This window comes from Arachis hypogaea, chromosome 13 (genome assembly GCF_003086295.3).
Source record: "Arachis hypogaea cultivar Tifrunner chromosome 13, arahy.Tifrunner.gnm2.J5K5, whole genome shotgun sequence".
Classification (NCBI taxonomy): Eukaryota; Viridiplantae; Streptophyta; class Magnoliopsida; order Fabales; family Fabaceae; genus Arachis; species Arachis hypogaea.
Genome location: NC_092048.1, coordinates 95,079,707 through 95,151,795, shown reverse-complemented (window position 1 = coordinate 95,151,795; position 72,089 = coordinate 95,079,707). Strand labels below are relative to the sequence as shown.

Sequence of the window (72,089 nt, the reverse complement as noted above, 5' to 3'; positions counted from 1 at the left end):
CTGTTTGATTCCTCTGCTGAATATTCTGAATCTTCAATTCTCTGTATTATTGACTTGGAAAGACACGATTTTGAAAATATTTTTGAATTTTTAATGATGAGAAACAATCAAAATACAACTAATCTTAGGAAACTCAAATCAAACAATGCATGCAGGACACCAAACTTAAAAATTTTCATATAAGAGACACTAACAAATTGAGAATGCATATGAGAAATAACAAAACACACAAAATAAGCGAATTTAAAGATCAGAGCACTGAAATCATCAAGAACAACTTGAAGATCAATGAAGAACATATTGCATGTTTTCAAAAAATGCAAGAAGAATGCAATTGACAACAAACTTAAAAATTGATACTAGACTCAAACAAGAAACATAAAATATTTTTTATTTTTGTGGTTTTATAAATTTTTTGTGATTTTAGAAACTTATATGGAAAAGAAAATAAAGAGATTCAAAACTTTTAATGAGAATTCCAGGAATCATGCAATGTTAGTCTAAAGCTTCAGTCTAAAAAGATTAGACATGTTTGGCCAAGCTTTAGCAGGACATTACATTCAGCAGCTAAATTGATGAGAATTAATCAGCTTTTGTGATGCTAAGAACATCACCTTGAAACTCTAGAATTCATTCTTAAAAATTCTGAAAAGTACCTAATCTAAGCAACAAGATGAACCGTCAGTTGTCCAAACTCGAACAATCCTCGGCAACGACGCCAAAAACTTGGTATGCGAAATTGTGATCATCAACAATGGCACCAAAGACTTGGAGCTCTCAAACGTGAATCACACTTTGTCACAATTCCGCACAACTAACCAGCAAGTGCACTGGGTCGTCCAAGTAATAAACCTTACGTGAGTAAGGATCGATCCCACGGAGATTGTCGGCTTGAAGCAAGCTATGGTCACCTTGTAAATCTCAGACAGGCGGATTCAAATGGTTATGGAGAATTGATAATTAAAAGATAAATAAAACATAAAATAAAGATAGAGATACTTATGTAATTCTTCGGTTGGAATTTCAGATAAGCGTATGAAGATGCTTTGTTCCTCCTGAATCTCTGCTTTCCTATTGCCTTCTTCCAATCATTCATACTCCTTTCCATGGCAAGCTTTATGTTGGGCATCACCGTTGTTAATGGCTACTTCCCGTCCTCTCAGTGAAAACGTTCCAAATGCGCTGTCACCACACGGCTAATCATCTGTCAGTTCTCGATCATGTCGGAATAGGATCCATTGATCCTTTTGCGTCTGTCACACGCCTCACAATCGTGAGTTTGAAGCTCGTCACAGTCATCCCTTCCCAGATCCTACTTAGAATACCACAGACAAGGTTTAGACGTTCCGGATCTCAGGAATGGCCGCCAATAATTCTAGCCTATACCACGAAGGTTCCAATATTAGATTAGAAACCCAAGAGATACGCATTCAAGCCATTGCTAGTAGAACAGAGGTGGTTGTCAGGCACATGTTCATAGGTGAGAATGATGATGAGTGTCACGGATCATCACATCCATCAAATTGAAGAACAAATGAATATCTTGGAGAAGAAATAGACTTGAGTTGAATAGAAAAACAATAGTACTTTGTATTAATACTTGAAGAACAGTAGAGCTCCACACCTTAATCTATGGTGTGTAGAAACTTCACCGTTGAAAATACATAAGAACAAGGTCTAGGCATGGCCGAATGGCCAGCCTCCAAACGTGTCTAAGATAGCATAAGGCTTCTCAAAGATCCATAGTATGAAAATACAATAGCAAAAGGTCCTATTTATAGAAAACTGGTAGCCTAGGGTTTACAGAAATCAATAATTAATGCAGAAATCTTCTTCCGGGCCCACTTGGTGTGTGCTTGGGCTGAGCATTGAAGCTTCCATGTGTAGAGACTTTTCTTGGAGTTAAACGCCAGCTTTTGTGCCAGTTTGGGCGTTTAACTCCAGCTTTTGTGCCAGTTTTGGAGTTAAACGCCAGAATTCTTGAGCTGACTTGGAACGCCGGTTTGGGCCAACAAATCTCAGGCAAAGTATGAACTATTATATTGCTGGAAAGCCCAGAATGTATACTTTCCAACGCAATTGAGAGCGCGCCAATTGGGCTTCTGTAACTCCAGAAAATCTACTTTGAGTGCAGGGAGGTCAGAATCCAACAGCATCTGCAGTCCTTTTTCAGCCTCTGAATCAGATTTTTGCTCAGGTCCTTCAATTTCAGCCAGAAAATTCCTGAAATTACAAAAAAATACACAAACTCATAGTAAAGTCCAAAAAAGTGAATTTTATTTAAAAACTAATAAAAACATAATAAAAACTAACTAAAATATATTAAAAACATACTAAAAACAATGCCAAAAAGCGTATAAATTATCCGCTCATCACACTACATATTGCATTGCATACTACATAATTGCATAAAAAAAACATGCACGCGACGCGGCAGTGTCGCTGACGCATCCACGTCAGCAGTGCATTTGGAAGAAAAGAAAAGTGAACAGAGAGTCACGCGAAAGCGTGGCTGGAGGCGTGCCTTTGCCACAAATTGCTCCACGCGACCGCCTCGCTGACGCATCCGCGTCATGCGGGAAAAATACCTCCCACGCGTCCGTGTCACCCACGCGAATGCGTGGCTCTGTAAAATCGACGTAAAGGGGTGTATGGCAGTATGTTGGGCTGGAATGGGGCTGGAACCGCGCTAGAAGCACAAGCCCCAACACGCGAACGCGTGCCCCACGCGTCCGCGTCGTTTTGCAAATATGGCCATCCACGCGATCGCGTCAACCACGCGAACGCGTCACCCAAATTTTGGCAATAAGCAAACTAAACAGAGAGTTGTGCGAACGCAAGGCTGCTCTCGCGCCACTAGCACAAATCAAGTCACGCGATCGCGTGACCCACGCGTCCGCATCACCTGACCTTATCGCGCACCACGCGAACGCGTGAACCATGCGTCCGCATCACATGCGTCGCACAAACTTATCCAGATCAGTGCCAATTATTTTCTAATCCTAATTTCTTCTATCTTTTCTTCTTTCTCTCTCCTTTCTTACTTTCTTTTTCTTCATCTTTTTAACTTCTCATCCTTTTTCACTTTCATTTTATTTTATTTTATTTATTTGCATACTTTCATTCATTGCATTTTAATTTTGTGCATATTTTATTTTCTTTTCTAAATTTATTATTTTTTCCATTGGTGTTAAAAATTTTCTTATTCAACTGTTGCATCTTTTCTTGAATTTACTTTGGTTCTTAATAACTTATTTTACACTGTGGGATGATGTTAATTATCTGCCAATGCCAATATTTTATGATACTTACACTCCATTTGCATTGACATGGGCTTGTATTAATACTTCCATTACCCACACTCCTCCCCTATGTTTCAAATCTTGCACCACTAGTATGCCATGTGCTTCTATTATTTTCTCACGTACATGTTGAAGCTTCCCTGTAAATGAGACCCTTATCATTTGGCATTAACCCAACCATATTTCATTTTCTTATCTTTATTACTGGGTTACCTTTCTTCCTTTTTTCTTTTGGGATGGCCACCCGGAAGGAAAGCGGAAGACATTTATATGGGGAGACAGACAAGTCCATCTGCAAAATCCTCGGAGAAAAGCGCTAGTTGGAACAGCCCATCCACCTGCACATCTTAGCATGCACCGAGGACGGTGCAATCTTTAAGTGTGGGGAGGTCAATACCGATCTCCGTGGGTTAGTACCTTCCTGTCTCAACACCAATGTTTAAATTTTCTTTGTTAAATTAGTTGTTGCATTTGCCTGTTTAATTGCATGTTTGTTTGATTTTATGCATTTAGTTACTACTTGGTTAAAGTAATAAATTTCTTTTTAGGACTCTATTTTTGAAAAATTTCACTAATTTAAATTGAAAAATTTTTATGTTAAAACTTGTTTGAAGTTGTATTTGGAACATGGTGTTTGAGCCAAAGAACACACAATCTGTGAGATTTTGAGCTTATTTACATGGTTACATTATTTAACCATAAATATTTTATTCTTGTGTGTTTACTTCTCTATGATTGTAATCTTTATTTTGTTTCATCCTATATGTCCAATGTTTAATGTGTTACATGCTTGCATATGATTGAGGCCATTGTTTGATTTTAGCTCACTTATCCCAAATAAGCCTACCTTTTACATCACCCTTGTTAGCCACTTTGAACTTGTTAACCCCCTTCTATTTCATAACCACATTACTAGCCTTAAGGAGAAAAACAAAATAAAAATCCCAAGTTGAATCCTTGGTCAGCTTAAGATAGATATTGTGTATAATTTAAGTGTGGAGAATTTTATGGGAACATGGGATGATATGAAAAAGTAGTGAATTAAATTGAATGAGTTATTTGAAAATTTGGGAAGCATGCTCATGTGAAATCAAAATAATTAAATTACCATGTGCATTGAAAAAAAATTATATAATGCACATGGGACAAAATTCAATGCACATGGGACAAAATTCAAAAATAAGTTTGATACATGAGCATGTAATGCAAAAGTGGAAAAATTCGGGTAGCTAGGTAAAGTATTTTAAAATTGTATAAAGTATGTATATGTTAGGTGAGATCTTAGACTAATCAAGGATTCACTTTATAAAGCTCACTTGGCCATACATATATCCTTACCTTTACCTCAGCCCCATTACAACCCTAAAAAGACCTCATGATATTTGTATTGGTACATTAAATATTTGTTGATTGGTTAGATGAAGAACAAAGTTTAGAAAGCATGACTAGAGAAGAGTAGAGTGAATTACCCTAGACACTTGAGAGTTAGAGTGATATACACTAATAGTAAAGGTTCAATGCTTGATTCTATGTTCCCTGCTTTCATAAGCTGTCTTCTTACAAGTTTACTTGTCTTTTATTGTATGATTTAAATTAGTGAAATCTAACTTATGTTTGTCTGGAAGAACTTATTTACTCTTAACCAAGTAAGTAAAAGCATTTTGCATGTAGTTGCATTCACATAGATAGGTTGCATTGCATACTCTCTATCATTCCTCTTCACCCCTTTATAGTTTTTCTTGAGCTTAGCATGAGGACATGCTAATGTTTAAGTGTGGGGAGGATGATAAACCACTATTTTATGGCTTATCTTGTGCTCAATTGAGTGATTTTTATCAACTCTTTACCCACTTATTCATACTATTTGCATGGTTTTACGTTTTCCTTCCTAATTTTGTGCTATGATTGAAAACATGTTTCTTGGGCCTTTAAATTGCTAATATTTATCCTTTCTTATTACCATTAGATGCCTTGATATGTGTGTTAAGTGATTTCAGAGTTTATAGGGCAGGAATGGCTTAGAGGATGGAAAGGAAGCATGCAAAAATAGAAGGAATACAAGAAGTTGAAGGTACTGCAAAGTTGTCAGCCTGACCTCTTCGCACTCAAACGGCTATAACTTTAGCTACAAAGGTCCAAATGATGCGGTTCTAGTTGCGTTGAAAAGCTAACGTTCAGAGCTTCGATTTGATATATAATATACCATAGTTGCCCTGATGCTAAGTGACGCGAACGTGCGCTCCACGCGGACGCATCGCAGTGACGGAAATCAGCGTGGCAGATTTCTTCTCCAGCGATTTCTGGGCTGTTTCGACCCAGTTTTCGGCCCAAAAAACACAGATTATAGGCTATAAAGTGGGAGAATCCATTCATTCATGGAGAGGAGCTCATAATTCATAATTTTTAGTTTTAGATGTAGTTTTTAGAGAGAGAGGTTCTCTCTTCTCTCTTAGGATTTAGGATTAGGATTTCTCTTAATTTTAGGATTACTTCTCTTCAAGTACAAGGTTAATATTCCTTTAATTTATTTTCCATTCTTATTTATTACTTTAATTATTATTTATCTTTTCAACTTGACTTATGCTACATTCATGTTATGATTTTCTTATTTAATACACATTATTGAGGTATTTCAGATTTAAGATTGCTTTGCTTTACTTATATTGATGCTTTTAATTTAATTTAGATATTTTCTTCCTTTTGGCTTTGGTTAAGTAATTGGTGACGCTTGAGTTATCAAATAAAGCAGTGGTTGAAATTGGCAGATTACTAATTGATCTGGATCGCTCTAAATCTAGTCTTCCCACAGGGATTGACTAGGACTTGAGGATCAAGCTAATTAGTCCACTTGACTTAACTAAGTGGGATTAAAATCCAATTCTCATCACCGTTGATAAGGATAACTAGGGTAGGACTTCTGATTCTCATACCTTGCCAAGAGTTTTATTATTATTAATTTATTTTTCTTGTCATTTAAATTACCTGTTCCTTATTTTAAAAACCCAAAATTCTACCTTTTCCATAGCTAATAATAAGTCATACTTCCCTGCAATTCCTTGAGAAGACGACCCGAGGTTTAAATACTCGGTTATCAATTTTATTGGGTTTGCTTAAGTGACAACCAAAACTTTTGTAAGAAAGGAATTCTTGTCCGTCTAGAAGCTATACTTGCAACGCGAATTTATTGTGAAAATTCTAGATCGCGCGAGAGTTTTGCTCTTTCAGAATCTAGGATGTCCACCTCCATAAATCCTTTCTTCACAGGATTCCTCTCAAAGGAGTATAGATATTGGTTGTTAGCAACCATCTCAATAAGCTCATTAGCCTCTTCAGGTGTCTTCTTCATGTGTAAGGAACCACCTGCAAAATTGTCTTCTTCATAGAGGGACTCACCATCTCTCTGCCTGAAAGTTTGAACATCCACCCTCAGCTTAGTCAGCTTCTGAGGTGGGAAAATTTTGGTTAGAAATCCATTGACCACCTTGTCTCAAGAGTCCAAGCTCTCCTTGGGTTAAGTATCCAGCCACTGCTTTGCTCTATCCCTTACAGCAAATGGGAAGAGCATGAGCTTGTAGACATCAAGGCTCACTGCATTAGTCTTTATAGTGTCACAGATCTGCAGAAAATTAGAAATAAACAAATTCGAGTCTTCCTGTGGAAGTCCATGAAACTGGTAGTTTTGTTGCACCAGAGTGATCAATTGGGCTTCAATTCAAAATTGTTAGCACGTTTAGAAGGTACTGAAATACTGCGCCCATAAAAGTCAGGAGTGGGTGCAGTGTAGGAGCTCAGCGTGCTCCTAGCTTACTCATTACCATTTGGATTCCCACCATTACCATTAACAGCATTATTGGGATTGTTGGGATCCATGGCTTCCTTCTCAAAAGTATTCCTGAGATTCTCACCAGCTTTGTAAGCTCTAGCTTGTTGCAAATACTGCCTTAAGGTCCTCTCAAGTTCAAGATCAAATTCAAGAAGGAGTTCTTTATCCTTGTTCCTGCTCAAAAACAAACAGAAAACAAAGAAAGGTAGGAATCTCTATGTCAGAGTATAGAGAACTTCTAGTGAGATATCCTATATAAAAAGAAATAAAATAAAATAAAATAAGTAATTAAACTGAAAATTTCAAAAACTAATAAGAAGGAAATAACCCAAAGAATTCGAAAAATTAAACAAGGCTAAATACTAATATTTTCGAAAATTTTAGAAAAGAGAATCACTAAAGGGACACCAAACTTAAAATAAAAAATTAAGGAAAAATAAACAAAACCAAATTCAAAAATTTAAAGAAAAATAAATAAATAAACAAAACTAAAAGAAATACCTAATCTAAACAATCAGACAACTGGTAGTTGTCAATCACCATCAGTCCTCGGCAACGGCGCTGACGGAGGATAAATGTTGGTAAAGAATTTCTCCATAAAATCGCGTTGCAAGTATAGTTCTAAACTGACATACAATCCTCGGTGAATGTTAACTTTGTTTGTCATAATCCAAACCAATAAAAATAACCGAAGTATTTAAACCTCGGGTCGTCTCTCAAAGGAATTGCAGGGAAGTGTACTTATTATTGGTTGTGAGAAAGTATTTTTGGAGTTTTTTAAATGATGAACAAGGAATGTAAATAACAAGAAAATAAACTAACAACTAAGAAAAGTTCTAGCAAGGGTTGAGAATTGGAATTCCTATCCTCATTATCATCATCAATTGTGATCGTAATTGCCTTTTGCTCTCACTTAGTTAACCTCTAACGATTGAAGGAAAGTCAAGTGAGCAAAATCAACTTAAGTTCAAAAATCCTAATATAAGACTAGATTTAGTGAAGCTCAATCCAACTAGCAACTTTCAATCACCAATTAACAAAAGACTTTGACAATTCAAGAGTCTCCAAATTACTCAATCTAAGCCAAGAACACAAAAATCTATTTTAAAATCCAACCATGCATTTTATTAAACACTTAGAAGGCACAAAATAAAAACATAGAAAACTAACAAGAAATAGTAAAATCTAAGACTAACAATTGCAAGAAAACAATAACAACAAATTAAAGAAAGTGACAATAAACATAAAATACCTCAAAGTGCATTAAAAGAAAATTAGAATCAATAAGGAGTCATGAACAATAAAGCAACAAGGTAAAGAAAACAACATATAAAACTAAGAAAGCAAAGAGGTAATAACAAGGAATTAAAAGAAGAACTTGAATCAAGATAAGAAGTAGAACCTAAACCTAGATGAAATTGAAAATAAAAGAAGAAACCCTAAAACCTAGAGAGAGGAGAGAACCTCTCTCTCTAGAGTTCTACATCTATCTAAAACTAATGTGTGTGAACGAATGATTGGAATGATGCCTTCCTCCTTCACTCCCCAGCCTCTTGTCTTCCTTTTCGGGCTTGAAACTGGGCCAAAAGTAGCCCGAAAGTTGCCCCAGCATTTTTCCTTTACTGAGGCACATGCCGCTTGTCACGCGTACGTGTCAGCCACGTAGACGCGTCGTTTGAATTCTGCACTGGCCACGCGTACGCGTCATGTGGACGTTACTCTTGGTCACGCATACGCTTCAGCCATGCATACCCATCAACACCAGCTTCTCAAATCTTTAATTCTTTGTGTACTTTTCACTTTTGCATACTTTCTTTCCATTTTCTAAGTCATTCCTGCCCTATAAAATCTGAAATCACTTAACAAATACGTCATGGCATCGAATGGTAATAAGAGAGGACTAAATTTAGCAGTTTTAAGGCCTAGGAAGCATGTTTTCAATCATAGCACAAAATTCGGAAGGAAACTTAAAAACATGCAAATTATATGGATAAGTGTGAGTAAGGTTAATAAAATTCACTCGATTCGATCCAAAATAAGTCATAAAATAGTGGTTCATCAGGTGCCAAAAACTTGGCACAGAATTTTAGAATATCCACAACTGAACCGGCAAGTGCACTGCGTCATCCAAGTAATACCTCAAGTAAGTGAGGGTCGATCCCACGAGAACTGATAGATTGAGCAACAATGGTCGACTGGTTGGTTTAGTTAGGCAACAGAAGAATTGGTTTGGTGGTTTTCGAAAGCATTAAACAATAAATCAAGAGTAAAGAAAGCAAATAATGAGTTTGGTGTAGAAATCAATGAGAGAAATAGTTAAGGTATCAGAGATATTTACTTTTTCAGATTAAGGTTTCTTACCAACTATTTTAATCATGCAAGATTCATTTCATGGCAAACTGTAATTGACTAAACCCTAATCCCTTTGTGATTTAGTCTCCTCTAATCTTCATTAACCGCCAATCCTTTGGTCACTTAATTTCGATTAAAGGGTTAAGTTCAAATCTAGTTTATGACCACAAAAATCCTAATTACCCAAAGCTAAACTAAGATTAGTTCAAGTAATTAGAAATTTAGGAGGAATTTACTTTTAAGCTATGTTCAGGTGAGAGACCTCTCCCAAGGGTCACAAGAACGCATCTAGAATAAAGGTCATACTCCTATTCCACCCAGATTCATAAAATTAAGAACGAAAGTAATTCTTGAAACTAAATCAATACATAAAAAAGCAATAGTCTTAATCCATAAAAATAAACAGAGCTCCTAACCTTAATCAAGGAGATTTAGTGGCTCATGACTTATAGAGAAAGCAAGGGTTCTGAAAAGTGTGAAAGTGCGGAAGTACGAAGATCCCTCTAAAGGGTGAATCTTTTTCCTTTTATATCTAACCTAATTTGATTTGAAAATAAAATAAAATAATAAATCCTAAAACTAAAAGATATTATTTGTAAATAAAAATTACAAAAAATAAAAGATAACTAATAAAAGTTAAATCCACTTGAAGATGCTTCCTTGATGGGCTTTCAACTCGGACTTCCTGGTTGGGCGTTTAGCACCCAAAGAGGCAGAGGCATTTCTGAGTTGTAGGGTGTTGCTGGTGCTAAACGCCAGCTTGGCATTTAGCGCCTAGAAGGGTAACTCCAAATCTTTTCCTTTTTGCTCCAAAATCTGCCAAATTGCTTCGAATTTCACCTGAAATAAATAAAAACACTAAAACACTCAAAGTAACATCCAAAGAGGGTTTTTCACTAAAATATAATAAAACTTAATAAATTCTAACTAAAAATGACTAAAAAAAAGGAAAAAAAGGGTACAAGATACTCACGCATCAATGCACAATGATGGTTACCCTTCTGTGGTTTGTTGGGGGGATATCGTTATGTGGTTCCCGTGTTCTCTCAGGTGGGTACAATTCGTGGTGATCGCCTGAGGACCGCTCCTCGAATTCTTCCATCGTGTTGCCAAGGCTTTGGCAAATCCTCACAGACGGCACCAATGTACTGAGGTTGTTGGTACAAGTTATGAAATGGATCAGGGACTCACCGGCCTCGGGTGTTGATGGGGTTGGATCTTCTTGGAACGGCGGAAGTTAGTACTTTCAAAGATACTCCAAGACTCAAGTCAGAATGGAGGAACAAATATCATACTAGATAGCTGCAACTGATACCATATTATTACAAATTATTCAACTAAACCTATTAATCATGTAGCATGAGAAAATAAAAGAATGATTCATAAACTTTGCTTGTGGGGAGATGATGCGGGAAAAACTTGTCTCTCAACAAATCTTCCTTCGGTAAGTGTACCGAAGTTGTCGTCAAGTAAAAACTCACAATAGAGTGAGGTCGAATCCCACAGGGATTGATTGATCAAGCAACTTTAATTAGAAGAATGTTCTAGTTGAGCGAATCCAGAAATTGGGTTGAGAGTTGCAGAAAATAAAATGGCGGGAATGTAAATAATAGAAAAGTAAATGCTAGAATTAAATGAATGGAAGTAAATGACTGAAAATAAATTGCAGAATTATAAATGGGAATGGGGGATTTGCTCATAAAAGTAAATCGCAGAAATTAAAGAGAATGGGTAAGATTAGAGATGGGGAGTTCATTGGGCTTAGGAGATGTTGCAATTCTCCGAATCAAGTTCATTTTCATCTCTTCCTCAATCAATGCACTCATTGATCTCCTTGGCAATCTTAAGTGATTGAATTACAATTCCTTGCAATTCAATCTCTCAAATCTTGATCAATAGCCAATTCCTTGGTCAATTGCTCATGAGAAGAGATGAAGTATGGTCACTGATTATACCACATGCATTTCCCAAACCAAGTATTGAGAGGGTTACAGTCACATACCCATCCAAACCCAATTTGGTCCAGCATGAGAAAGCATTTCTAGCTTGATCTCTTCATTCCTCTTCCAAGGTTCAAAAGAGATCCAAGTTTGAATAGCTTCTCTTCCAAGATAACTACTCAATTGGATGAAGATCGAAAGCTTTCAAGTAAAATCAAGAGGAAAGATAGAAGAGGAACAATGAAAATTAGTATTGATCCATCAAATTACAACAGAGCTCCCTAACCAAGTTAACGTGGAAGTTAACGTGACTCTTGGGGGTTGTGTAGTTGCTTCAACGTTAGTGACAATGTTGAGTGTCACTAACCTTGTCGACAACTCTTCATCCTTGACAAATAGATTTTTGCCGGTATAGAAATTATCAATTGATCAATCGTAGTATAGTCTAAACCGACGCAAATCCTTCATCAAACAAATCTACAATCTATATCCGAGAGTACTAGTCTCCCGAGTCGTTCTCCCTTGGAATTGCCAAAGTGTGCATCTTATTGATTTAGTAAACTTTGTTGGAATTCTTTGAAGGTTTTAGCAAAGCGATGAGAAACAAACAATCAATTATCAAAAGACTTGGCTTAGGGTTGGCGTTGGAAATCCTATCCTTATAGTCCATTCAATGTTGACAACAATTAGGCCTTGCTCCATTTAGTTATCCCCTAGGTATAGAGGAAGGTCAAATGAAAGTAATTAACTTGAGTCACAAGTCCTAGCTTCACCTTATGGGAACCTAGCTTTAGTGCACTCCAAGCCAACTAGCAATCCCTAATTCCAAACCAACTATTGATACACTATTCAACTTCTTCCAAAGACTAAACCCTATGCCAAGTGTGAGAATTCTACTCCATAGCTAGTGTTGTCATTTTATCAAACATGTGATGAGCAAGAAGGAAAGGCATAGTAAAATGAGAAGAAAAGTCAAATTGAAAGTATTGCAACACAAAGATCTAACAACATGTCTCAAAGAGTAGCAATGAAAATCCAAAATAGAGATGAAATCCAAAATTACAAAGTTGAATTCTAGATCTATGAGAATTGATCAATTGTATCTACTACTTGAAATTGGAGAAGAAAATCTATGGCATGAACAAAGTGGAGTGAGAATTGTAGTGGATCTCACCAAAAGGTCATTGAAAATTCAGAAATTAGAAGAGGATGAACCCTAGTGAAGCTTGGAATCTCCCTCTTCTTCTCCCAAAAAAATGTAACTAACTCTCTCTTCTCTCCAAAAAAAAGGGAAAAATATCTAGATCTAGAAGAAATGAACTAAAAGTCCCTTAACCCCTGCTCCTTTGGTCTTCTTAAGCTTTTCCCGCCAAGGTGCTTCTCCAAAAGTGAGATCCTTAACTGCCTCCACGCCTAAGTCACGTGACTTCATTAAAAATCATTTTCGCAAATCGGCGCGCACGCGCAAGGTACGCGCACGCGCCGTTGAGACGTCTTGTAATGTGCGCGGAGGCGTGATGTACGCGTGTGCGCCCATGAAGATCCTGGCTTAGCCGCTTCTCAAGCCGGCTCGTGGCTTGGCTCTTGGCTTTGGCTTCACGTTGCCCTATCCGCGCGGGCGCGCAAGGGCCGCGCACGCGCCCATGCGGAAATTTCCAAAGCTTAATCCTCATGCTTCCTTCCTTTGTACCCGTCTTCCTTCTCTCTTTCGGTCCATTCCTACTCTATATCCTGAAACCACTTAACACACAAGTCACGGCATCGAATGGCATCAAGAGAAGATTAGAAATGTATCTATTTTAGTGCAAAATAAGCATGTTTTCATTCATGAGGCAAAACTAGGAAAGGAATGCAAAATCTTGTATTTTCATATAGAAAGTGTGTGGAATCATTGATAAAACCCCTGAAATCAGCACAAGATAGACCCTCAAATTGGGGTTTGTCAATCCTCTACGTTAGTTCCCACGTTAACCAAGTTAACGTGGGAGTTAACGTGGTACTTAGCACCATAGGCCAACGTTAGTGACAATGTTGAGTGTCACTAACGTTGGCTTCTCTCCCTCCCCCTTAACGTTAGAGGCCACATTAACTAGGTTAACGTGGCTTCTAACGTGGCCACTTATGAGTAATTGCCAACGTTAGTGACAGTGTTGAGTGTCACTAATGTTGGCTCCACTTCTTTTCTCCACATTAGAGTTCACGTTAACTTGGTTAACGTGACTCTCTAACATGGGCATTGATGGCTTTTTGAGAGTGTTATTGGCAATCACTTTTCTCATTAATCTTTGCAAGTTACCTCCCCTTTTCTTGCTCCTTTTTGGTCCTGAAATCAAGTAACAAAGTGCATCAAAGCTCTAGTCCAAGTCATGAGTAATGCAACATAATATTTGTCACTAAACTTATGCAAAATCCTCATGAAATCATGTAAAATACACAATGTATGCTTGAGTCAAGGCATAAGTGAATATTTACCCAAAACTAGCTTATTTCCTAAAGAAATGCATGAAACTAACCTAAAAACAGTAAAGAAAAGGTCAGTGAAACTGGCCAAGATGCCCTGGCATCACAACACCAAACTTAAAGCTTGCTTATCCCTAAGCAAGTACTGGAACAAGAAAATGATGAATGGAATATCCAGAGGAATGAGTCATTCTTGTGGAAGTCATATTACTGAATTTATGGTGGTTTCATGCATAGCAACTTAGGTTCATTCCATTACTGGCTTTCAGACCTTTATCATGTCCCTAAACACTTACTTTGTTTATATCTCATGAGACTTTTATTCATTGATCCTTTTATTGTTATTTCAAGGGTTATTTGTGTTATTTAGGCTAAGTGCTCTGTAAGGGGGCAACTCTTTAAGATAAGCTTTCAGCCAGCACTCCCGAACCAGTTGGTTCAAGGTGCTAGGTGTTGAGACACCCCTAAGGACTTACTCTCTCAAGCCTATCCCCCATACATACACACTACAGGCATTTAGTTTATTTATTTTCTTTTCTTGAGACCTTGGTGTCCAGCACCTCTTTGGGTTACTAAGTGTTCTGTAGTGAAGGTTACTCTTGATAGTGGACTTTCAACTGATAATCCCGAGTTAGTTAACCCAAGTTACCAAGTGATAAGGCACCCCTAAGAGCTTATTCATCCAAGTATATCCCTCACACAGGAGCACCACAGACACTTGCCTCAAGCTTAAAACCATTGATGCCTAGCCTTATTGCTTACTCTTTTTCTTTTGTTTTTCACTTCCATTGTTCTTTCCCTTTTCTCTTCTTAGGATCTTGTTATTAACTTAGTCTCATGAGTGTATCCAAAGCAAAGTATTCAGGATAGATAGTTGTCCTCCTAGCCTTGTGGTTGAACCAACTTAGCTAACTTATGACTACCCCAAAGATTCATGAATGCACTTCCACATTAGGAACCCTACTCTGGTCTTTTAAGAACATAAACATTCTCTTCTTCATTTGATAAAAAGGGACAAGCTTACAAGTAAATAAGGGAATGATGCAGTGACATTTAAACCAGAAATCATGGACCTATTCAGAAGGAAAACTTTAAAAGACAGAATTTTAAAAAAGAGTTCAACTGCAAGTAACTACAAATCAAAAGTGCAATTCGGACCTCCAACTTTCAACAATTCTAAGTACAATGGAATCAGGTAACAATACAACCTTCGGGTGATGATCTCTGGTCCCCCTCTCTCTTTGTCATCCTCCTAGTTTTTGTTGCCTCGCTTCTTTGGGTGAAGGTGCACCATTTCCTTATAAGATTCCTACAAGGTCACTGGAAGTTGCTTGTTCCCAAAGCACTTGAGACATAGTTAGCTTATAAGTATGCTTGTGCCTCTTGAACTCAGTTTGGTGTGTGAACACCAAACTTAGTTCTTTGCCCAGTCCACAATATTGCATATATGCAGAGACCCTCATATCTTGTTATCAACAAAGCAATGATCACCTATAGTCTAACTACACCTAAGTGGTTTCTCTTGGTTGGATGGAGCTAGCAATGTTCTTTTGGGAGTGGGGTGTAATTCTAACCAATGTTCTTTAGTGGAACACCAAACTTAGAATTACACCATCACTCTTGGATTGTTCTGGTGTGGAACACCAAACTTAGCTCCTTTCAATACAGGGGAAACCACTTGTGACTTTATTGAAATAAGGATGAAATTGAAACTACCTGAGGTTGGGTTGCCTCCCAACAGAGCGCTCTTTTATCGTCGCTAGCTCGACGAGTTCTTAATTATTTGAGATGGTACTTTACTCTGGGGTCTTCCCCCATGTTGCCCAGATAATGCTTGAGTCTTTGTCCATTCACTGTAAAAGTCCTCTTGGAACCTTCATCCGTGATTTTGATATGGCCATATGGTGATACTTTTGTAACCAAGAAAGGTCCGGACCACCTTGACTTGAGTTTCCCTGGGAACAGCCTTAATTTAGAATTGTAAAGGAGTACTTGCTGCCCTTTTTCGAAACTCCTGGGTCCCAAGTGCATGTCATGTTTTCTTTTTGCCTTCTCTTTATACATCTTAGTGTTTTCATAGGCTTGTGACCTGAATTCCTCCATCTCTTGCAGCTGCAAGATTCTTTTTGCACCAGCAGCAATGCTGTCAAAATTTAGTATCTTGATAGCCCAAAGAGCTTTATGTTCCAGCTCCAGTGGTAAATGACAAGCTTTCCCATAGACTAATTGATATGGAGACATTCCAAGTGGGGTTTTGAATGCTGTTCTGTATGCCCACAGAGCATCATCCAACTTCTTCGACCAATCCTTTCTAGATGCGCCCACAGTCTTTTCTAGGATCCTCTTCAGCTCTCTGTTGGATATCTCAGTTTGCCCACTTGTTTGAGGGTGGTAAGGTGTGGCTACTTTGTGTTTTACCCCATATCGTAAGAGGAGAGCTTCTAATGGTTTATTACAAAAGTGGGTCCCTCCATCACTGATGAGGGCTCTTGGGACTCCAAACCGGCTAAAGATATTCTTCCTGAGGAAGTTCATGACTACCTTGTTATCATTAGTTGGGGTTGCAATAGCCTCTACCCACTTGGAAACATAATCTACTGCTACCAGGATGTAATTGTTTGCATATGAGGTTGGGAATGGTCCCATGAAATCAATTCCCCACACATCAAACAGTTCAAGTTCCAAGATAAAATTTTGTGGCATGGCGTTTCTTTTGGGAAGGTTTCCAGATCTTTGGCATTCATTGCAACTTTTTACTAGCTCTTTGGCATCCTTGAAAAGAGTGGGCCAAAAGAATCCGCTTTGTAACACCTTTGCCGCAGTTCTGTCCCCTCCAAAGTGCCCGCCATAGCATGAACCGTGGCAGTTCCACAGGACTTCTCTCCCTTCCTCTTCCGAGACACATCTTCTAAGAATTCCATCTGAACATTTCTTGAAGAGATATGGCTCGTCCTAGACAAAGTATTTTGCATCATTCATGAGCTTCCTCTTTTGATGTTTATTGATCCCTGGTGGTAATGCTCCAGTTGCCTTGAAATTTGCAATATCTGTGAACCATGGTGCTTTATGAACTGTCATCAACTGCTCATCAGGGAAGAGCTCGTTAACACTTGTATCATTTTCTCCACCTTGATCATGAGGGATTCTAGATAAGTGATCTGCCACCTTGTTCTCCACTCCCTTCTTGTCTCTGATTTCAATATCGAATTCCTACAACAGTAAGATCCACCTTATTAGTCTTGGCTTCGATTCTTGCTTGGCAAACAAATATTTAAGTGCTGTGTGATCTGTAAAAACGATCACTTTAGCACTAATGAGGTATGATCTAAATTTGTCAAATGCAAAAACTGTTGCTAGCAACTCCTTTTCAGTAGTGGTATAATTTCTTTGAGTTTCATTAAGGACTTTGCTAGCATAGTATATCACACGAACTAGGTTATCTTTCATTTGTCCTAACACTGCCCCAACTGCAAAATCAGATGCATCGCACATCAATTCAAATGGTAGGTTCCAATCAGGTGGGGAAATGATAGGAGCAGAGGATAACCTCATTTTCAAATGTGCAAATGCTAGCATGCAGGTTTCATCAAAGATGAATGGTGTATCAGATACGAGGAGATTGCTTAAGGGCTTGGCTATCTTTGAAAAATCTTTAATAAATCTTCTGTAAAAACCAGCATGCCCTAAAAAACTTCTAATTGCCTTGACATCACTGGGTGGGGGTAGTTTTTCAATAAGTTCCACTTTAGCTCTATCAACCTCAATGCCTTGGTGAGAGACTTTGTGACCAAGGACTATTCCCCCTGTCACCATGAAGTGGCATTTTTCCCAGTTCAAGACCAAATTGGTCTCTTGGCACCTTTTCAATACCAAGGCGAGGTGATGTAGGCAACTAGAAAAAGAATCTCCGAATACCAAGAAATCATCCATAAAAACTTCAATGAATTTTTCTATCATATCTGAAAAGATAGAAAGCATGCAGCGTTGGAAAGTTGCAAGGGCATTACATAACCCAAATGGCATGCGCTTATAGGCAAACACTCCATACGGACAGGTAAATGAGGTTTTCTCTTGGTCTCTTGGATCAACCACTATTTGGTTGTATCCTGAATAACCGTCGAGAAAACAATAATAAGCGTGCCCTGCAAGTCTTTCCAACATCTGATCCATGAATGGAAGGGGAAAATGGTCCTTTCGTGTAGCCTCATTGAGTTTCCTGTAATCTATGCACATCCGCCATCCTGTGACGGTCCTTGTAGGTATGAGCTCGTTCTTCTCATTGGTAACCACAGTGATCCCTCCCTTCTTTGGTACAACATGTATGGGGCTAACCCAAGGGCTGTCCGAAATTGGGTATATGACTCCTCCTTGCCAAAGCTTCATAACCTCTTTTTGTACCACTTCCTTCATGATTGGGTTCAGCCTTCTTTGGGATTGAATGGATGGCTTGGCGTCATCTTCCAATAGTATTTTATGCATGCATATGGCTGAACTGATTCCCTTCAAGTCAGCAAGGGTCCATCCAATGGCATCCTTATGCTCCCGCAGCACCTTGAGTAGCTCGTCCTCTTGATCTTGACTGAGGGATGAATTTATGATTACTGGATAGTTTTCATTTTCTCCTAGATATGCATATTTGAGAGTGGGTGGCAATGCTTTGAGTTCAAGTTTGGGTGCTTCTGATTTTTCGCTCCCTTCCTTTGGTGCATCTAGTATGTGTGTTTCTGTTGTAGCTACCTCTTCACTTGATTCAGATTCTTCCTCCACCAATCTCTCGTTCTCTTCAGGTTCATCTTCTTCAAAATTCTCCTGCACTTCATCCTCAAGTGCATCTAACCTCATGCATTCCCCCAATTGTTCCGGTGGATAACTCATGGCCTTGAACACATTGAATATCATCTTTTTATTGTGTAATCTAAGGGTGAGGTCACCCTTTTGAACATCAATGACAGCTCCAGCAGTAGCCAAGAATGGCCTTCCCAAAATGATGGAGGTTTTGGCGTCTTCCTGCATGTCCAGCACCACAAAATCTGCTGGGAATATGAAATCTCCTACTTTTACTAGCAAATCCTCCACTATCCCGTGAGGGAATTTGAACGATCGGTCTGCCAGTTGTAGAGCCATTTTTATTGGTTTAGCCTCCTCAATTTTCATCTTTCTCATCATAGCTACTGACATCAAATTGATGCTGGCCCCTAAGTCACAAAGAGCCTTTTCTACTGTGATTTCTCCTATAATGCAAGGGATCTGAAAACTCCCAGGATCCTTCAGTTTCTGAGGTAGTTTATGCTGAATGATAGCACTGCACTCTTCAGTTAGTATCACAGTCTCATTGTTCTTCCAGCTTCTCTTCTTAGTCATTAGCTCCTTCAAAAACTTGGCATAAAGTGGCATTTGTTCTATGGCTTCAGCAAATGGTATGTTGATTTGTAGCTTCTTGAAGATTTCCAAAAATCTCAAGAACTGGTTGTCATCTTCCTTTTTCTTCAATAGCTGGGGGTATGGAGCTCTTGAGACGTTGAGTTGGGGTATCTTTTTCTCTTTCTGCAAACTTGGCGTGGGGGTTGCATTCCATCTTGCTCCTCTTCCTTTTCAATTGAGCTTTCTTCTAGTGGTTTTTGGGGATGTTCCTTTAGTTCCTTCCCACTCCTAAGTGTGATAGCTTGACACTCCTCCCTTTTGCTTGAATGGGCATCATAGCAAAAATTGTGGTTTGAAAGCTGCTTAAAAAGATAGCTGATTTGTGTCTCCAGTTTTGTGATGGCAGCATTTTGATTCTGCATGTTTGACTGCACTTTCTCTCTGAATGCTTTACTGTCTTGAATGTCTCTGCATATTCCTTCGATGAAGGTTTCAATCTTAGAGAGCTTGTCATCAATTGATGAGTGATTCGGAGCAGATGTGCTGTTTTGGTTTTGATAAGTGTGTGGAGAAGTGTTGTTGTGGGGGTGTTGAGATGTCCTCTGGGTGAATTGCTGGTGAGCTGCATTGTTGTTGGAGTTGTAACGTCTCTGGTCTTGGTTTTGATCTTGCTCACTTCCCCACCCAAGGTTCAGGTGATTTCTCCATCCAGGGTTGTAAGTCTTGGAGTATGGATCATAGTTTTTCCTTGGTGAATTCCCAATGTAGTTGGCTTGCTCCTGACTCCCTTCTGCTTCTTGGTTTACTCCTTCTTGTGTTGTTGATGAAGTGGAGATTGCTGCTACTTGGTTCATCTCCATCTTCTTGGTGAGGTCAGCCAGCTGCTGGGTAATGAGCTTGTTTTGGGCCAACAGAGCATCTACATTGTTTAGCTCCATCACTCCTCTTGTGTTCCCTCTTTCGGAAGCATAGAAGTAGTCGTTTTTTGCTACTGTTTCAATAACATCTATGGCTTCCTCAATGGTCTTCTTCTTGTTCAAAGACCCTCCAGATGAATGGTCTACTGCCTTCTTTGACTTATAAGAGAGCCCTTCATAGAAAATGTGCAGCTGGACCCATTCATTGAACATGTCAGGTGGACACCTCCTTGTTAAGTCTTTTAACCTCTCCCATGCTTCATACAGAGTCTCACTATCCTGTTGCCTGAAGGTTTGAACCTCAGCTCTCAGCCTATTGATTCGTTGAGGAGGGTAGAATCTTGCTAAGAATTTGTTCACCACATCCTCCCAAGTTGTCAAGCTCTCCCTTGGGAAGGATTCCAGTCACTTGGCTGCCTTGTCTCTGAGTGAGAAGGGAAATAAGAGCAATCTATAGGCGTCAGGATGAACACCATTAGATTTCACTGTGTCACATATTCTCAGAAAGGTGGTCAAATGTTGGTTAGGATCTTCTTGAACACCTCCTCCAAACGAACAGTTGTTCTGAACAAGGGTGATGAGCTGTGGTTTAAGTTCAAAGTTGTTGGCATGGATTGTTGGCTTTTGGATGCTACTTTCACAATTGCCTGGGTTTGGATTAATGTAAGAGCCCAAAACTCTTCTATCCTCCCCAGCATGATTTGCTCCACCTCCTCTGCCATGGTTGTGAGTCTCTTCTTCATGATGATTTTCCATGTTTTCTTCCATGTTTGGTTTAAAGTATTTCTCAAACTGTTCCTCTTCTTCTTCAGCACCAACTACTCGTTTTCCTCTTGCCTCCCTCCTTAGTCTAAGGAAGGTTCTCTCTGGTTCAGAATCAAAGGAAGTTGAAGCCCCACTTCTTCTCCCTGTCATACAACCAACAAGTACAAGCAGAGAAAATAGGTGCAGACAGTATTTGTGTCAGAGTTATTGTTAGTTGTGGGTGATACAATATATCAAACAGTTAGTAGGTTAGCAAACAGAATTGAAAATAACAAAGAAAAACAAATGGGTAGAGGGAGAAGGGAAGAAGTTTAACTAAAACAAAAAGTAAATCACTCAAACAGAAAAATGAAATTCACAAAATAAAATGCTCAATCTAGTGATCTTCCAATCTAATCATTGTTGATGCACAATCAATCCCCGGCAACGGCGCCATAAACTTGATGCGGGGGAAACTTGTCTCTCAACAAATCTTCCTTCGGCAAGTGTACCGGAGTTGTCGTCAAGTAAAAACTCACAATAGAGTGAGGTCGAATCCCACAGGGATTGATTGATCAAGAAACTTTAATTAGAAGAATGTTCTAGTTGAGCGAATCCAGAAATTGGGTTGAGAGTTGCAGAAAATAAAATGGCGGGAATGTAAATAACAGAAAAGTAAATGCTAGAATTAAATGAATGGAAGTAAATGACTGAAAATAAATTGCAGAATTATAAATGGGAATGGGGGATTTGCTCATAAAAGTAAATCGCAGAAATTAAAGAGAATGGGTAAGATTAGAGATGGGGAGTTCATTAGGCTTAGGAGATGTTGCAATTCTCCGGATCAAGTTCATTTTCATCTCTTCCTCAATCAATGCACTCATTGATCTCCTTGGCAATCTTAAGTGATTGAATTACAATTCCTTGCAATTCAATCTCTCAAATCTTGATCAATAGCCAATTCCTTGGTCAATTGCTCATGAGAAGAGATGAAGTATGGTCACTGATTATACCACATGCATTTCCCAAACCAAGTATTGAGAGGGTTACAGTCACATACCCATCCAAACCCAATTTGGTCCAGCATGAGAAAACATTTCTAGCTTGATCTCTTCATTCCTCTTCCAAGGTTCAAAAGAGATCCAAGTTTGAATAGCTTCTCTTCCAGGATAACTACTCAATTGGATGAAGATCGAAAGCTTTCAAGTAAAATCAAGAGGAAAGATAGAAGAAGAACAATGAAAATTAGAATTGATCCATCAAATTACAACAGAGCTCCCTAACCAAGTTAACGTGGAAGTTAACGTGACTCTTGGGGGTTGTGTGGTTGCTTCAAGGTTAGTGACAATGTTGAGTGTCACTAACGTTGTCGACAACTCTTCATCCTCTACGTTAGTTCCCACGTTAACCAAGTTAACGTGGGAGTTAACGTGGTACTTAGCACCATAGGCCAACGTTAGTGACAATGTTGAGTGTCACTAACGTTGGCTTCTCTCCCTCCCCCTTAACGTTAGAGGCCACGTTAACTAGGTTAACGTGGCTTCTAACGTGGCCACTTATGAGTAATTGCCAACGTTAGTGACAATGTTGAGTGTCACTAACGTTGGCTCCACTTCTTTTCTCCACGTTAGAGTTCACGTTAACTTGGTTAACGTGACTCTCTAACGTGGGCATTGATGGCTTTTTGAGAGTGTTATTGGCAATCACTTTTCTCATTAATCTTTGCAAATTACCTCCCCTTTTCTTGCTCCATTTTGGTCCTGAAATCAAGCAACAAAGTGCATCAAAGCTCTAGTCCAAGTCATGAGTAATGCAACATAATATTTGTCACTAAACTTATGCAAAATCCTCATGAAATCATGTAAAATACACAATGTATGCTTGAGTCAAGGCATAAGTGAATATTTATCCAAAACTAGCTTATTTCCTAAAGAAATGCATGAAACTAACCTAAAAACAATAAAGAAAAGGTCAGTAAAACTGGCCAAGATGCCCTGGCATCAGGAGAGAGGTCTAATTTATCAGGTCAACTAATTAATTAATTAAGCGGTCTTATAACAACAAATAACGTGGCCACAAGTTAAGATGATGAATCATTTCATATTCCAAATGTGGTGTTACTGTACCCCAACGACTGATATTATAATTGATTCGTCTCTATGATAAAGATAGTTGACTCTATATGTGACAATTTTCTCTTCGTGACTACAAAATATGCTTCTAATTTTATTCATAATAACTTTTTTTCTTTTGGTTTTGATTGAAATCAAAATTCAAAAAGTTGATACGCTAAGTTATTTGAGTAAAATTCAAGTTAACATCTTAAATGTGATTGTGTAGATGGGTTCAGTATTTTATTGTCATTAATTTTCTCATTCTCTTAAGAGGATCTTATTATTATTGTTGTTGTTATATGGATGAATATTTGAGATATAATTTGTCTCTTGTGTTGTTATGATGCGTCTTTTTTTTATGGAATGAGTATAGCTCGAACGCCAAAGAATACGATGGGTGTGTATGAAATAGAACTTATAAAATCCGACGCTAAAATCAATGTTTAAGAAATATATGAATTTTATGAATATAAAATATTAGATATGAAATAGAACTTATAAAGCTTATCATATAATTCCTCCTAATATATAAAAATAGGTATCTTTTATAGGCAGAAACGGATCCATGTTTTGCTTTTTGGAGGCAAGTGTCTCCACTAACATTTTAAAAGAATGTGAAAAAGTATATATATAAATATATATGTCTCCATTGAAAAATTATATTTACTCTCACGTCAAAAAAATACCTATTAAATTTTGTGTTAAAATATTTAGGATAAAGTATACTTTTTGTACCTAAGGTTTGTAATTTTTTTTTTCAAAAATACGCCTAACCTTTAATTTTATATATTTTTTAATTTTAGAATTAAATTTTGAACACGGTTAATGTAAAGTAATTTTATACTGTATCTAATTATATACCACCATATATAAAAAATAACTACCTTTTATATTAATTACATTTGTATAAATAATTATCTAAAAAAATAAATATAATTGGACAATTATATAAAATTTTTACATAAAAAATAAACTCTAATTTGTATCTAAAACTATAAGATAAAAATATATATTAAATTAATTTAATAAAAAACAAAATTTTATTATAGTATTATTTGATTAATAAATTTATTTAGTAGAAGTTTATATCCTTGAATTTTTTCTATTCAACTTTAATATTTACTAGTAAATTAAATTTTTTACTCAACATGTATTTTAATAATTAGTTCTCAAAGATAAATTTAATTAAAAAATATTTAAAAATTAATTGAAACAATAATACATTTTAAATTTTTTATCTATCTAAGTAACTAACTATTTTATTTTTATTATTATTATTATTATTATTATTATTATTATTATTATTATTATTATTTGAAATTAATTTTTGGTTTTTTTATTAAATGATTGAATAATTATTAAATAATCTATAAAATATATAATAAGAATATGAGAGATTTTGTGTATAAATTTTTTCTAGACTAACATTTGTCGTACATAATTCATAAAAAAATATGTTTTACTTTTATTATTGATTAGAAGATAATCTGTTTATCATCTTGATTATCTTGATTAATTTCATTTATTATTATTATTATTATTATTATTATTATTATTATTATTATTATTATTATTATTTATAAAAAATGAATTAATAAACATGTTGTTCCTTATCAATATATCAATATTTATAATAATAAATAATTATTTAACATTTAATATGTTCATATCATTTATTTTTATGTGCTTTGATTTATTTATAATTTTTTTGTTATTTTTTTATGCTATATGTTTGTTCCCATTATTTAAAATTTCTAGATCCGTCATTATTTATAGGCATAGAATTAATGAATAGAATTGATGTTATGACTATTGGTCATTAAGTCGGAATAGTATATTAAAATCGTCCATTATAAATTTAGAATGAAAGCAAATAAAATCAAATTATGATTTATAATGCATAATAAAATTTAAATTATAAAGTAACGGATCAATTATTATTATTATTATTATTATTATTATTATTATTATTATTATTATTTTGTTAAGGTATTGACCGTTATAATTGGACAGTTTTTAATTTTAGTCATTATACCCATATTTTACACATTCACATAACACACTCACATACATTACATGATACACATTATGGGTTCTTAACAACATCCAGTCTCAACTGGAATTTGAACCCAAATGCAGTTTGTAAGAAGCATATAGGTATACCATTTGTCTTAGGCCTCCCCTGCACTTCACACATTTCAACACACTTGAAATAGCATAGATTTTTATTTTTTCTTTTTGGGTGTACAAATAGCATAGATTTTGTCTAAATCCTTTTACATTTTATGAAAAGATTGCTTTTTGGACGATGATACGAAAGAACGTTAGGCTTTTGTTTTCATTTTTGGGCCTTGATGTGTAGTATGTTTCTTTGTAATGTAATGTACTGTTTATATGGGGTTTCGGGTTTCTTTTATTTTGCAGGTCACAAGTCCTTTTAAATTAATGGCCATTAACATTCGAATATATTACCGGCCAAAAATACACAATTACACATTGCTATGGGACGCAAAAGATGCAGCTCCTCTAAGCTTAAAAAGTAAAAAACTAATAAAGGGTTTGACTAAGAACACTTATTCGTGATTAATATTAGGGTAAATAATTATTTTTTATTATGAAAAATTTAGACATCAATAAATCTATTAACAAAAAACAAAATGACATCATATTAATAAAAGATAAATTTTGATTCATAAAATTATTTAAATTCTTAAAAATTATTTAAAATTTTTAACCAATACATTTTAATTTGACCAAAATTTTCAACTATAATATAATTCTATTTTATTCTAAATTTCTGTCCCTTTATGAGTGCCTTCTTCTTTTTCTTTTACCATTAGAAACTTCATATTACAATTCACAAATTCATTTTGTTCGCAACAAAATACTAACTAATTTAGTTATTGCTCACTTATTACAAGTCATTACATGAAAAAAATTGTGAATTCAACTCTTGTCTCTTTCATTATATATCTAATTTTTATAAAATATGTGTTATATATAGAGTGCAGGTAAAATACACCCTAAACTCGTATCTTATCCTACTCGCAAGCATATCCAAACCAATCTCTACTCTATCCGCAGCAGGTTGAGTAGCCTACCCTACTCCAAACGAATTGGATCGAATTAGATACCCGCAGATAAAATATATATTGCTAACCCAATATAATAAGAGTTGATTATTAGTTATTTATTTTTAATATTAATATAGTTGATATAATAAATAAAATTCAACAAATCCAAACTTTTACTATTCTTTTTAATTTTTTTTTATCAACACATAACATGTAAGGTTGTTATTAGGGCATAATAAACGCTTGCATTTCACTGTTGTTTCAAACTTCCAATTTTTGGTGAGTACAATGTATATATAAACTTCCAATTTTATTCACAATAACCTTTTTTATTAATATTTAATAAAGAAATCGTATTTTGTGGAATTTAGAAATTGATCGACAAAGAAAATAGGACATGAATATGTGAGAATAAGATCATTAAAAATTTCATAAAATAATTCAGAGAATTAAATAGTTGTATATTAAATCATAAATAATAATATTATTATTATTTTATTTTTAATATGGTCACTTTATATATAACCTTAAAAACGAAAAAGCTTTATAATTAAGCAGAATTTTTAATTAAGTCCAATTAAGTATTGAGTGTATCTTTTTTTACTTTTGTTATAGTCATCGTGTTACCATAGTCTCTTCTTCTTTCTTCTTTTTTTATTTGATTTTTTTTCTCTTTTATTATTATCATCATGATGATCATAATCATCTTATTCTTTTTCCTCCTCTTAGTTAAATATTATATAATTAGTTTAATAATTTATTTAATAATAAATGACATGATTAAAAAATTTTATTGTCAAAATTAAAAAAATTCTATATCACAGTTAAAAAATTTCGGTGCTATTTTTTTAATAAATTCTACATAATTTAACATTTTCATACATCTTCCTTGTTTTCTTTCACATTTTCATCATTTTTGTTTCACCCCTGTTAATAAGAACATGTTACAATTAAAAAATTTCGATCTTATTTTTTGATAAATTCTGCATAACTCAATTCCTCCTCCTCTTTTTTTCATTTGATTTATTCTTTTCTTTCTTTTTCTCCTCCTCCTTCATTATCATCACCATCATCTTCTTCTTAGTTAGATATCACAAGTTTAACGATTCATTTAGTTATAATTAATACGATTAAAAAATTTTGATGTCAAAATTAAAAAATTTCTATGCCAAATTTCATAAATCCCAGTATTATTCTCCCTCATCCTTCTCCTCCTCCTTCTCCTTAACCAAAATCTATGTCATCGTTAAAAAATTTCATCAAAATTCTTCTTAACAAAAATTTGTGTTGTGGTTAAGAAATTTTAATATCAAAATTGAAAAACTTTTGTGTCAAGGTTAAAAAATTTTGATGCTATTTTCTAATAAATTTTACAAAATTTAAAACTCTTCTTCTTTTTCTTTTCTTATTTATTCTTTCTTTCTTATTTCACTTTCTTATAATTTATATTTTATTTTCTTAATAAAAAAAATAAAAAAAAATCAAATAAAAAATACATAACACTGCAAAACCATTCAAAAAGAGAAGGAGAAAACGAAAAAAAATTGTAATAATAGCAACAACAATAAAATAATAACAATGAAAAGAAACCATGCGAAGAAAAATGTAGTTATATTAAAGAGCACAGAATGTGTGTTATTAAGAGTTGGAACATGTCTAACATGCTTTAATAAATATGATTTTAGTTAAGTTTAAACTAATTTAATTGAATTTAATTTCCAAAAAAAAATTAGATTTATCGCAAGATTGCTAAAAAAATTATAGGAAAAAAGATACTTTTTGTTTCTGAAGTTTGACAAATGTTTTAAAAATACTCTTAAGTTTTATTTTATTTTAATTTTGTCGTAGAAATTTTCAATTTGCATCAAATATACTCCTATCGGCTAATTTTTCAAAAAATTTAAGACTGATTCAATAACAATTTTATAAGAATAACTATCAACACAAGTAAATCAAACATAATTTTTATGCATTATTGTTAGATTAGTTTTAAATTTTTTAAAAATTTAACCATCGAAAGTATATTTGATACAAATTGAAAATTTAAAAAAAAATTAAAATAAAATAAAATTTAGAAAATTTTTTTACCAAATTTAAGGGACAAGAAGTATATTTATCCAAAATTATATTATTAAATAATTGTAACAACAACATTTTTTTTTAAATCATTGGATAATGGCTAAAAGATTGTTGCTTGCATTAAAAAGAGAAGTCTCGCTATTATAGAGTCGACAAGGTATGACGTGTTTGGATGGACGACTGCTATTGGGCGAAACGATTCATTGAGGAGCTTCGATTGGTCCACGTCAGCATGAATGACATGCTCTAAGTCTCGCTCTAGTCGGGAGTGACCAGTATAAAACGCGAAGGGCGAACGGAGCGCACCATTTTTCATTCAATAAACGAAAACCAATCTAACAAGTAACAAACCAACCATCAACTTCGCCACCTGAAAACCCAACACCACCGTTAACAACCACTTCACCCTTTACAGAGCGCAACTACAACACGGTGACGCCATGACTGGCTCGTGGGCTCGCGGGTCTCTCATTGTTCTCGCCATCATTTCCTTCGGTAATCTCTCTCTCTCTCTCTCTCTCTCTCTCTCTCTTCGTTTCCATACTTTCCCCTGCATTGTTTCGATCTCCGATATTCATGGATCATTTTTTTCACTCAGAAGATAGTGTTTGGATCTTACTGCGGTAGCTTCTTCTTCTGATGTGACTGACAGAACACCTCGAAATACAAATCACTATTAAGCGATGCACAAATGTCTTAAATATTGTTCAAACTCTTTTTTTTAGTCAGGGTTTAGATTTGCAAGCATAAACTTAAATTGATCCTGTACTTGTTTGTTATTTTTCATGAATTAAAATAGAAACAGCTATATAATATTCCTCTTCCTATTGATAGTTACGTATCTGTTTGTTACTTGCACCTTCAGATCATTGATTTCAATTCTCTCAGAGAAGAAAAATGTCTTTGTATAATGCCGTTACATGATTTGATTATACATCTCATTTGGTAATCAGAGTTTGTGTTGCAATTAACGTTGAGAATGTTCCATTTCACAGGATGTATGTTTGCAATTTCCATTGCAAAAGAGGAAGCAACCAAGTTGGGTACAGTTATTGGGATAGATCTTGGAACAACTTATTCTTGTGTTGGTGTTTATAAGAATGGCCATGTTGAGATCATAGCCAATGACCAGGGTAACCGTATCACCCCATCATGGGTTGCTTTCACCGACAGCGAGAGACTGATCGGGGAGGCTGCCAAGAATCAGGCAGCTGTCAACCCCGAAAGGACCATCTTTGATGTCAAGAGGCTTATTGGAAGAAAGTGAGGACTGAGGAATATTCATGTTGTTAATTTATGTTAATTAATCGGACTTCTTGGACATATAACTCACGTGTATGTATTTACAGGTTTGAAGATAAGGAAGTCCAAAGAGACATGAAGCTTGTGCCATATAAGATTGTGAACAAGGATGGGAAACCTTACATACAGGTAAAGATTAAAGATGGTGAGACCAAGGTGTTCAGCCCTGAGGAAATCAGTGCCATGGTTTTGACTAAGATGAAGGAAACAGCTGAAGCATTCCTTGGAAAGAAAATCCATGATGCTGTTGTCACTGTCCCTGGTAAGTCCACCAAATTATGATTGATTTCTCATGCCATCTCGATTGTTAGATTCCTGCTTTTTGACTTTATTCTAATTTTTGTCATTTTCTTTTCAAATTTACAGCTTACTTCAATGATGCTCAGAGGCAGGCCACCAAGGATGCTGGTGTTATTGCCGGTCTGAATGTGGCTAGGATTATTAATGAGCCCACTGCCGCTGCAATTGCGTATGGATTGGACAAGAAAGGTGGCGAGAAGAACATCCTTGTCTTTGATCTTGGTGGTGGGACTTTTGATGTCAGTATTTTGACGATCGATAATGGTGTTTTCGAGGTCCTTGCTACAAACGGAGATACTCATCTTGGAGGTGAGTACTTTTCAGTTTTCACTACAAAATAGAATAATTTGAAATTAAGCAGGAAAAGATAGTTTCGATTCAAATTTTCTTTCTGCAATTAATGCCTGTTATTTCTTCTCACCTTAACACCAGGTGAGGACTTTGATCAGAGAATAATGGAATACTTCATTAAATTGATCAAGAAAAAGCATGGAAAGGACATTAGCAAGGACAACAGAGCACTTGGCAAGCTCAGGAGAGAGGCTGAGCGTGCCAAGAGAGCTCTCAGCAGCCAGCACCAGGTCCGAGTGGAAATTGAATCACTTTTTGATGGTGTTGATTTCTCCGAACCACTTACCCGAGCTCGGTTTGAGGAGTTGAACAATGATTTATTCCGTAAGACAATGGGGCCTGTGAAGAAAGCAATGGAAGATGCTGGATTACAAAAGAGCCAGATCGATGAGATTGTTCTTGTTGGTGGAAGCACAAGGATTCCAAAGGTGCAACAGCTTTTGAAGGACTACTTTGATGGAAAGGAGCCCAACAAGGGTGTCAACCCTGACGAGGCAGTTGCCTATGGTGCTGCAGTCCAAGGAAGCATTTTGAGCGGAGAGGGTGGTGATGAAACCAAAGGTATACTATAGTTTATGTACTTGGTCACTCATAAGTTTTAATGATGCAGGTAGAATGCCAGTTATTAATCAATCTTGTTATTATGTGGCAATCTGTTTCAGATATCCTTCTCCTGGATGTTGCTCCACTCACTCTTGGAATTGAGACTGTTGGTGGGGTGATGACAAAGTTGATTCCCAGAAACACTGTTATCCCTACCAAGAAATCTCAGGTGTTTACTACCTACCAGGATCAGCAGACTACTGTCTCCATTCAGGTACTTTTCTCTTATAAATTAGTAATGTCTAACTGGACAATGAACTTGAATTGCTGAAGGGGATTGATTCTAACTTGATGCCTTAATAAATGATCAGGTATTTGAAGGTGAGAGGAGTCTTACAAAGGATTGTCGACTACTTGGGAAATTCGATCTGTCTGGAATTCCACCAGCTCCAAGGTTTGTTTTTTCCTGCTATCATTCAGGCTTCTCTAATAAGTTCTATCGCGTTGATGTGAGGACTTCATCTGTATCTTGGTTGTCAACTGAACAGGGGTACCCCTCAAATTGAAGTGACATTTGAAGTTGATGCAAATGGCATCTTAAACGTCAAAGCAGAAGACAAGGGCACTGGTAAATCAGAAAAGATCACCATTACAAATGAGAAAGGACGCCTGAGCCAGGAGGAAATTGAGCGAATGGTTCGCGAGGCAGAGGAGTTTGCCGAGGAAGACAAGAAGGTCAAGGAGAGAATTGATGCCCGCAATGCTCTTGAAACTTATGTTTACAACATGAAGAACCAGATCAGTGACAAAGACAAGCTGGCCGACAAGTTGGAATCTGATGAAAAGGAGAAAATCGAGGCTGCAGTGAAGGAAGCGTTGGAATGGCTTGATGACAACCAGACAGTGGAGAAAGAAGATTATGAAGAGAAGCTGAAAGAGGTTGAAGCTGTTTGCAATCCGATTATCACCGCGGTCTATCAGAGGTCAGGTGGGGGTGGGCCTCCTGGTGGTGGTGCTTCTGGAGAGGACGAGGATGATTCTCACGATGAACTCTAGACATCTTTCCTCAAACTTTGTTTTGGCCGGTTCTACAAAAGCCGAGGCTGGAATTTATGGGAAAGTAGTAGTTTAGGTTGAGTATGTTGATTCTGATAGGAGGGGAATTCAGAAAAATGTCCCCATTTCTTGTATTTTTGGTGGCAAAGATACTTCATAGAATTACTTGTATTTCTTTCTTGCTTATTGACGGGTTTAGATAAAATTTCACTATTAGCTTTCTTCGGGACACGTTTTTCTGTTAGCTTCGGAAGCGCTATGCACATTGAATGACTACGAAGAAAGCTGGTTCCCCATAACTCATTAAAAACTTTACAAATTAATTAGTTAATCAATAATGAAGCTAAACCGGGGTTATGGATACAGGAAACCCATTACACAATAAAGATTTAATATCTAGCATAAGTCGAAGCTTTGATAAGATACAGCTCTTTTAAATATGACCAAGGTTAAGTCCTAAATAATTTCAACAACCACATGATGGCAAAGTTCTTCCTCGAGTTTCACCTAAGTTTAATCTGTTAATTGTGCAACATGATATATTATTGTTGTCCATAAATGGGGGCTAGTGTTTTTATCTCTCATAAAAAAAGAGAGATATCTGATCTGAAACTCTTCTTGCTCAGCTCTATCATATCATATCATATCGGATGGCAGCATTACACAAATTTAAGAGAAGTTGTACAGCATGACCATTACACATAGGAGTGCTGCGTCGTTATACAATTAAGTCCTATTTCACGTAAAGATCATGCGAAATAAATTCTTTTTCAGCAGCCAGTGCTTATTTCGCATAAGATTAATGCGAAATGAGCCTTTAACCTTTTTAAAAATGGAACATGGCAAAATGCAGCGAGGACCCCCGAAGTGGAGTCCACTTTTGTTGCATGGAACAAGTCTCATATATGTCATGCCACATAACACATTCTCTTTATACTCCCAAGTCCCACCGAAGTTATCACTATTCTCAAGTAAAGCCTTAGACTAATGGCTTCACCCATTTTCTTGACCACACACACTCTGTACTGCTTCTAATGGCTTCTTCTAATATAGATATTCTTATACCGTCACCTCTGCCTTTTCTCCTCCTTCGGTTCTCTTTTCTTTCTTTCTGTCTCTGCCATCTCCTCCCCACCCTCAACACCACTCCCACCTCCATCGCACCACTGCCTCGGCCCTTTCTTCTCTTACTGCAACAACCATCACAAACCCAACCTTAACTCTACACAAAATCAACAACAACAGAGACAAAGAGAAAGCAAATCAAAGGAAGAAAAATGGAAGTTGATAACAGGGGCGAAGAGAGAGTAAATCCAAGGAAGAAAAGATCGAAATCAAGGAGGAGAGAAAGAGAGCTGCAGAAAAGAAGTAAGGAGAGGCAACGGTGGCAGTAGAATGGCAATGAGGGGTTGCAGGTGGTGGGGAAGTGTAGTTGTTGTTGATGATGATAAAGATGGGGTGGTAGTGTGGTACGTTAGGGGGTGTTAAATGCAGTGGTCAGGTGAGGCGGTTGGAGATGGTGCAGTGGGTGCATTGGCGAGGTAAGAGAGGTGGGGTGGAGGTAGTTTGGTGAGGACGAGGGAAAGCGTGGTGCGGTGTGGTACTGTGGTGGCAGGGTGGCAGAGTGGCAGTGATTAGGGGTGAGATGCCATGACAGTGAAGTGTGCGGAGAGAGAGGGGGAGTGGAGTGAATACTATTCCGGATTGGACAATTTTTTCGAAAGATCAGGAGCAGTTAATAGGCTCAATTTTTTCGTTATGGAACCAAGGAGCGTGATGTGCTTCCATATGGAACTAGAGTGTGCTAGACCAAAGGGTGGGACAGCTTTATGTCATTGGCAGGGATAGAAATCGTATGGTCCGAGTTATTTGCTTTGAAAAAATATGCAAAGAACTCGGAGGGTCCGATTTTGAATTTCTCAACTTACAAATTGGACCATGGGTATTGTATATATATGAATTTTTATATAAGGAATAAAATGAAGTCGGACCATGGGTATTGTAAGTATATGAATTTTATATAAAAAATAAAATGAAGTCGGACCATGGTTATTGTAAATATATGAATTTTTATATAAAGAATAAAATGAATTCGCATGGTCCAATTTGTGTACTCCAATTTTTTTTTATTTTTTTAACACAAATCGGACGGTCCGATTTCTGTAATTATTAAATATTGGACGGTCTGATTTGTACTCAGTACATTAAATCATCCCACATTTTAAAAAAATACTACAGTAGATCACAATTTAAAAAAAAAATCATTATTAATCCAATATTAAAAATAAAAAAGTGTAATAACATTCTAAGTTCTCACAACAATAATAAAAATAATTAACTTCCTAATAATAATAATAATAATTTTAATTATAAAATATTAAAAAAAATTAAAAAAAAATTACATATTGAGATAATGTATGATATGAAGTTCAGGACGATCTACATCTCTACATTTTTTTTTCTTTGGCATTTTAAAGTTACTTTCACCATGCAAAGTAAGATCCAGAAGGAATAAGGAAGAAAAAGAAGCAGCCGTGGCCTTTCTTTGGGAGAATGGAGTGAATGTGAAAACAGATGTTGAGTATGGGTTAACATTGAAAAAAAGTGCACCGTTGGAGGAGTCACCTGCGGGCGACACGTGAATATAAAATGGACTATTGAATTACAAAATGAACATTCCCATACTATCTAGAATAACCATCTGAATACTAGGGATAATAAACATCTTTCCAAAAACTTAAAATGATTTTGGAGTTTACCTCTAATACCATATCATGATGCCACTCATTCCAAAAGCTTCAGCTAATGGCAAAACGTAACACTAATGGTTATATTTCTAATAATAGCTAATTCTCCATTGTACACATTATATATATAGGTGAATGGTATCTAATCCCCTCTAAAATAACATGTACCCTTCATTATGTGTCACATTGTAATTGGTCCTTACTTAACCATAGCTGAGTTATTTTATAATTTATTATCATTTTAAATAAAGTTAGAAAATGGGAGTACTCTCACGCAATCTCCCTTTCTTCATCCCTTAACGACGTGGTTGAATTCCCGTCATCAGTAACTTTGCCATCTTATTTAATATAGCCGTCCTATTTAATATAGCCAGCGCCGACGTCCTCGCTATCTCCTATCCTCTCACTCATCCCTCCTTCTGTCGTGATCACTCTTTACTAACATAAGTAATATTTAGTTTGGTTATTAAATTTTTTTCACTAAAACAAATCTTTATTTAATTACACCATAGAACATATGAATGTAAAATATAATATAATATAATAACTCTATTTAGAGTACTTAAAAATATAATTAAAATTAGAAAAAATATATCTTTTATTGTACATAAATTATTTTAAAAAAATAAATTGTTAAAATTAATAATACAAGTTTAAAATGATAAAATCTAACTTTCTTACAAGTATTTTTTATAGTATTTTGATTCTTTTAATTTTTAATTTATTCGTATTTTATTATTTAATTAATGATTAAATAAATTATTTTTATGAGAAATCATTTTTTTGTATTATCTTAAAGAAGAGACCAATATAACAGTTTAAAAAATAATGTAAAAATAATTTTTAAATAAAAATAGATAATATTAAAATTTTTAAATACAAAAGTAAATTATATAGATAGATATTTAAGAGATAAATATGAAATACATGTCTAAAATAAATAAAACAGACAAAATAATTCTCTATTTCTCAAGAGTACTCCCATTTTGCCTGTTTTATTTATTTTAGGTATGTATTTCATATTTATCTCTTAAATATTTATACAATTTATTTTTTAAACTGCTATATTGGTTTTTACTCTAATATAATACAAAAAATAATTTTTCATAAAAATAATTTGTTTAATTATTAATTAAATAATAAAATACTAATAAATTAAAATTAAAAAAATAAAAATACTATAAAAAATACGGTAAGACAGTTGAATTTTATCATTTTAATTTTCTGTTATTAATTTTAATAATATATTTATTTTTTAAATAATATATGTATGATAAAAAAATATGTTTATTTGTTTGGAGTACAAATTTTATTATTATATTTGTATGTTTATGATTTTAATTATATTTTTAAATACTTTGAATAGATTTATTTTATTATATTATATTTTACATATAAATATATGTTCTATCACGTAATTAAATAAAGATATATTTTTTTAATAAAAAAATTAATAACCAAATTAACCATTAATTATGTGGGTAAGCAGTGATCCATGGCAAAAAGAAGCGCCGGCTATACTGGGAAAGATGGTGAACTTATGGGCAACGGAATTCAACAATGTGACTAAGGGATAATGCACTAAAGAAAGAGAGATTGCGTGGGAGGGCAGTAGATGGCGACGACGTCGGCGCTTCTTGTCACGAAGCGAGGGTGCTTGGAAGGACCGAATTTAGGTGATGAAGTGATGAAGAAAGAATGGAGGAGTGAAAATGTACTTCAATTAACGGGAGTGAAGTTTTGATATTTTAAGAAATTATATCATTTCCAATTTCAAATAATAAATTATAAAATAACCCAACTATGGTTAAGTAAGGACCAATTATAATGTGACACATAATAAAGAGTAACTTACATATTATTTTAAAGGGATTGGGTAGCATTCAATATATATATATATATATATATATATATAATGATCTATTTCTTCGGTTAATAGAGTATGTCTAAGTGACATATTAATCTGGGTTTTTTTAAATAAATAAAATAAATATTTTAATTATGCTATACCTAATTTTTGAGAGTATTAAAGTATTTTTACAATGTAGTCTTATCTCGTTTACATTATGTTAGACAAAAAAATATTATTTTTATAAGAAAATTATGAAAAGAAATAATTAGTTATATGAATAATGTTTTTGTATATAATATATATATTTATTTTAATTAAATTAGGTAATTGATAATTTAGTTATTTATTTTGATTTTTGAATTCACATCAAGTAAAGAGTGCGAGAACAGTTACGGATACAATTCAAAATTTTTCGAAAGTGATGTACAAAGGATAAATGTCAGTTGACATTAGATTAGTCTATAAATAGAGCTTTAGGCATATTTTGTAGGGAGTTCAGTTCTTTTGAAAAACACTTAAAAATCCAAAACGCTCTCAACCCCTTGGCATCACAAAGTAAAATTAGAAATCTTAAGTAATTCCACTGAACTCAAACACTTGTACTTTACTTTTTTCCATTTTCATTAATAAAATTTCTCTACTTTTACATTTATGTTTTCTTCTTCATCCTTTCTTTAATTTCTTGTTTGTTTTTTATTTCTCCAATTTACTTTGCCTCTAACACCTTGCATTTCTTTATTTATCTGCTAATTTCATTCCTTTTAATTTTTATTGACAATACAATTGCGACATTGAGATACCCACATTTTTCTTTTAAACATTAACAAAATTTGAGTAAAACAAATTGACACGCCCGGTGAGACCTTGACAATAGATTGTAGTTTGTCAAAAGAAAAAAAACTAGGAATTTTGAATTTGCATGTGGTTATGTAGTAGTAAGGTTGTGTTTTCAGAGACTAAGAAATCAGCATCAGTTGACATGTCAAATATATCTGCAACATCTTCTTGTACTTCCAGCGATAAGACTAGAGGTAATGGATCCGAAAAGTCTCTTGTGATGTCAAATGCAGAGCCTATCTTATTGTTAGTGAGGCATGATGGCGTTGGCCATGCCCATTTAGGGTTAAATACAACTCACGTAAATACAGTAGGGTGGCCGCCTTATGGTGACACAAAGATTGCCTATTCCAATCTACTCAACTTTTCAAAATTCTCTTTACCAAAATCCAAATGGCATGTCAAATGTACCTATTTCTGGGGGTGTCAGGTTCACATATATCGAAAAAAATCTTTTCGCATGCTATTAATGCAAGAAATAACAGCGCATCTAATTCTACTACACCCACTGTTACTAGAGTAGAAAATTTTAGACCTGTATTTTCTGACATGTCAAGAGTAATGCATGCATGTTAATCGACCTAGTCAAACTATTGGATCTTTAACAAATATTAGGCAACAGATGGATGAAAGCCACATGATCTAGTAAACATGTTAACTTATCAAATGGTCACAGTTTTAAATCCTCTTTTAGAAAACACAAACACTAGAATTGAACAATTAAATAGACAAGTTAATAGGATTGTGACGAATCGGATTTTTTGTCAGTAAAGAATTTCACAAATAAATTCTCGTTGCAAGTATAGTTTCTAAACCAACAAAGAATCCTTTCGTACAAAAGTTTTAGTTGTCACTTAAGCAAACCCAATAAAATTTATAACCGAAGTATTTAAATCTCGGGTCATCTCTCAAGGAATTGCAGGGAGGTATGATTTATTATTGGTTATGGAAAACTGTATTTTTGGGGTTTTGAAATAAGGAACAAGAAAATAAAATTTCAAGAAATTAAATTAATAACTAATAAAGCTCTTAGCAAGGTATGAAAACTGGAAATCCTATCCTAGTTACCCTTATCAATTGTGATGAAAATTGTTCATTACTCCCACTTAGTTAACCTTTAATAAATAAAGGAAAGTCAAGTGGACTAATTAATTTGATTCCTCAAGTCCTAGTCAACTCCTAAGGAAAGACTAGCTTTAGAGGGATCCAAATTAACCAGCAAATTCCAATTATCAATCAACAAAGAGTTTGATAACTCAAGTGTCACCAATTAATCAATTCAAGCTAAGAATGTGAAAAGCTAAATTAAAATCATAAATCTGAAATACCTCAAATTGCATTAAATAGAAATTCAAATCTAACATGAAAAGTTCATAAGCCAATTTGGCAACATAAGTAATTAGCAAGTGAAATAGAGAAACCAAAATACTAGAATAAATAAAAGTAGAAGAGAAACTAAATTAAAGGAACATTGAACCTGGAATTGAGAAGAAGTAACCCTAAAACTAAGAGAAATCCTAAATCCTAAAACCTAGAGAGAGGAGAGAGCCTCTCTTTCTAGAAAACTACATCTAAAACCTAAAATTATGAATATGAAAGTTGTTTTAATGAATGAGTCGATTTCCCCTCTTTATAGCCTCTAATCTGTATTTTTTGGGCTGGAAACTGGGTCAAAAACAGCCCAGAAATCGCCGGAGGCGAATTCTGATCCGTACAGGTCGCTGATTTTTCTGCAGAACGACGCGTGCGCGTGATGTACGCGTGCGAATCATTTTTATGTACGGACACTATAGCTAATTATATATCATTTCGAAGCCCCGGATGTTAGCTTTCCAACGCAACTGGAACCGCCTCATTTGGACTTCTGTAGCTCAAGTTATGACCGTTTGAGTGCGAAGAGGTCAGGCTGGACAGCTTAGCAGTTCCTTCAATTTCTTGTATTCTTTCCACTTTTGCATGCTTCCTTTCCATCCTCTAAGTCATTCCTGCCTTATAAACTCTAAAATCACTTAACACACATATCAAGGCATCGAATGGTAATAAGATAGGATTATTAATTAGCAATTTAAGGCCAAAGAAGCATGTTTTCAATCATAGCACAAAATCAGGAAGGAAAATGTAAAACATGCGAATTGTATGAATAAGTGTGAGAATAATGGATAAATCCACTAAATTAAGCACAGGATAAACCCTAAAAATGGGGTTTATCAACCTCCCCACACTTAAACATTAGCATGTCCTCATGCTAAGCTCAAGAGAACTAAAAGAGTGAAGAGGAATGGTAGAAAGTATGAAATGCAACCTATCTATGTGAATGCAACTACATGCAAAATGTTTCTACCTACTTGGTCAAAGTAAATAAATCTTCCAAGAATAGACATGAACTGGAGTTCACTAATTCAAATCATAAAATAAAGTACAAGTAAACTTGCAGACGAAAATAGCTCATGAAAGCCGGGAACAAAGAATCGAGCATCGAACCCTCACCGAAAGTGTATACACTCTAATCACTCAAGTGTTTAAGGTTCGACTCTCTCAATTCTCTACTAACCTTGTTTTCTAAGGCTTGCTTTTCTTCTACCAATCAACAAAGAATTAATGCACAGATACACATATCAAGAGGTCTTTTAAGGGTTGTAATGGGGTTAGGGTCAAGGTAGGATTATATTTGGTTAAGTGGACTAAAATCTGAATCCTTAATTAACTTAAACTTTTCACCTAACTTAGACAATCCATGTAATCATAATACAACATCTAACTATCCATTAACCATGTTTTCCACATATTCTAGCATCCTCATTTCGAGTATAGTACATATGCATTACTTTCACCATTTACTTTGGGGCATTTTGTCCCCTTTTACTTATTTGCTCTTTTTCTTTTCCTTTTCTCTCTTTTTTTATTTTATTTTATTTTATTTTTTGTTTATATATATGCCTATTTTTTTTTTATTTTTGTTTTTCTCAATGCATATGATTAAATTATTGAATGCATGAATATGTCCTAAACATTTCTTTCACATTTTCATAAAGATATATAACACCCAATTTTTAAACCAAATGTTTCCAAACCCAACTTCCCCACACTTAAATCATGAACATTCTCACTATTCTAAGCTAACCAAGGATTCAAATTAAGGATATTATTATTTTCCGCTTAGAGTTAGTGATGAGCTAAAGTAAAGAATAAAGGGGTAAAATAGGCTCAGAATTGGTTTGCAAGGGATAATGAAAGGTAAGGTCATATGGGTATGTAAACTCAGTGAAACAAAGGCCTCAATCATATAAGTGCATGCATACATCAAACCATGAAAATATAGAATTAAGCAAGACAAAGATCACAATTTTAGAGAGAATAACACACACGAAAAATAAAATATTGGTTGATAAGATGCAAGCAATCAATTAGGCTCAAAATCTCACTGGTTTTGTGTGTTCGAGCTCTAAACCATGTTCCAATATAATATTTCTTCAAACAAGTTTATCAAAAATTTTAAATCAAATTAGTGAAATGTTATAAAAAGTTTCTTGAAAAGGAAAATATTACTTTAACCAAGTGGTGGTAAAATATGCACAAAATCAAACAAATATGCAATCAAACATGCAAATGCAACAACTAATTTAACAAAGAAAATTAAACATTGGTGTTGAAGTAGGAAATGACTAACCCAGGAAGTCGGTATCGACCTCCCCACACTTAAAGATTGCACCGTCCTCGGTGCATGCTGAGATGTGCAAGTGGACGGGTTGCTCCAACTGACGCTTTTCTCCATAGATTGTGCAGATGGACTTGTCTATCGCCCCATTGAGAAGCTTTCCCTTTTCCTTCTTTGATGGCCATCCTGAAAAGGGAAAAGGAAAGTAACATGTAAAGTCAAGGGTTAAAGCAAGGAGGAGGACAGTACAAGTCATAATCAATGCTAAGGTAAAGAAGGATTTCGTTAACACATGGTTGCGACTAATGTGATAAGTTCATCAATGGAAATATAGTAAGTGCATGTTATGGCAAGTAGATGCAAGATGTTTATTAGCATGCCGACAAAGGCATGAGTAGCATAGATCAAGCATCAATAACTAAAGTGTATTATCACTTGTAACAAACTAACAATAACGTTTGTATTGATAATTATATTTAATTAATAAAATATTAGAACGGTTTTGTGAAAAACAGGCATTAGAGTAGAAAGATAGAATAATTAAGAATTCACAATGCCATTGATAAACCACTATTTTATGGTTTATCTTGTGCTCAATTGAGTGGTTTTTATCAACTCTTTACCCACTTCTTCATACTAATTGCATGGTTTTACATTTTCCTTCCTAATTTTGTGCTATGATTGAAAACATGTTTCTTTAGTATTAATTTGCTAATATTAATCCTCTCTTATTACCATTAGATGCTTTGATATGTGTGTTAAGTATTTTCAGAGATTACAGGGCAGGAATGGCTTAAAGGATGGAAAGGAAGCATGCAAAAGCGGAAGGAATACAAGAAATTGAAGAAATTGCTAAGCTGTCCAGCCTGACCTCTTCGCATTCAAACGGTCATAACGTGAGCTACAGAGGTCCAAATGACGCGGTTCTAGTTGCGTTGGAAAGCTAACGTCTGGAGCTTCGCAACGATATATAATTTTCCATAGCTTCTCCGAAGCCAGGCAATGCGAATGCTTGGATCACGCGGACGCGTGACCTGGCAAAAACGCAATCCACGCTAACGCGTGGACGACGCTTCCGCGTCACTTTGCCGCGACCTGTACGTGTCAGAAATTGCTGGGGGAAATTTCTGGAATGTTTTTGACCCAGTTTTTGGCCCAAAAAACACAGATTAGAGGCTATAAAGTGGGGGAATGTATCCATTCACATATACAACATACACATTCACAATTATTAGGATTTAGATGTAGTTTTAGAGAGAGAGAGGCTCTCTCCTCTCTCTTAGGATTTAGGATTTAGATTTTTAGAATTAGGATTCCTCTCAGTTTATGGTTATTTCTCAAGTACAGGTTCACTATTCCTTTAATTTATTTTCTATTTTTATTTATTCTATTACTTTAATTATTATTTATCTTTCCAACTTGACTTATGCTACATTCATGTTATGATTTTCTTATTTAATACACATTATTGAGGTATTTTAGATTTAAGATTGTTTTATTTATGTTATGAATGCTTTCAATTTATCCAAATTATTTTAATTCAAATAGATTTTCCCCTTTTGGCTTTGGTTAAGTAATTGGTAACACTTGAGTTATCAAACTCAACTGTTGATTGAAATTAGAATTCTCTGCTGGTTAATTTGTACTCTAATAACTCTAGTCTTTCCATAGGAGTTGACTAGGACTTGATGATTAAATTAATTAGTCCACTTGACTTAACTAAGTGGGAGCAGAATCCAATTCTCATCACACCTGATAAGGATAACTAGGATAGGACTTCAATTTCTCATACCTTGCTAAGAGATTTTATAATCATTAATTTATTTTTCTTGCCATTTAAATTACCTGTTTCTTATTTCAAAAACCCAAATTTCTACCTTTTTCATAACCAATAATAAATCATACTTCCCAGAAATTCCTTGAGAAGACGACCCGAGGTTTGAATACTTCGGTTATAAATTTTATTGGGTTTTGTTACTTGTGACAACCAAACTTTTGTAAGAAAGGAATTCTTGTCGGTCTAGAAGCTATACTACCAACGCGAATTTAATTGTGAAAATTCTAGATCGCGCGAGAGTTTCGTTCTTTCAGCCATACGGGCTTTTTTACAAACACTTAGTATGTATGGTAGATATGTTATTGAAAGTATTAAAGTTGAACATGCAAACAACCCAAAAGTAATTATTAAAAATTGTCAAATAACTCCTTAATAATCCACAAGCAATTATAGAAGAAAATAATCACCCAATTAAATTTTTAACACCAAGTGGAATAATGCAAAAATAAATAAATAAAAAGAAGATACGAAAGAAAATAGAAAGAAAAACCTTGAGAAGAAGGTGACAGAGAGATAATGGAGAATGTGAGGTGAAGAAGATATGATAGAAGGGGGAAGAAGAAGAAAAAGTAAGGGAAGAAGAAGGAGAAAAAAGAATGGATAATAAAGAAGAAAGAAGAGAAAGAAAGAAGAAAGAAATAAGGATTAGAAAAGAAAAGATAATAAAAGTGGTGGTGCAGGGATCTGGTGGTGTTGCGCTAGTGACGCGCACGCGTACTCCACGTGTGCGCGTGGGTCGCAAAATTTGGAAGGTGACGTGTGGGCGTCGGTCACGTGTACGCGTGACCGTGTTTATGCTGCTCGCACGAAGGCATCCTTGTGCACGCACAACTCTCTATTTGTCTTGGGGTGTGTGCCAAAATAACATGAGACGCATGTGCGTCATTGACGCGTACGCGTGAGTGGTCAGAATTTGAAAATGGTGCGCACGCGTCAGGGATGCGTACGCGTGGGTGATTTTGTGCCTTGGGCATAGTGCCCGCACCAGGCCAGCACAACTTTCGGCCTGACACCTCTTTACGCCGATTTGTAAGGTCACGCGTACGCGTGGGTGACGCGTACGCGTGGAAGGCTGATTTTGCAATTGATGCGGACACGTCAGGGATGCGCACGCGTGGGCGTGTTTGTGCCTAAAGCACGCCTCTAGCCATGCTTGATAAACCCCAATTTTGTGGTTTATATTGTGTAGAATTTGGGGGATTTTGTCAATATTTTTCACACTTATCCACAAGAATTGCATGGTTTTGTATTCCCTTCCTAATATTGCTCCATGATGGAAAACATGCTTCTTTAATTTTGCCTTAAAATTGCTATATTTTGATCCTCTTTTATTACCATTCGATGCCGTGACGTGTTTATTGAGTGATTTCAGGATTTATAGGGTAAGAATGGCTTAGAAGAGAGAAAGAAAGCATGCACAAGAGAAAGGAACATGAAGATTTGGAGTTTGGGAACTTCAGCATCGGCGCGCACGCGCACCTCACGCGCACGCGCACCTCACGCGCACGCGCACCTTGCGCGCACGCATGGATGAGGACAGCTGGAAGCGGCGCGCAAAGATGGACGCATCCGCGTAGATTAGGGAAATCCACACCGGCGCGCACGCGTACAGGGCGCACGCGTGGATCACAAAATCAATCGGCGCACACGCGACGAGCTGCACTTGACCTCATTAAAGGAAATCGTGCATGGCGATTTCTGAGGTTGAAGAGGCCCAAATTCAAGCTGGTTCTGCATGGAAAAGACCCAAGGATGCTAGGGGAAAGGGAGGGATCAATCATTTTACACTTAGACACAATTTTTAGCTATTTTTGGTTCTTGTTCTTCTAGAGAGAGAAACCCTTGTTCCTCTCTAGATCTAACTTTAATTTGATCTTCCCTTGTTGAATTCTGAATTGGATCTTGTTAATTACTAGTTTTGATTGCTTAATTTGAATTCCATAGCATAATTTTGTTTAGATCTTGTGTTAGATTTATGATTTCTAGTCAATTGTCATTTTATACCCATTTTATGAATCTTGTGAATCTTGAATTGCTAATGTTACATTGATGATTTTCATGATTAATTGTGTTGTTTGAGTGATTGTATGTTGATAATTGTTAGTGGGTACTTATTAGTTCCAATTTAATTGCAATTTGAATAGGTCTTTTATTAATGCTTACCATGTGTTTGATGAAATGTTTCCTTTGATTATGGAGTAGTTCTCTTTACTCTTGGCCTAGGCTAAGGGAATTGGGTAAACTTGAGTCATTGGGTCTAATGGATTTGATGATTTGGGAACCTTTAGTGGTCAATTTGATGGCCATTGACACTAGCCAACTACTAAGTTAATTAGTAGTTAGGTTGGACCGTATGGGTTGATGTTGACTAAATGATGCGGGCAGAAATCGGTGAATTAAGAATTGTTAAAATATATACGTTGCAAGTATAGTTTTTAACTCACCAGAAATCTACCTGTCAATTTAAAAAGGTGTCACAGAAAATTGAAATTTAAAATACTGGGAGTATGAATCCCAGGTCGTCTCCCAACGAGTTGCAGGAAAGGGCGCTATTTTATTAATCAGATGTTTTTGAAAAGGTTTGAGTTGAGTTAGGAAATTAAATTGATGAAATTGAATAATGTGAATAAAAGCCTTGACTGGGAGTTGATTACATGGAAGCCCTATTCTTGATGGAACACTCTTAAGATTAATTGACAATTGAGAGTTATTTCGTTTAGTTATCCTTTACTAAGTAAAGGAAGGTTAAACAAGTTGGAATGCTGTTCTATTCACAAGTCCCAAAGCACTCTGGGGAGGATTGGTGTCAGGAATTAGAGAGCAATCCAACAATAACCCAATTACAATCTTTCTCTTGAACCTTCCAACTCAAGGGTTCCTTTCAATCAACTCCCCATCAAGTTAGGGAACTACTCACTCATTGTAAAGGTAAAATTCATAGCATATGAAAAGGAATTGAAGAAAGATATTGTAAATAAAAATTAAAAATAATCAATTAAAAATAAAAGTGATCCTTGTATTAAATAATCCTAAAAATATTCCAATGGTAAAATTAAACAAAGCAAGGAACATGGAAGAGTAAGCCAAGTAAAGAAAACGAACTAGAGTGACGAAGTCTTGATGAGGTAATAACTCTTCTCAATATCCCAATGCAAAAAGCTAGAGAAACTAAAAAATCCTAAGAACTATGAATGTGTAGAGAGAAAACCTAGAGGAGGAGTAAAACTAGATCTAAAAAGTAAAACTGTGTAGAATGAATGTTGTCTTTGGTTTCTGCATGTTCTCTGGCTCTAGTCTGCTGTTCCGGGCCGAAAATTGGGTCAAAATAGGGCCCGAAATCGCCCCCAGCGAATCTGCAAATTATGCAGGTCGCGCACGTCACGCGATCGCGTCGCTCATGCGGACGCGTCACTCGCGTTTATGCTTTGCCACGCGGACGCGTCGTCCATGCGGCTGCGTCACTCGTGCTGTTCCATCCGTGCGGTCGCATCATCCATGCGGCCGCGTCGATGCAAATTGCTCTTTTCCGCGCGGTCGCATCATCCATGCGACCGCGTCGCCTCTCGCTGGTCATCTCCTCAATTTCTTGTGTTGCTTCCATTTTTGCAGGCTCCCCTTCCAATCTCCAACTCATTCATGCCCTATAAAGCCTGAAACACTTAACACACAGATCACAGCATCGAATGGAATAAACGAGAAATAAAATACATAATTAAAAGTCTCTAGGAAGCAAGTTTTCAACCATAAAACATCTTTAGGAAGGAAATATAAATGCATGCTTATTTAATGAATAAGTGGGCAAAGATCATGATAAAATCACACAATTAAATACAATATAAACCATGAAATAGTGGTTTATCACTAAATCATTTAACATACTTCAAGTATAGAAGTAGACTTAATGGGTTTGGTTCCTCATAATTGTCAAGATATGATTATTAGACGAGGATAGTAACCCCAATTCCCGTGTCTAGCCAAGAGTTGCTTTTATCATTCATATTTGAAAATCCAAAAATCCTAATTGCTTTGTCTCAGTTATAGTTATTTGTTTAATTTTAGAGTAGAATTATATTGGAAGTTATCTTATTAGTTTGGAATTGCTCACTTCTTGCTTTAGTTATTTGAATTAGTTTCTTGCATTTCAAGATTACTTGCTTATTAAGATTCCTATTTAATTTCTTGCTCATGACTTGTAACCCCGGAATTCTAACCAATGTTGATGCACATGTTTGCCCATTCCTTGTGAGATGACCCGATGTTTGAATACTTCGGTTACTTTATTGGGGTTGAACTTGTGACAACTAATTCCTTCTAAATTTGATTCGCGGATTATGTGTCGGTTGAGGACTATACTTGCAATGCCAAAAATCTTGTGAAATTCCTTATCGACGGTATCCGCGGTCCATCAAATTTTTGGCACCGTTGCCGAGGAATGGTTGCAACATATGCCTTGATATTGGTTATGTGAATATGTGAATATTGTAGATAGTTTACCTTCTTTCAATACTTAGCTATAGTTTAGATTTCTTTTGTATGTGTGCTATGACTCCCAAGTTTGATGACTCGGTCTCAAGCGAATTCTAGCTTAGCCGAGTTTGACCCTGAGATTGAAAGAACCTTGTTACACACTCGGCAAGCTAGACGGTAGTTAGATTATATGGCTAGTACTTTGGCCTCTCTTCAGGAGCATACTGAATCACTAGACGGTACCGAGAGTGACTTAGAGTCCGCTACTTTCTATTCTTCTGTTGGCACTACTAATACATCTTTGCATCCTACAGGTGAGCCATACATGGCGGAACCACGGCGGATCACTTTGCATGAGCAAGGAACTCCGGATATCATACTTCAACCTTTGCAAGCAAGGTATCCCAACCTTGATCCAAACTTTAAGTTGAATAGTAGCTTGATAAATTTACTTCCTAAGTATCATGGGTTGCCGGGTCAAGACTCCATTCGACATCTAAGAGATTTTCAAGTTGCTTGTTCTATGGCTCGAAGGCATGGAGCCGATGAGTTGGCTATTATGGTTTTTGCCTTCCCTTTCTCTCTTGAAGGGCACGCAAAGATGTGGTTTTATTCACAACCGGATGAGATTGTGACCAATTGGGATTTCTTGAGAAGAGAGTTTCTAGATAAATTCTTCCTACCGGAGAAGACCGACTACATTCGGAAGGAGATTTCGGGTATAATGCAAAAGGACCAAGAGAGTTTGTATGAGTATTGGACTCGGTTCAAGAGGCTATTGGAATCTTGTCCACACCATGGATTTAACACTCACTTGCACATTAGTTACTTCACCAGAGGTCTTTGTGTGGAAGATAGAAGATTGCTCACCACTTCTAGTGGCGGTTCCCTTTCAAAGAACAAAACGGAAGGAGAAGCTTAGAAATTGATAAATAATGTTGCCGAGGCTACACAACATGTAAGGGTGAGAAGTAATCCTTTCAAGGGTGTGGTAGAACCATCCCCTTCCGAAGCAAGCTTAACCAAGGCACTAGGGGACATGACCACTATCCTCACACAAATACAAAAACATCAAAAGGAATACTACTCCATCCAAGCCATCCAAGCCCCACCTCAAGTTGCTCAACTTGAAGGCCCTCCTAGAATTTGTGGCTTGTGCTCTAGCACCACACATTACACCGATCAATGCCATCAAATTCAAGAGGAGCATGCCCTTGTCGTGGCCAATGTGAATTATAACAACCGTCCGCCCTATCCTTCTTAAGGCCAAAACAACTACTCTCATGGTAGTAATCAAAATCAAGGGTGGAGGGATAATGCACAAGGGAGCAATCAAAACCAAAGATGGAATAACTCTTCTTCTCATTACAACAACAACCAATCTTCATCTCAATACCACCACAACAACAACAACCACCAAGCCAACCAAAATCATCACAACCAAAACCAAAACAACTACACCAAATACCAAGCACCACACCATAGACAACAATCCAACCAATCCTCTTCATTTTCCACCAATCAATTCGATGAGCTTAGAGCCACTATGGAGAAATGGGACGAGAGCTACAAGGCTCAATTCGATACCATGGGCGTTCAATTGGCCAATCTTACCGACATGATTTCGAAGATGTCCATGTCCTCCTACAACAACACCAACCAACCCTCAAGCTCTTCTAGCCTTCCTTCCCAACCCCAACCAAACCCCAAGGGTGGTTTCAACACCATCACTCTACAGTCGGGGACTACATTGGAGGAGATACCTCCTAGGGTCATGGAAGACATCCATGAAGAAGAGGTGGTCGTTGAAGCTCCACATGAAAAGGAGAAGGTAGACAAAAGGCATGATGAAGAAGGAGTAAGCCTTAAGAAACCCAAGAGGAAAGCTATAGTGGATGATTCCATTCCTATCCCATTCCATTCATTGGTGAAGAAAGCAAAGAAGACCCCAGAATTTGATTTGAATATGCTTCAAGTGTTCAAGAAAGTTGAGGTAACCATACCACTTCTCGATGCTATCCAACAAATTCCGAAGTATGCAAAATTTCTGAAAGACTTGTGTACACACAAGGATAGGATAGGAGAGTTGGAGACATTATCCTTGGGAAGTTCAATTTCTTCCTTGATGGAGCCTATTCCAAAGAAATGTGGTAATCCTGGACCTTGTTTGGTGTCTTGTTGTATTTGCGGGCGCACTTTTCATGACTGTATGTGTGACCTAGGAGCTTGCGTAAGCATTATGCCGCTTTCTATCTTTGTGCAATTGAATTTAGCTCTATTAAAGAAGTCGGCGGCGAAGTTTGCCTTAGCTGATAAGAGTGTGATCACTGTGATGGGAATAGCAGAAGATGTACTTATGGCAATCAATGACTTGGTCTTTCTGGTTGACTTTTACATCCTTGAAATGCCTCTAATAGAAAATAGAAGCTCATCCTCTGTTCTACTTGGTAGACCCTTCCTTAAGACCTCTAAATTCAAGTTAGATGCCTTCACCGGCACATATTCCTTTGAGATTGGAGACAAGAATATCAAGTTCAATTTGGAAGAAGCCATGTAGCATCCTCCCGAAGAGCATTCCGTTCTCCGATGTGATGTAATCGATGAAGTGGTAGCAGAAGTGCGAGAAGAAGACCACAACAAGTTATGCTACCCTATTGTTGAAGAGACGGATGACCAAGAGGATGAACAAGAGAAAGTTGTTGAAAGTGAATTCCGTGAGCTGAATGAAAAGGAACCTCAGCTTGAGGCAAAGAGTGAATTGAAGCCTCTTCCATTTCATTTGAAGTATGCTTTCTTAGAGGACAACCAAAAGTTTTCGGTCATTATTGCTAGTGAGCTTTCTAGTGAAGAAGAAGAAAAGCTCCTAGATGTTTTAAGAAAGTACAAGAAAGTAATTGGTTGGAGCCTAGCCAATATTGTGGGGATTGACCCCCGCAAGTGCATGCATCATATATTTCTCCAAGAGGGAGCTAGGCCGGTTAGGCAACCGCAAAGGAGGCTCAACCCGACCATCCTTGATATGGTAAAGAAGGAGGTCACTAGGCTACTTGATGCGGGTATTATATACCCAATTTCTGACAGTGAGTGGGTGAGCCCAGTCCAGGTTATTCCCAAGAAATTGGGCATCACTACGGTTAAAAAGGATGATGGTGAAGTGGTCACCAAGAGAGTATAAAATGCATGGCGAGTGTGCATCGATTATAGAATGTTGAATGCCGCTACAAGAAAGAACCACTACCCTTTGCCCTTTATCGATCAGATGTTGTACCGTTTGGTGGGTAAATCCCATTATTGCTTTCTTGATGGATTCACTTGTTACTTCTAGATTCACATTGCTCCTGAATATCAGGAAAAGACCACATTCACTTGCCCTTTTGGCACCTTTGCCTACAAAAGGATGCCATTTGGACTATGTAATGCACCTGCTACTTTTCAGCGGTGTATGACCAGTGTCTTTTATGATCTAATGGAGAATTATCTGGAAGTCTTTATAGATGACTTCAGTGTTTATGGAACTTCATTTGATTGTTGCTTAGGGAACTTGGCAAAGGTCTTAGCTAGATGTGTTGACACTAACCTTGTCTTGAATTTTGAAAAATGTCACTTTATGGTAAGACAAGGCATAGTGTTAGGACATGTGGTATCTAGTGAAGGAATTTCTGTAGACCTGGCCAAGGTCGATGTTATCACCACTTTACCTCACCCTCATCTGTGAGGGAGGTCCGCTCGTTTTTGGGACATGCAGGATTCTATAGGCACTTTATTAAAGATTTCAGCAAGGTTGCTTTGCCATTGTCGCGCCTACTCCAAAAAGATGTGGACTTTGAGTTTGACAGTGCATGTGTGAAAGCGTTTGAAGAGTTAAAGAGAGTTCTTACCACGACACCGATTGTGCGAGGCCCCAACTGGACGCTGCCATTCGAGATAATGTGCGATGTGTCGAACCATGCTGTAGGTGCCGCGCTTGCACAGGGCGATGGTAAACTCCCTTATGTCATTGCTTACTCTTCTAAAACACTGGATGCAGCACAATCTAACTATACCACTACAGAAAAGGAACTTCTAGCTATTGTTCATGCTTTAGATAAATTCAGATATTATTTGCTAGGGTCCAAGATAGTGGTATACACGGATCATGCATCTTTAAAGTACTTATTGACAAAGAATGAGTCAAAACCTAGACTCATACGTTGGATCTTGCTTTTGCAAGAATTCGACATTGAGATTAGGGACCGGAGTAGATCTCAAAACTTAGTTGCGGATCATTTAAGCCGCCTTGAAAATTTAAAATTTGACCCATTTCCGATCAATGACTCATTCCCATTGGATAGTTTGCATGCTGTGTCGGATAGCTTTCCTTGGTTTGCCCCAATGGCGAACTACTTGGTTACGAAAATCTTCCCTCCCAACTTTTCTAAAAACCATAGGAACAAGTTGAGGAGTGACTCCAAATACTACATTTGGGATGACCCTCACCTGTGGAAGAGGGGTGTGGACCAAGTAATTCGAAGATGTGTACTGGAATTTGAAATTCAACCTATTCTTGAAGCTTGCCATTCGTCCGAATGTGGTGGCCACTTTGGCCCACAAAGGACAGCTAAAAAGGTGTTAGATTGTGGATTCTGGTGGCCAACCTTATTCAAGGATGCTAACCGGTTCTGTGTATCTTGCCATCAATGTCAGAAGTCGGGAAACACGTCCCAAAGGGATGAGATACCTCAACAACCTATGTTGTTCTGTGAGATATTTGATGTATCGGGCATTGACTTTATGGGACTGTTTCCCAACTCAAGTGGGTATCTATATATTCTGTTAGCGGTTGACTACGTGTCAAAGTGGGTAGAGGCAATACCTACCCGCCTTGACGACGCCAATACCGTTATTTCTTTTATTAGAAATCACATTGTATACCGTTATGGGTCACCACGAGCAATCATGAGCGACCAAGGATCTCACTTTTGTAACAGGAAAGTAGAGGCACTGCTCAAGCGCTATGGGGTATTGCATAAGGTTGCCACTGCTTATCACCCACAGACCAACGGGCAAGCGGAAGTGTCCAACCGAGAGATTAAGAGAATCTTGGAGAAAGTGGTAAATCCACAAAGGAAGGATTAGAGCTTCCGGCTAGGAGATGCACTATGGGCGTATAGGACGGCCTACAAGACTCCGTTAGGGATGACTCTGATGACTTGCATCATTTACCCTTTCTACCTATGCGAAAGGACCATAAAAAGAGCACATATTAATTGTTTCAATGCAATTTCATGAACTAAATGATAAATATTATGGTACATTGCTTTAAAATGGGTTTGTATTGAATTTTGTAGGAAATGATAGAAAAAGAAGTAATAAATGAACTAATAGAGGAAGTACACTCTCAAGGTGGCAAAAGAGTTGGAGACAAACTCAAAGAGAAGCAAAGAGGATTTTCAACCCTGACCTCTTCACACTCAAACAAAAGTAACTCGAGCTACAAAGCTCCAAATGAGGTGATCTTAGTGCCATTGGAAAGTAGACTTCTAGAGATTTTCAACCATATATAACACTTTATAGTAGACACTAGATTTGAGGGTGAAAATCACAATTCTTTCAAGCACTGCGTACTCGGCGTGGCACGCCAAAACTTGGGCGTGGCACGCTGGGCCAAAATTCCAGCAAGCCTGCCAGACTGACCTCTTCACCTTCAAAAGATCATAACTTGGGCTAGAAAAGTCCAAATGACATGCTTTCAGCGGCGTTGGAAATCTGAGATCTAGGGCTTTCCAATGATATGTAATAGTCAATAGTTCATCTTGGGGACGTAGCAGAGCAATATTTCAATGTGCAAGGTTTCCCAAACCTTCACAAGCCCAAAATGCCACTTCAATGACACTCAACATTGGGCCACTTCCTAATACTCCAATTCCTTCAATTATTCTTCAATGTTTCAAGCTTCTATGAGGGGAATTAAAAGTTCACAAGTTCAAGTCAAGCCACAATTAACAATCAATCAAGGCCACAAGAATCATCTAGAAGTAATTAGGAAATTTGTATTTGATTGTAATTTCATTTGAATTTGTAATTTAGGTAGCTTATAAATAGGACCATAGATTCATCAATTCACACACACCATAGAGGGGTGGAGGTGACTCCACTCCCCTTTCACTCTCATTCTCTTCTCTTCTTCCATTTCTTTCATTTACACTTTTGTAAATATTTAGTTATGAGTTTTTAATTTCCAACAATGGAAAAGAGAGCTCTATTATTTTTCAATGGATTAATTTGTTTTTATTCTTCTTCTTCTTCTCTTCATCTCTCTTTGATTTACTTGAAGAATTTTCGTTCTTCATGCTTAGCATTCAATTATCTTAGAAAAGAGATTGAATGCAATTGGGTTTTATGGGAAACTTGGAAGAGGAAACATAAAACCATGCTTGAAACTCCTTCTCACACTTGAGCAGATGGTGCACAAAATCGTGATCGTTCATTCCTTGGTAACGGTGCCAAAAACTTAATAGGCACGTTCATAATCTTAATTCTTTGTCACAACTTCGCACAACTAACCAGCAAGTGCACTGGGTTGTCCAAGTAATAAACCATACGTGAGTAAGGGTCGATCCCACAGAGATTGTTGGCTTGAAGCAAGCTATGGTCACCTGACAAACCCCAATTTGACGGTTTATCTTGTATTGAATTTAGGGGATTTTATCACCTTTTACTCACATTTATTCAATGAAATAGCATGGTTTTGTATATTCTCCTTTAATTGTGCTTAAGAGTGAAAACATGCTTTTTAGGTCTTAAAATAGCTAAATTTAATTCTCCTTGATTCCATTAGATGCCTTGATATGTTTGCTAAGTGATTTCAGATTTAGAAGGTAAAGATTGGATCAAGGGAATAAAGAAAGAAGCATGAAAAGGTGGAGAACTCATGAAGAAATGAAAGAACCGGAAAGCTGTCAAGCCGACCTCTTTGCACTTAAACGACCATAACTTGAGCTACAGAGGTCCAATTGATGCGGTTCCAGTTGGGTTGGAAAGCTAACATCCGGGGCTTCAAAACGATATAAGATTTGCCATAGTTGCTACACGTATGGTGGCGCGCACGCGCAAAGTACGCGCACGCGCTGTTGCTGCCACCTAGTTCACTTAAAGCAAAACGTGGCCAACGAATTCTAAAGCCTTGTGGGCCCAATCCAACTCATTTCTGATGCTATTTAACCCAAGGAGTGAAGAGGGAAACATATGTTAGTTACCAATTAGTTTAGCTTAGCTTTGTAGTTAGAGTTAGAGAGAGAAGCTCTCCCTTCTCTCTAGAATTAGGATTAGGAATTACGGTTAGATTAGGATCTCATAGTTCTAGGTTTAAATTCAAGTCTCCTTCTACTTCTACCTTCAATTGATGATTGCTACACTTTGGTTCTTCTCTCTATCCCTATGCTCTTGTTGTAATTTCTCTTATTTTGTTTCTAGGTTTTGTAATCATGATACTCTTGTTCTCTTTATTTTCTTTCAATAATGCAATTTGAGGTAATTCATGATAATTGTGATTTCCTTGATTGTTGTTGTTAATTCTTTACATTCAATTGTAGTTAGAATTCATTCTTGTTGTGATTGACTATACTTTTCTTTTGTGCCTTCCAAGTGTTTGATTAAATGCTTGGAAGAATTTTAGACTAGAATTTTATGTTCTTGGCTTGAGAAGGTAACTTAGGATTTCTTGAGTCACTAGTGTCCAATTGATTGATAGTTGATAGCCATTAACTCTAGCCTTCATTAATCCAATTAGTGGAAAGCTAGGACTTATGGACTAGGATTGATATAACTCACTTGACTTTCCTTTGTTAATCGATTTAAGGATGACTAAGTGGGATTAATCCTTGCAACTACCATACTTGTGGCTAGTGATAATGATGAAGACCCTTGACAACCAAACCTTGCCAAGACCATTTTGTGAATAAGGTTTTCCTACCATTTACTATTCACATTCCTCATCCAAAACCCCAAAATAAACAAGTCCATAACCAATAACAAGAACACTACTCTGCAAGTCCTTTGAGAGACGACCCGAGGTTTAAATACTTCGGTTTATAGATTTTAGGGGTTTGTACTTGTGACAAACAAATTTTTGCATGAAAGGATTATTGTTGGTTTAGAGACTATACTTCAACGAGATTTCATTTGTGAAATTCTAAACCGTCAAAAATCCGTTCATCAAAATGGCGCCATTGCCGGGGATTTGCAATGGTGTTGTGTTATTGGTTATTGTACATATGTGAATATTGTGAATAGGTTTATCTTTTGTTGTTTCTTAATTTTTGTTAGTTTTATTTTGTTCTCTCGTTATGAATTCTCACCACTTTGGCTTTGAGTTTGGTTCTAAGTGTGTTGTAGGAAATGTGGACTTTAATGGCAACATGTACCATGGATGGAACCAACAAAGATGGGAAGAGCCTCAAGGAATTGATCACTCCTATTGGCAACAACCTCCGGATACTTATAGGTATAATTTCCATCCTAATGCATGCCAACTTAGCGGCTATGATGATTCTTTTTGTGACACTCAACAACCACCATCATATGCCTATGAATCTCATCCTCAACATGAACCTCAACCATTCTCACAAGCCTTTCATCACCAAGCACCACCCTATGATCCATATCCATCATATAACCAATCATCCATACCATATTTTTATGGCCATTATGAGCAAGAACCTCTAGAATCACCACAACCATATCAAGATTACTCCCAAGAACCACCTCAATACTCATCATCTCCATACCTTTACCAAGAAGAACCACCTTCCTACTATGAACCCTCTCTCCAAAATAATGAACCTTCCTATTCACCCCAAGCCCCAATAGACGATCCTCTCACTTTGTTACTCCAAGGACAAGAAGCCATGAAGCGGGATACACTTGAGTTTGTGACCAATTTGACCTAGGTGGTGCACACTTTAGCCCACCAATGCTTGAATACTCAAGGTACTTCCGTGACCACATGGGAAAAGTCAAAAGAAGAGCAAAGTATGAAGGAGAAATTGGAAAATTCGGTGGAGAAGGAGGAGTCAAATTTTGTGTTGGAACAATTGGAGGAGCCTATGATCATTGAAGAAAAGGAAGAGGTGGTTGAAGATTTAGGAGATGTTGAAAGTCCAAGGGAATGTAGCATCATGGAGCACTCTTCCAAGAAGCTTGATATTGATGCTGAGGAGGGTGCGCAACCCCCAAGGCATATCATCGTTGGAGACTTAGAAGAGGCTTATCAAGAGATGGATTCAATCATGGATGAATTTCTCTCTACAATGGAATCTTCACCCATTGGACATGGAGTTGAAATTATAGAAGACTGTGCACAACCTCCCAAGGAAGATGAGAAGGGCATGGTGTATATTGAAATTGAAGAATATGAAGAGGTTGATCAAGAGATGACCTCGTTCATCAATGAATTTCTATCCAAAATTGAATCGCCTCTCATTAAACAAGATGAAGCTCTTGAAGATAACACCAAGCCACGTAACAAAGAGGATGAGGTTGAAAGTGAAGAGAATTGTGAAGAGGTGGAAACAACTAAAGAGGAGCACAAGAAAGTGGACCTTGCATGGTCTAAGTGTGGGGAAGCCTCTCTCCCCAAATTACCATCCAATACAACATTTAAGTGGGTAAAATCTCTATCCCTGAGCTTTAATCTCTTACTTGAATATGGTTTGCTTGAAAATGATGGTCAACTTAGAACTCTTTGTGGAATTAAAAGTAAAAACGAGTTGTGTAGTGGTTGGAAAATAGGTGTTAAGCTTATCAAGGCCAAGGCCTCAAGGTATAGGGATGATGTTGGGACAAGGATTACTTTATACGGATCTACGAGGAAGCATTGGTGGAGTAAAGAGAATTCTATGTGTCAATCACCTTCATGTCAACCGCTCATCCGACAAAACCATGAAACTCAACTAACGGATGGGTGTGAAGACAAGATATGGGACCCCGGCTCGCTAGGTGAAGACCAACTATGGGGACTCATATCTTGGGTAGAACTTTGCCCAAGCTTGACGAAAATGGTTGGAAATTCTGTCAACCAATTGAGAAGCAACGATCCTTGGAGATTCAAGGATGAGTACAAACATAAGCCACCATGACAATAAGCCCCTCAAAATGTCCAACTTAAGGACTTAAACTAAAAGTGCTAGGTGGGAGACACCCCACCATGGTAAACTCTTTCCTTCCTCTTTTAGTTTTGTTTAATAAGTGATTTGAGTTGCCATTGTAGGTAGATTTTCATTTCATATTGATTTCTTTGTAAAGATTGGTTGTTAGTATGTTGTATTCATTAGTAGTAGATGAATAAATCCTAAAATCAAATTGCATTTTTGTGAATTGTTTGATATTTGATTGAATAAAGAAGAGTTTTGGACATTATAGGGAGCTCTTGGGCATTTTTTCTGCTTTTTGGGCAAAAAAAAAAAAAAAGGGGCATCGGCGCGCTAGCACGCTGTGCGCGCGCGCGCGGATTGCACTTCCGCAACTTCTGGTACAAAAACCAGAGAGTTGTGCGCGCGTTGTGCCAGCATTGTGCTTGGAGCACAAGCTCATCCACGCGTAAGCGCGCTGTGCGCGCGCGCGCGGATCGTCCCTGTTGCATCCACGCGTAAGCGCGCTGTGCGCGCGCGCGCGGATTTGCACCCTGCTTTTCTCCTCCCTCCTTTCTCCTTCTTTCCTCTTCTCTTCTTCTTTCTTTCTCATTTTTTTTTCTTCTTCCTCTCTTGAAGATTTTTTTCTTTTCTCTTTTAATGTAAATAAAAAAAAATTAATAATAAAAAAACAATATATAATAATAAATAAATAAATAAATAAATAAAATACTAAAAAAAAATTTTTTTTTTCTCTTCTTCCATTCCCTTTTGTCTATTACATTTGCATTCTTTTATTCTTTGCATTTTCATTCTATTTGTTCTCATTTTCTTTTCTAAATTTCTCATTTTAATAATGGTGTTGAATTCTCTCACCCAATTGTTGAGAATTTCTTGCATTTGTTTTGGTGCTTCATGACTTGTTACATTAAGTGTAATATTTGTCAACACACAAGATTAGTGCTTTAGTCCTTCCTAATTCATTACCCTTTGTTTTTTTTCTTGTACCGCTTCATCATTGAGTTAGGATAGAATCAAATGCTTTCATGCGTATCACTAATCTTGTTTGTTTCAATTCTTATTTGACCTTGATGCTCAATATACTCGCCATGCTTTAACTTTACTCTTGCATCAAGTATCAGTTGATATGCCTTTTGCTTATATTGATTTCTCACTCACATGTTGTAGCTACCATGTAGTAGAGAATCATACTCTTATTTGGCATTAGCCCCCGCCTTTGTTCTATTTACTTTGATATCTTTGTTGTAGGCTTAATTTCCTTTCTTTCTCTCTCCTTCTAGGCTGGCCACCGAGAAAGGAGGAAACGGAAAAGCTTTTAAATGGGGCATCGAACAAGTCATCCGCACAACCTTTCGAAGAAGCTCATCAATTGTAGCAACCCATCCACCTTGCTCTTCTTTTCATGCACCGAGGACGGTGCAATCTTCAAGTGTGGGGAGGTCATTCGACCGATCTCCATGGGTAACAATTTCCTTTTCAACACCAAATTTTTTTATTTTTCTTTGTTAGAGTAGCTATTGCATTGCATGATAGGTTGCATGTTAGTTAGAATTTGTACATATTCTTACCACTTCTTTCATATTAGGACTACTTGGTTATGGTGATGATTTTCTTTCCAAGAAACCGTTTTAGGGCACCCTACCAATTTGAAAATTTTTGTTGAACTTGCTTGAAAGAATTTATTTGGAACATGGTTTTGAGCTAAGAACACAAGCTTGTGAGATTTGAGCCTAATGGTGTGGTTACATCTTATAACCACTTATTTTCCTTCTTGCGTGTAATTGTTCTCTTTCTATGATTGTAATCTTTGATTTGTTTGAATCTATATGTCCCATTATTCCTTGTATTCATGCATTTATATGATTGAGGCCATCATTTCATTAGCTCACTTATCCAAATAGCCTTACCTTTTACTCTCATTTGTTAGCCGATTTTGAGCCCACGCTTAACCCACTTGTTCTTATTTTAGCACATTACAAGCCTTAAAGCAGAAAACAATGAATGTCCTTTATTTGGATCTTTGATTGGCTTAGGCTAGTGAGTGTGAGTGTCATCCAAGAGTGGGAAAACTTTGGGACATTGGTTGGGATAAAAGGGTGTTTGTGTTTTGTATTTTTATATTGGGGAATTGGTACATACTCATGTATTGATTAAATGTATAGACCTTATGCATTGATGTTCTTGTGTATAGTTTGAAAGAAAAAAGAAAAAAATGAAAAGAAAAAGAAATAAAAGTGAAAAAGAAAAAAAAGAAAAGAAAAGAAAAAATGTATATAGAAAAAGAAAGAAAAAAAAAAAAGAGAAGAGCAATAAAGGGGACAAAATGCCCCAAAACGAAGCTCAATAAGAATCAATGCATAAGTGTTGTGAAATGAAAAGAAAATGCATGAGTATGTGACAAAGTGAGGAATGGGTAGTTAGATTAGTACTTAATTGTATAGGTCATTATATAGGTTAGGTGGGAAAGTTTAAGTTAATCAAAGATTCAAATCCTTAAGTCTACTAGCCATATATGATCCTACCTTGACCCTAGCCCCATTACAACCTAAAGAAAAGACCTCATGATACATGTATGCATGCATTGAATAATTGTTGATTGTTAGAAGAAAAACAAATCTTGGAAAGCATGATTAGGGGAGAACTGAGAGAATCAACCCCAAACACCGAGCGACTAGAGTGCAAACACTTCCGGTGAGGGTTCGATGCTCAATTCCTTGATTCCCGGCTTTCACGAGCGTTCTTCTTGCAAGTCTATTTGAACTTCAATTTTTATATTTGAATTGGTAGGATTCATGAATCGTTATATGATCTTGACCCTACTTGTGCATGAATGACTTGGAGGATTGATTTATTTTTAACCAAGTAGGTACAACCATTTTGCATCTAGTTGCATTCATGTAGATAGGATGCATATAGATAGGTTACATTGAATAAATGTTGATGCCCTTTGCTTTCTCTTGGCTTAAGCATGAGGACATGCTTGGTTTAAGTGTGGGGAGGTTGACAAACCCCAATTTGACGGTTTATCTTGTATTGAATTTAGGGGATTTTATCACCTTTTACCCACATTTATTCAATGAAATAGCATGGTTTTGTATATTCTCCTTTAATTGTGCTTAAGAGTGAAAACATGCTTTTTAGGTCTTAAAATAGCTAAATTTAATTCTCCTTGATTCCATTAGATGCCTTGATATGTTTGCTAAGTGATTTTAGATTTAGAAGGTAAAGATTGGATCAAGGGAATGAAGAAAGAAGCATGAAAAGGTGGAGAACTCATGAAGAAATGAAAGAACTGGAAAGCTGTCAAGCCGACCTCTTTGCACTTAAACGACCATAACTTGAGCTACAGAGGTCCAATTGATGCGGTTCCAGTTGGGTTGGAAAGCTAACATCTGGGGCTTCGAAACGATATAAGATTTGCCATAGTTGCTACACGTATGGTGGCGCGCACGCGCAAAGTACGCGCACGCGCCGTTGCTGCCACCTAGTTCACTTAAAGCAAAACGTGGCCAACGAATTCTAAAGCCTTGTGGGCCCAATCCAACTCATTTCTGATGCTATTTAACCCAAGATGTGAAGAGGGAAACATATGTTAGTTACCAATTAGTTTAGCTTAGCTTTGTAGTTAGAGTTAGAGAGAGAAGCTCTCCCTTCTCTCTAGAATTAGGATTAGGAATTAGGGTTAGATTAGGATCTCATAGTTCTAGGTTTAAATTCAAGTCTCCTTCTACTTCTACCTTCAATTGATGATTGCTACACTTTGGTTCTTCTCTCTATCCCTATGCTCTTGTTGTAATTTCTCTTATTTTGTTTCTAGGTTTTGTAATCATGATACTCTTATTCTATTTATTTTCTTTCAATAATGCAATTTGAGGTAATTCATGATAATTGTGATTTTCTTGATTGTTGTTGTTAATTCTTTACATTCAATTGTAGTTAGAATTCATTCTTGTTGTGATTGACTATACTTTTCTTTTGTGCCTTCCAAGTGTTTGATTAAATGCTTGGAAGAATTTTAGACTAGAATTTTATGTTCTTGGCTTGAGAAGGTAACTTAGGATTTCTTGAGTCACTAGTGTCCAATTGATTGATAGTTGATAGCCATTAACTCTAGCCTTCATTAATCCAATTAGTGGAAAGCTAGGACTTATGGACTAGGATTGATATAACTCACTTGACTTTCCTTTGTTAATCGATTTAAGGATGACTAAGTGGGATTAATCCTTGCAACTACCATACTTGTGGCTAGTGATAATGATGAAGACCCTTGACAACCAAACCTTGCCAAGACCATTTTGTGAATAAGGTTTTCCTACCATTTACTATTCACATTCCTCATCCAAAACCCCAAAATAAACAAGTCCATAACCAATAACAAGAACACTACCCTGCAAGTCCTTTGAGAGATGACCCGAGGTTTAAATACTTCGGTTTATAGATTTTAGGGGTTTGTACTTGTGACAAACAAATTTTTGCATGAAAGGATTATTGTTGGTTTAGAGACTATACTTCAACGAGATTTCATTTGTGAAATTCTAAACCGTCAAAAATCCGTTCATCATCACCTTGTAAATCTCAGTCAGGAGGATTCAAATGGTTATAGAGTTTTAATAATTAAAAGATAAATAAAACATAAAATAAAGATAGAGATACTTATGTAATTCATTGGTGAGAATTTCAGATAAGCGTATGGAGATGCTTAGTTCCTTCTGAATCTCCGCTTTCCTACTGCTTTCATCCAATCCTTCATACTCCTTTCCATGGCAAGCGTATGTTGGGCATCACCGTTGTCAATGGCTACATCCCGTCCTCTCAGTGAAAATGGTCCAAATGCGCTGTCACCGCACGGCTAATCATCTGTCGGTTCTCGATCATACTGGAATAGGATTCAGTAATCCTTTTGCATCTGTCACTACGCCCAGCACTCGCGAGTTTGAAGCTCGTCACAGCCATCCCTTCCCAGATCCTACTCGAAATACCACAGACAAGGTTTAAACTTTTCGGATCTCAAGAATGGCCGCCAATAATTCTAGCCTATACCACGAAGACTCTGATCGTAGATCAGGAGGCTAAGAGATATGCATTCAAGCTTGCTTTCATGTAGAACGGAAGTATTTGTCAGGCACGCGTTCATAAGTGAGAATGGTGATGAGCGTCATATAATCATCACATTCATCATGTTCTTGTGTGTGAATGAATATCTTAGAGAAGAAATAGGCTTGAGTTGAATAGAAAAATAATAGTACTTTCCATTAATTCATGAGGAACAGCAGAGCTCCACACCTTAATCTATGGTGTGTAGAAACTCTACCGTTGAAAATACATAAGAACAAGGTCCAGGCATGGCCGAATGGCCAGCCCCCTTAACGTGATCAAGAGATCAAAAGTGATACAAGGATAGTCTCAAAAAATGATCAAAAGATTCTAAACACGATAGTAAAAAGTTCTATTTATACTAAACTAGTTACTAGGGTTACAAAAATAAGTAAATGACGCAGAAATCCACTTCCGGGCCTACTTGGTGTGTGCTTGGGCTGAGTATTGAAGCTTTCACGTGTAGAGGTCTTCCTTGGAGTTAAACGCCAGTTTGTAACTTGTTTCTGGCGTTTAACTCTGCTTTGCAACCTGTTTCTGGCGTCTAACGCCAGAATAAGGCAGAAAGCTGGCGTTGAACGCCAGTTTGCGTCATCTAAACTCGAAAAAAGTATGGATTATTATATATTGCTGGAAAGCCCTGGATGTATACTTTCTAACGCAATTGAGAGCGCACCATTTGGAATCCTGTAGCTCCATAAAATCCACTTTGAATGCAAGGAGGTCAGAATCCAACAACATCTGCAGTCCTTCTTCAGCCTCTAAATCTGATTTTTGCTCAAGCCCCTCAATTTCAGCCAGAAATTACCTGAAATCACCGAAAAACACACAAACTCATAGTAAAGTCCAGAAATGTGATTTTTATTTAAAAACTAATAAAAATATATTGGAAACTAATCAAATCCTACTAAAAACTATCTAAAAACAATGCCAAAAAGCGTATAAATTATCCACTCATCACAACACCAAACTTAAATTGTTTCTTGTCCCCAAGCAACTGAAAATCAAATAGGATAAAAAGAAGAGAATATACTATAAATTTCAAAATATCAATGAAACTTAGCTCCAATCAGATGAGCGGGACTAGTAGCTTTTTGCCTCTGAACAGTTTTGGCATCTCACTTTATCCCTTGAAGTTCAGAATGATTGGCATCTATGGGAACTCAGAATTCAGATAGTGTTATTGATTCTCCTAGTTCAGTATGTTGATTCTTGAACACAGCTACTTTATGAGTCTTGGCCGTGGCCCTAAGCACTTTGTTTTCTAGTATTACCACCGGATACATAAATGCCACAGACACATAATTGGGTGAACCTTTTTAGATTGTGACTCAGCTTTGCCAGAGTCCCCAATTAGAGGTGTCCAAGTTTATTAAGCACACTCTTCTTTTTTTGCTTTGGACCTCGACTTTAACCGCTCAGTTTCAAGTTTTCACTTGACACCTTCACGCCACAAGCACATGGTTAGGGACAGCTTGGTTTAGCCGCTTAGGCCAGGATTTTATTCCTTTAGGCCCTCCTATCCATTAATTCTCAAAGCCTTGGATCCTTTTTACCCTTGCCTTTTGGTTTTAAGGGCTATTGGCTTTTTGCTCTTGCCTTTTGGTTTAAAGAGCTTTCGGCTTTTTCTGCTTGTTTTTTCTTTTTCTTTCTCTTTTTTTTGCCATTTTTCTTTTTTTTTTTTATTGCAAGCTTTTCTCTATTCACTGCTTTTTCTTGCTTCAAGAATCATTTTTATGGTTTTTCAGATCATCAAATAACATTTCTCCTTTTTCATTATTCTTTCAAGAGCCAACAATTTTAACATTCATAAACAACAAATTCAAAAGACATATGCACTGTTCAAACATTCATTCAGAAAACAAAAAGTATTGTCACCACATCAAAATAATTAAACTAATTTCAAGGATGAATTCGAAATTCATGTACTTCTTATTCTTTTGTAATTAAAGCATTTTTCATTTAAGAAAGGTGATGGATTCATAGGATATTCATAGCTTTAAGACATAGACACTTAAATACTAATGATCATGTAATAAGACACAAACATAAACATAAAGCATAGTAAACGAAAAACAGAGAAAAATAAATAGACAAAGAGATTAAGGAATGGGTCCACCTTAGTGAGGGTGGCGTCTTCCGCTTCTTGAAGAACCAATGGTGCTCTTGAGCTCCTCTATGTCTCTTCCTTGCCTTTGTTGCTTCATCCCTAGTGATTTTGGTGCTCCTATCCTTAGTTGCCCCCAATAGTTGTGTGGAGGAAAATGTATCCCTTGAGGCATCTCAGGGATTTCTTGGTGAGGGAATTCCTCATGCTCTTGTTGAGGTCCATGAGTGGGCTCTCTTGTTGTGCAGTCAAATGCTCTACTACTGAGCTATGGACCCTTGAGATGAATCTCTCCATCTCCCATGACTCGGAGGTGGAAGATTTTGTCTTCCCTTTCCTCTTTTTAGAGGTTTCTCCGGCCTTAGGTGCCATAAATGGTTATGAAAAAACAAAAAGCAATGCTTTTACCACGCCAAACTTAAAAGGTTTGCTCGTCCTCGAGCAAAAGAAGAAAGAAAGTAGTAGAAGAAGAAAATGGATGAGATGGAGTAGTTTTGAGGGGTTTATATAGGGGTGGGGGGGGGGAAGGGTAGGTGGTTGTGAGTGGTTAAGGGTATTTAGGGAAGAGGTATGAAAAGGTGTGAAGAGGAGCATAGAAGAGGTAGGTTAGGTGTGGATCCTGTGGGGTCCACAGATCCAGAGGGGTCAAGGACTTAACATCCCTGCTCCATTTAGGCGTGCAAACGCCCTTAGAATGCATGTCTGGCGTTAAACGCCAGCTTGCTGCTTGTTTTTGGCGTTTAACGCCAATTCCATGCTCTGTTCTGGCGTTAAACGCTAGTCTGGTGCTTGTTTCTGGCGTTTAACGCCAGCTTGATGCTTCTTTCTGGCGTTAAACGCTAGTAAGCTCTTCCTCCAGGGTGAGCTATTTTTAATGCTATTTTTCATTCTGTTTTTAATTTTTCAGTTGTTTTTGTGACTTCACATGATCATCAACCTGAGGAAAACATAGAATAGCATTGGAAAATAAATAGATATAATTAAATAACATTGGGTTGCCTCCCAACAAGCACTTCTTTAAAGTCAATAGCTTGACAGTGAGCTCTCATGGAGCCTCACAGATGTTCAGAGCATTGTTGGGACCTCCCAACACCAAACTTAGAGTTTGAATGTGGGGGTTTAACACTAAACTTAAAGTTTGGTTGTGGCTTCCTAACACCAAACTTAGAGTTTGATTGTGGGGGCTTTGGTTGACTCTGCAGTGAGAGAAGCTTTTCATGCTTCCTCTCCATGGTTACAGAAGGAGATCCTTGAGTTTTAAATACAAGGTTGTCCTCATTCAGTTGAAGGACCAACTCTCCTCTGTCCACATCAATCACAGCTTTTGCTGTGGCTAGGAAGGGTCTTCCAAGGATGATGGATTCATCCTCATCCTTCCTAATGTCTAGGATTATGAAATCAGCAGGGATGCAAAGGCCTTCAGCCTTTACTAGCAAGTCCTCTACTAATCCATAAGCCTGTTTCATTGATTTGTCTGCCATCTCTAGTGAGATTCTTGCAGCTTGTACCTCAAAGATTCCCAGTTTCTCTATTACAGAGAGTGGCATGAGGTTTATCCCTGACCCAAGGTCACACAGAGCCTTCTCAAAGGTCATGGTGCCTATGGTACAAGGTATGAAGAACTTTTCGGGATCCGGTTTCTTCTGAGGCAATGTCTGCCTTATCAATTCACTGAGTTCATTGGTGAACAAGGGGGTTCATCCTCTCAAGTATCATTACCAAATAAACTGGCATTCAACTTCATGATGGCTGATGTGTATTTTCGGAAAACGAATTCCAAACACACAATCTAACCGGCAAGTATACCGGGTCGCATCAAGTAGTAAAACTCACTTAGAGTGAGGTCGATCCTACAGGAATTGATGGATCAAGCAACTTTAGTGGGTGATTAGTTTAGTCAAGCTAACATTGAGTGATTTGAGTGACAATTGAACCCAACAGAATGTAAATTTGTAGGAATTATAAAGTGCAGAAAGTAAAATTGCAAGTAACTTAAAGAGCAAGAAATGTAAATTGCAAAAATCTTAAATTGCAAGAAAAATAAAATTGCATTAAATGTAAAGGGGAGTGGGTGCTGGAAATTTAAAAGAAAGCAGTAGATCAAGTAACTGGAAAGTTAAATTGCAAGAAGAATAAAAGGAATTAGGATTTGGGATGCACAATTAAACAAGGAAATATGCAGAGCAATAAATCCGAGGAAGTAGTAAAATGCAATAGATCTCAACAGAGAAGGAAAATTGCTTAAAGAAGCAAAACAGAAATATAACTCAATTGCAAAATCTAAATGAGAGGTTGAAGATCTCAGGGGTTGGAAGAGACTAGAAAACAAGTCTAGATCTCAAATCCTTCCTTGATCCAACAAGAACAATTGCAAATTGAAAATGGAAAAGTAAATTGCAGAAGAAAAGAGAGCTTGAAGCAGTAGACAGAATTGAAATTTAAATTCTAGAATTATGCAGAAAGCAAACAAAAGATCTCAAGGTAACCAAAAGAGAAATTAAAATGAAAACTCCAGATCTCAGGACCCAAGAGACTAGATAACCAAGTCTAGATCTCAACGCCTTCCTAGATCCAAATTCAGAATTCAATTGCAAGAAAAGTAAAGATCAAGCAGTAGAAGAAAGGAATTCAAATATTGATTTCTCAAAAAGTGCAGTAAATAAAATAGAGAGATCTCAGGGTAAGATTGAAACAGAATTCCTTCAATTCTCCAACACCCAAGATTCAAACAAAGAGTAAATGAAATTGAAACTAAGAAAACTAAGAGGAAGAGAATTCAATTCTCCTTCCCCAAGACTCAAAATCTCAAATTAACTCCTAACCAAAAGCTCTCCCAAAATCACTTAGTAAAAATTAAAAATGGAAAAGCTCCCCAAAAACTTAAATTCTAAGCTATTTATACACTCTCTTCAAATGATCTTCAAGCCTTGAATTGGGCCTTTGCTCTTGATGGAATTGGGCTGACAGAAGCCTCTGTTGATTGCTCTTGGAGTTGGAGAGAAACCCATTTGTGAACCGGGCCATGAACCAGAAAAGCTTGAGTAAAAGTTTGAGGCAAACTTTTACTCAAGCTTTTCATATCAGCTAGCCTCCCTTGCTGTCATCCACGTTTGAGCCAAAGTTTGAGGTCAAACTTTGAGCCAAACGTGGATCCCTCTTGTATGCTTCTTGGGGTGCTACTTTGTCCTCTTGTCAACGTTGCCAATTTCATGCCAAATATAGACTATTATATATGGTTGGAAAGCGCTGAATGTAAGCTTTCTAACCCAATTATAATCACCTCAATTGGACATCTACAACTCAAGTTATGCTCCTTTGAAGAGGACAGGGTCGCTGGCTTTGGTGTGCAGCGTTTGAGGCGACGTTTGCCTCAAACGTGGTCGAAAACGCCAGATTTTGGAGGCTCAAACGCATTGTCCACCCCATACTATTATACATTGTTGGAAAGCCCTAAATGTCTACTTTCCAATGCCGTTGGAAGCGCATCATTTGGAGCTCCACAGCTCGAGTTATACTCCGTCGAAGGTACAGAGGTCAGTTGGCCTCACTGCAGGTTGCCACCATGTTCGTTTATGCACATTTCGAGGCAGTTTTCTCCCTCAATTTTAGTGTCCACCATGCAGTGCCATATATGCTTGGAAATCTCTTGATTCCTACTTTCCATTGCTTTTTGAATCACCTCATTTGGAGCTCTGTAGCTCAAGTTATTCATGTTGGAAGTATACCCCTTCAGGCTGTTGTGGCGCCAACGTTTGCCAAAAAGCTTGAGGCAAACGTTGGCGCAAGCTTTTTCCTCCAGGGTGTTTGTTTTGTGGTGCCAACGTTTGCCAAAAAGCTTGAGGCAAACATTGGCGCAAGCTTTTGCTCCATCCAGGGTGTTTTCAATTCTTCCAAAAGTTTGAGCTAAAGCTTGAGGCAAGCTTTCGCTCAAGCTTTTTGTTCTCTCTTGCTCCTAGCCATTCCTTCTTTCTTCAACCTTCTTCAAAACTCTTTTCACCTATCATCAATCAACCAAGCACATCAAAGCTATGCTCAAAATGATGAGAATGTTATTCTTTCATAATATATGACAATTATAGCACAAAATCTCATGAAATTGTATTAATTTATCCATGGTTGATTGAATCAAAGGAAACATGAAATTCTACCCAATTGGCTTACTTATGGCTCAAGAAAGTGCATACAACCTATTGAAAACAAAGGAAAAAGCATAGAAAAATATGACATGATGACATGTCATCAATGGCTCCTAGATATTTAGCAACCTAATCTTCACTGATGTCTTCATCCTCTTCAGAGGAAGAATAGTCATCAGAGCTCATAAATGGTAAAAGGAGGTTCAATGGAATCTCTATGGTCTCTAGATGAGCCTCAGATTCCTTTGGTTCCTCAAAGGGAAACTCCTTATTGGTCAGTGAACGTCCAAGGAGGTCTTCCTCACTAGGATTCACGTCCCTCTCCTCCTCTCTGGGTTTGGCCACACCAAGTAAGGTAATGGCCTTGCACTCTCTTTCTGAATTCTCTTCTGTATTGCTTGGGAGAGTACTAGGAGGAGTTTCAGTGACTCTTTTACTCAGCTGGCCCACTTGTGCCTCCAAATTTCTAATGGAGGACCTTGTTTCATTCATGAAACTTAGAGTGGCCTTAGATAGATCAGAGACTATATTTGCTAAGCTAGATGGATTCTGCTCAGAATTCTCTGTCTGTTGCTGAGTGGATGATGGAAAAGGCTTGCTATTGCTAAACCTGTTTCTTCCACCATTATTAAAGCCTTGTTGAGGCTTTTGTTGATCCTTCCATGAGAAATTTGGATGATTTCTCCATGAGGGATTATAGGTGTTTCCATAGGGTTCTCCCATGTAATTCACCTCTGCTATTGCAGGGTTATCAGGATCATAGGCTTCTTCTTCAGAAGATGCCTCTTTAGTACTGTTGGATGCAGCTTGCAATCCATTCAGACTCTGAGAAATCATATTAACTTGCTGAGTCAATATTTTATTCTGAGCCAATATGGCATTCAGAGTATCAATTTTAAGAACTTCCTTCCTCTGAGGCGTCCCATTACTCACAGGTTTCCTTTCAGAAGTGTACATGAACTGGTTATTTACAACCATGTCAATGAGTTCCTGAGCTTCTGCAGGCATTTTCTTTAGGTGAATGGATCCACCTGTAGAATGGTCCAATGACATCTTAGATAATTCAGACAGACCATCATAGAATATATCCAGGATGGTACATTCTGAAAGCATGTCAGAAGGACACTTTTTAGTCAGTTGCTTGTATCTCTCCCAAGCTTCATAGAGGGATTCACCTTCTTTCTCTTTGAAGGTTTGAACATCCACTCTAAGCTTGCTAAGGTTTTGAGGAGGAAAGAACTTGGCTAAGAAAGGCGTGACCAGCTTATCCCAAGAGTTCAGGCTATCTTTAGGTTGAGAGTCCAACCATATTCTAGCTCCCTCTTACAGCAAACGGGAAAAGCATAAGCCTGTGGACCTCGGGATCAACCCCATTGGTCTTAACAGTATCACAGATCTGCAAGAATTCAGTTAAGAACTGAAAAGGATCTTCTGATGGAAGTCCATAAAACTTGCAATTCTGTTGCATCAGAGAAACTAATTGAGGCTTTAGCTCAAAATTGTTTGCTCCAATGGCAGGGATTGAGATGCTTCTTCCATGTAAGTTGAAAATTGGTGCAGTGAAGTCACCAAGCATCTTCCTTGCATTGTTGTTGGGTTCGGCCATGTCTCCTTCTTTTTCGAAAATTTCTGTCAGATTTTCTCCAGAGAGTTGTGCTTTAGCTTCCTCTTCAGAGTCCTTTTAGGTTCAGGATCGGCTTCAACAAGAATGTTCTTATCCTTGTTCTTGCTCATATGAAAAAGAAGAGAACAGAAAAGAAAATATGGAATCCTCTATGTCACAGTATAGAGATTTCTTATATGAGTATAAGAAGAGAAGAATAGAAGAAGGAGAAGATAAGAATTCGAACACAGAGGAGAAGAGCGGGTTCGAATTTTTGAGTGAAAGAGGGGTGTTAGTAGATAAATAAATAAATAGAAGGAGATGAATTTGAATTTAATTAAATAAATTAAAAATATTTTTATTTTTATTTTAAATATTAGTTGGAATTCAAAAATTAAAAGGAGAAATAAAATTAAAATTAAAATTTGAAACAATTAGTTAATTAAAAAAATTTTTGAAAAAGTGGATAGGAGTTTTCGAAAATTAGAGAGAGAAAATTAGTCAGGTTGTTTTGAAAAAAGATATGATTGAAATAGAAAACTTTTAAAAATAAACCAAAAAACTAAGTGGTTAATTGAAAAAGATTTGAAAATCAAATTTGAAAGGGTGAGAAGTTAGAAAAGATTTTGAAATTGATTTTGAAAAAGATATGATTGAAATTGAAAAAGATATGATTGAAAATTAATTTGAAAAAGATTTAAAACGGAAATTAAAAAGATTTGATTTTTGAAAATTAAAGTTGATTACTTGACTAACAAGAAACTAAGAGATAGAATTTTAAAATTTAAAGAATGAACCTTTCTTAATAGGCAAGTAAGAATTTGAGATTTTTGAATCAAAATATTAAAAGTTAGCATTGAATTCAAAAATAAGAAAAAGATTTTTGAAAATTATTTTGAAATTTTCGAAAATATTAAGAAGAAAATTGAAAAAGATTTGATTTTTTTGAAAAAGTTTTGAAAAGATAGGATTTTTAAATTGAAAATTTTGACTTGACTAATAAGAAACAACTAAATTTTAAAACTTTTTGACTAAATTAATTCAAAATTTTCGAAATTTTATGAGAGAATAAGGGAAAGATATTTTTTTGATTTTTGAATTTTTAATGAAGAAAGAGAAAAACAACCAAAAGACTCAAAACATGAAAATTATGAATCAAAACACATGATGCATGCAAGAACACTTTGAATGTCAAGATGAATACCAAGAACACTTTGAATGTCAAGATGAATACCAAGAACATATTTTTGAAAATTTTTAAGAAAAGAAAAATATGCAAGCCACCAAACTTAAAAATTTTTATTCTCTAGACACTAATAATTCAAGAATGCATATGAAAAACAAGAAAAGACACAAAACATGCAAATGCAAAGATCAAACAAGGAAAATCATCAAGAACAACTTGAAGATTATGAAGAACATCATGCATGAGTTTTCAAAAATTTTAATGAAATTAAAAAGATGCAATTGACACCAGACTCAAACAAGAAACATCAAATTTTTTTTTTGGTTTTTATGATTTTATTAAATTTTTTTTGTAATTTTTCAAAAATTAATTGGAAAAAGAAAAATAAAGATTTCAAAATTTCTAATGAGAATTCTAGGAATCATGCAATGTTAGTCTAAAGCTCCAGTCCAGGAATTAGACATGGCTTACTAGCCAGCCAAGCTTTCAGTGAAAGCTCCAGTCCAAAACACTAGACATGGCCAATGGCCAGCCAACCTTTAGCATACATAGTTCAAGCATGTGAAGAGGAAGCCTCAGTCCAAAAGAATTTAGACATGGCTTCACAGCCAGCCAGGCTTCAACATGTTATCTTGAAACTCTAGAATTCATTCTTAAAAATTCTGAAGCCATAGAATAATTTATTATATATATATATATATATATATATATATATATTGAAAA

At 36.6% G+C, this 72,089-nt stretch overlaps 1 protein-coding gene and 1 non-coding gene across 2 annotated transcripts; both read left to right on the top strand.

Annotated features, from left to right (window-relative positions):
- Window positions 1-20,366: 20,366 nt before the first annotated feature.
- LOC112738670 (small nucleolar RNA R71) lies at window positions 20,367-20,470 on the top strand. The gene has a single exon (XR_003169616.1). It is a non-coding gene; the product is annotated as a small nucleolar RNA R71 (small nucleolar RNA).
- A 7,960-nt stretch (window positions 20,471-28,430) lies between these two features.
- On the top strand, window positions 28,431-31,947 carry LOC112732403 (luminal-binding protein 5). The gene is made up of 8 exons (XM_025781115.3): window positions 28,431-28,661; window positions 29,162-29,429; window positions 29,516-29,730; window positions 29,835-30,077; window positions 30,201-30,680; window positions 30,782-30,936; window positions 31,034-31,116; window positions 31,211-31,947. Exons 1-8 carry the CDS (start codon window positions 28,607-28,609, stop codon window positions 31,716-31,718), a joined length of 2,007 nt encoding a protein of 668 aa, XP_025636900.1. The 5' UTR covers window positions 28,431-28,606; the 3' UTR covers window positions 31,719-31,947.
- Window positions 31,948-72,089: the final 40,142 nt, after the last annotated feature.

Bases quoted from the DNA above. Each gene is read 5' to 3' on its own strand.
- LOC112732403 (XM_025781115.3), top strand. From the start codon at position 28,607: ATGACTGGCTCGTGGGCTCGCGGGTCTCTCATTGTTCTCGCCATCATT. The intron at 28,662-29,161 runs GTAATCTCTCTC...TCCATTTCACAG, and splicing joins TCTCGCCATCATTTCCTTCG to GATGTATGTTTGCAATTTCC. The intron at 29,731-29,834 runs GTAAGTCCACCA...TCAAATTTACAG, and splicing joins TGCTGTTGTCACTGTCCCTG to CTTACTTCAATGATGCTCAG.